Raw genomic sequence first — 72089 nt, 5'->3', positions numbered from 1 at the left:
TATTTTTAGTCCACCTTATCAATGCTCAAAGATGAAATCTCCTCCTAAATGCGTGGTGAGAGACATAAGAGGAGCACACTCAAAGTATCCTTGAAGGTAAAGGATCCAAACTCAATGAGAACAGGGGTGTTTGAATGAGATATTCAGCTCATCTCTAGATATTAGGTTATCCATCAAGTGCATTTCATGACTAGGCTATGTTGCACACATCAATAGAGGCATGGGAATATATGTCGTACAACCCATTCATGGGAGCTCACTAGAGATGAGTTTGTGTTAGAGCATTTGAGTAAGGGTGTGAGGGTGTCAACTCATACCTAGACCTGTAAACGGATTGGATTCGGCTTGGATACACTAGTATTCAAATTCGATTAGCAAAACCCCTATCCGAATCCGAATCCAGTAGAAATTTAGAGAAGGCATCCGAATTCGAATCTGAAACTTTTATCGGATATCCGATAAAATATCCGATAATTGATTGGTGATTGTCATTTTTTATTTTTTTTTTCGATTTACAATCTCCGATTACCAATTACCGGTATCCAAATTCGATTATCAGCCCTTTTTGTAAAAAATGTTTAATACTTTACTCTAACCGGATGATTTTTCATTTCCGATTATCCGATTACCGGTTTTTGAATCCAAATACCGGTTTCCCAAATCCGATTATCATCCATTTTTAGAGAAAAAAAATGTTGAATATTTTACTCTATCCGGATATTATCCGATCCGATAAGCAATTATCCGAATCCGGTTGCTTTACGGACGGATACAAATATTTTTCGGTAAGAAAAATTTTAGATACGGACACCCTTAAACGAACACGAATGCGAATTCGGAGACGATTTCAGCTATCCATTTACAGGTCTACTCATACCATGTCATGCCAATTAGAGTAGACCTAGAAATGAATCGGATTCGGCTTGGATACACCAGTATCCGAATCCAATTAGCAAAACCGCTATCCGAATCCAAATTCGAATCCGGGCAGAAATTTAGAGAAGGCATCAAAATTTGAATCTAAAACTTTATCAAATATCTGATAATAATTCGATCCGATAACTATCCGATTATGGATTAGTGATTGTCATTTTTAAATATTTTTTATTTCTGATTTCTAATTTCCAATTATCGACTACCAGTTTTTGGATCCAATTATTAGCCCATTTTTTAGAGAAAAGTGTTTAATACTTTACTTTAACATGATAATTTCCGACCGATTATTCATCCATTTTATGAAAAAAATGTTGAATATTTTAATCTATCCGGATAAATTTTTGTTCAGATATTATATGATCCGAAAGCAATTACTGAATCTAAATCCGATTGCTTAGCTGATGGATACAGATATTTTTCGGTAAGAAAATTTCCGGATACGGATACTCTTAAACGATTACGAATGCGAATTCGGAGGCAGATTTCGACTATCCATTTACAGGTCTAATTTAGAGTCCATTTTGCTACAAGGGAAATGCAATATTTTAATATATAGTGAAATTTACTTCCCAAAGGAAAATAATTCAGATATTTGATTGCTTAGTTATTATTTCTCCCAAATGAGATAATTTTCCTACATTTTAAATGAAAATGTAATTTTAATTTGCTTATAAAAAACCACAAGGAAATTAAAAAACCTAGGAAATCTCAACATTTTACTCAGTCTTCAATGAGAGTATTAGTGGCCGAAAGCAAATCTATTTGTACCTCTGCTTATATCTCGTAAGTGCGAAACTACAAACATCAAAGGATGAGATCATCCATGTGTTCGCGCGGGATGAGTAAATGTACATGAACATGCATGTTTCCTATCCAAGCATCAATATTTACATGAAATGTAGGTTTGTTGACAAGGCATGTGATGTTTTCAAACAATATGCAATGCTAGGAGTCTTATGTCATGAATACCATAACTAGGGCACTCACAATAAAATAAGATGATTTACAAATTACCGTTGTTTAAATTACATTAATTTTATAACCAACCCAACAACTTGCAATCAACCACAATACAAGATTTTATAGTGGTTCGATTTTGCGAGTCTACGTTCACTCCTCTCTTGGTCTTAAGAGAGTATTCCACTAGTGATTCTCTTTCAATATGGTGGGTAGAGATCAAACCCTTACAATTTATGTTCAGTAGGACAGGAGCACCCTTTATAATCTTTGTTCTAAATAGGGCAAGAGTACTCTTTACAATCTTCGTTTATCTTAGGGCAAGAGCACCATTAACCAATTCAAATCAACCTAGACTAGAATTGAACAACCATAATATAAGAGATGAAGGATGTTATCTAACAAGGGGTCTGACACTTTACCCCTTGTGTGAGTGTGATGCAATGAGAATGCTCAAATGAAAATGAATGCACCACCAATTAGACACCAATAGGCTTCAATGACTTCAAGTTTGGCTCCAATGAACTTGCTTAGATACCTTGGTATGTTCTTTAAGGTTGACTGAGGATGGAAGGCAAGTAAGAAGTGATTCTTCACAATTTGAGAGCTTAGAGTTGTAGGGGAGTAATTACTCAATAGGCGAAGCTCTCAATGGGGTTGGTTGGGCTTATAAAGATGTCATTTAATTGCTTTGCCTAACCTCCCAATGGATAGAAATTTCTGTGAAATTTCAGTTTAGACAGACGCCCATCTGATTCAAACGGTGAACCAACTCTCACAAGGATTGAGAAGTATTAATGGGGCTATAGGAAGCATTCAATATAACCCAACAATGAAAAGCATCACAACAAAGCAAAAGATTATATCATAATTGTATTTATAAGAGAGGTTGTGAAGGGTTTTTCAAGTATCAATAACTTATCGTGCGATTTCCTTTATTTTTTGCACTACCCAAAGAGTTAAGAAGCTTCAAAATCATGAGCTCCCCTTCTCTCCCACGTTCTCAAACTCTTTTTTGCATAAACATTGCATTTATGGGGTTAGAGAATCATAAAATAGGTTTTAAACCCGAAATTTTGAATCTACCTTGAAATTGGGTAGGGGTGGTTGGTCCAACCGGTCAATCGCCTTCAACCACAGCCCTATATCTCATTCATAAGAAAGCCGATTGCCATGGACTTCGAAGGATAAAAAGTCCCTTTCAAGGGCTGATCATTGGTATAGTTTACCTCGAATTTTAAGTCCTCCAGCATTGGTTATGGACATGCCAAAACCTCCTTTTTAGAGTAATCGGGTCTTCAAAGTGGTCGTCCACTTCCATAGGTTTGATTTTCAAACACCCGGGCTCAACTTGTATGGTCCAGAGTTGTCACTTACTTGTACTACGGGTTCGCGGTCCTAAAACCAATGGGTTAAAGGGTCAAAAATCCTAGGGATTTCACAACTGTAACCAGACAGAATTTTCGTCTGGCAATTGTGACCTGACCGATGTCCATTTGGCCTAGACGATCGTTCTTCTACAACATAGAAGGCCTAGTAAACCCAAACATAGGGACTTGGGGGGGGGGGTTAGGAATTTTTAGCCAACCCTAAGCCTCATATACTCTCCTAACATGTCCTAGGTCAATCTAGTGATATGATATATGTGCAATCGAGTGCAATTACATATGGGTGTGCATGAGAGTGTCCTAAGTCCTGAATTTTCTAAGTCTTCTTGCTTGAGCTTGAGCTTGACTTGATATTCTTAAACCTTCTTGCTCATTTGACTTAGACTTCTTGTTCAAGCTTGGCTTGTCTTGACTTGGCTTTGAACATCTGGTGAATTGGATCCAGTAAGTTGGATTAGGTTCACTTGCTTTCATATTGAACTGAACAATCATAACTCATTATGCATTAATACTTCATGTTTATTATCGTAAAAAATAATTGAAGTTGATATGACAATGCTTACATGGCATTTCCCAACAATTTGTTTAGTAAAAAAGGTCTTCACTCCTCCATATGATATTTGAGACCTTCTCTCGCATGAGACTTCACCATGACCATTGTAGTTTCTTTCAATGCAAACCATCTGTCATTAGTTACCTTTTATGAAAGACTCAATTCCTCCTCCTTCCTTTCTTTCTTCCTTCTTCTTTTTTTTTTTTTTTTTTTTTTTTTAAATTTAAAAAAATGAAAAGAAAAAAAAATCAACTGACATTTTAATGTAGTTTTGAGCCTACTTTGAAAAACGCTTTTCTTCAAAAGACAAAGGGACATTCTTATCTCTTTGACATCAAAACAAAACCTTCTATTTTGAAAACTCAAAAACTCATATTTTTTTCTTGTTTTATTTGATTTTTGTTATAGAAATTTTTTTTTTCCTTTGTAAACTATACATGATTTCAACACCCAGAAATAGTGAAAAATAAAGAAAATATATAAAAGTAGGAAAAACTTTCTCTTACATCAAAACAGGGAAATGAAACAAGTCTGTGAACAAGTCTATAATCATAGACATTTGTTTAGTCAAAAAGGTCTTCACTCCTCCACCTTTTTCTCTACCAGGAGACTTCGTGTATTTAATCCTGGTTCTTGGTTGTTCCAGCATGACCACCATAGTTTACTTCAATGCATGCTATCTATAATTAGTTATCTTTTACGAAAAGACACAATTCATTTTTCTCCTCTATGGACATGACTTTTTAGGCAGGGGCGGACCTATGAAGGGGCTGGAGGGGACCATGCCCCCTGGATTTTAAAAAAAATTTATGCATATTCCCTTAATTCCTTTAATTTTTTTGATTTTTTCTCTTCCCACATGTGAAATGTCACTATTTGACCCCCCCAATATTGTGAACAGTTTTTAAAGGTAAAATGATGGGCATAAATGTCATTCCTGATAAAAAAACTAATTCATCAATCCTTATTTATTCTCCTTTCTCTTCTCTCTCATCTTTTCTTTCTATTTATTCTCTTCTGTTTCTATAAACGTGGTTAATGGAAATTTTTGAAAAAAAATCTTATTAGGTATTCAAAAATCAAAATGTTATTTCTAATTAAAAACTAACTCTTCAATTCCTATTTATTCTCCTCTCTCCTCTCTCCTCTATCTTCTTTTTTTCCTATTTATTCTCTTCCCTTTCTATAAGCATCGCTAAGAAAATTTGGAAAAAAATATACTCCACAATTATATCTCTTTCTCTTTCTCAATTTATTTATTGTTTCTTTTTTTCTATTTTCTTTTTTTGTTATTCTTTTTAATTTGATTTTGTCTATAGTTAGCAGGTAACTAACTACCAATTTATATCTCTTACCTAAAAAAAAATTTGGTTTACATCTCTTACCAAAGAAAAATTTGGTTTGCATCTAACCTTTTAGGGTTGAAGTCATGTGTATATTTTTTTAAAATTGTTGCTTTAATTTTCCTATATTTTGTCGAAAAAAAAATATCATTATCAATAATTTAGCATTTTTTTCATATATGTGTGGGCCCCACAAAATATATGTGGGTCTATTCTTTAATTTAATAAAATAATTTAGAGGTGGGACCCCAAATGGAAAGGTTATATGACTTTCATTCTTCGGGCCCCCACTATTGCATCCTGGGTCCGCCATTGTTTTTAGGTTATTTTGATAATTCTTTTCTTAGGCCTTCCAGATCTGGTTTCTTCAACCTCTGTGAACAATGATCTTGTAGATGTTGCTACCTTGCTGTGCGGTAAGCAAGATCAGTTAATCTTGAGATCGCTTCTCTCTTTGCTGTCTAAAAAACCATTGTTGCAACTTGCACGTGTCTTTGCCCCCGTATCTCAAATCCCGTATGATCGATCTTAAAAATAAATTGCTTTGGCTCGCCAAAGGAAGATCCTTTTCGTCAAATTTCTTCTTGTTGTTCATTGTTGCATTTGCCACTTCTAATAACCCGGTGTTTTATGAGGATTTAGTTTTGGCAGTCTTAAGGGGTTTAAGTGGTGATTTTAAAGAGATAAACTACTTACTAATTATGAGTCAGAAAAGTAGAGAAAAGTAATGCATGAGAATATAAAAACAGCAATTAATATTAATATTAACATTATTAAATTTATGAAATGAGAATTTATAATTTTAGGCATAATTAATTGTATTCACTTCATTAATGAATGCGGGTATTTTAAAAAATAAAAAATAAAACTATGATTACTAAGTTCATATTTTTATATTAGTAATATAATATGACAATATGATAGGTCCAACATTTTGCATTAGTATAGTAGTTATTTTAAGTCCAATCATAAAAGCGAATGGGTCCTGTGATGCTTTTTTCCCTCTCGAACATGGAAGTCTGATGCTCCCATAAATATAATTGGATTCTAATCCTACGCATGCAAGTGCAAAATTTGCTGCTCAAAGCAATTCTACCAATACTAGAAGGGTCATAAGCTCTAAAGGAAGAAGAAGGGCAAAGATGTAAAAGAATGAATGAAAGCTAAAATTCCAGTAAACATTCATATGTTTACTGATACCAATCATGAACAGTGGATCCAACGCACCACAATAACTCGAGTTATGGGAGAAGGGTACCACTAATACATATATCATAGTACGCCAAAAAAATCACAAATTTTTCTAGGTAACAGCATTGACCAACAAACTTTTGCCACGAAAATAAAGTTACACAAAAAGTTGTGAGGCCACATGCATGGGAAAATGACAATCCTATCCCTATAAATGAAAAGTCTCTACTTTGTTAGATGCCACACACGTGTTTTCATGCTACAAGGACCACAGAACTAGCTCTGGTCCTTCTATCAATAACTTGTTTTATAAAGAATTATCTTCATAATATTGGAGTTGCATTTAGCACACACATAATAAGCTGCTTGGCTTACATGGATAGTCTCTCTCCTTGGGAAAAATGTGACCTCACAAAGTGAATGGACCAATTTCCCACTATTTTTATTGATGCAATTTTCTACTTTAGCATCATGGGAGTCTATTTTGTTATTTAATATAGAAAAAGAAAACAACTTTACTCTTCTAGACACAGTTCTTACCAAACAAAAAGAACAAGTATAAATGGACCATACAAGGATAAAGAATCTAGACTCAAACTACACATCAGAGTTTACAATTAAACTTATGCATATGATTTTAGCATATCTCAAAAGTATTCTCATGATCCCCTCTCTAGATGGAGATCTTCCAAATTATCCGTTCTCTTAACCCACACATTTACACATGGCCTGCCCATGAACCATAGACAGACCCTTTATCAGGCTTTATGTGAGTGTGGGGGGAAGGAGGTCGGGCAGTTTGTGTGGAAAAGATCTTGATCCACAATGCAATGGGAGATCTCAATCATCATAGCTAAAGAGAAAATATGGTAAACAATGTATGTATCTTTTGAAAAAGTGTATTTTTTCGTATTCATGCCTAAGGTAAGATTAGGTTAGCTAAGCATATTAATACACTAGATCAATCCAAAGTTCCTATAGGTGGGTTGAGGCTGGAATCAAGCTGGGTTGATGTTGGGTTGGATCCAATCTTTATCATAAATCTTATAACTTGTTGAGTACTTATTGGAAGAACCCCTCCAAAAAGAGAATTCAAACAGGATTTTAAGTCCTTGAACCTAAGAGGCTCAACCTAACTAATTCAAAATGGGGATTGAAAGCTACCAACCTTTGACTTGCCCACTTTTAATTTTAATATTTTTATTTGTATTTTTTTATTTTTTTTTTTTTATATAATTACCTTGACTTCCCCTCAATACCCGGGGAATCATACAAACCGGTCGAACAAAATTCCGAATCTGGTAACCATGCATCATAGAATCATCCACCGCACCTGTATCAAAGATTCTGTTGGAGAAAATTTCAATTGGAATTGGAAATAAGATGGGCAAGGGGTCCCAAACAGCACTCTTTACGTATCCATTTCCATCTCTGAGCCTATATTTTCCACTTGTTTTTGACTTTCAAAGTTGTGAATTGTGCTCCCCTTTGAACGTTGAAAGTTATGTTCTCAATAAAAGGAGTTAGATCTATTATATATTTAATACAACTATTAATTAATTAATTAATAATATAAATAGTATAAGATATACAACTTACGATTTACAACATAATAGGTGATACTACGAAAGTGCTTTGCTAACCTAGTTACCAAAATTCCCTTCACTCTTCTTATCGTTATAAATATTTTTTTTACATTTCTTAACAACTAATTTTCCTTAGTCAGAGTTGAAGTATAAAATTAAGTCCTCCAATTTGCTTTTGTGCTTATGGTTTTCTCTGCTTTCGGTTGTTTTTTTTTTTTTTTGAATTTGTAAATTCTATTTATTTATTTGTTTGTTTATTATTATTATTAATAATCCAACGAAATGGGTTTAAAATTAAAGAAGAGCAAACTGCTCTTTTTACCACTTTATTGGACTTCGGGGACTTTACGGCTATTCGGAGGGACGTCAAAAGGCGTCTGGGACTGGGAGAAGATGCTTGCGATTGTCAGAAACATCAACGGCTGGAATCTTTGACGACGAGACGAGTGGTGTCTAGTTCACATGATTGGTTCTATGCATGTTAGTTGGTTCTACTCCATAAGTTCGAGAAGCGTCTTTAGACGGATGAGACTTTCAATCAAATGACCCCTCTTGCCGTATTGCGAGGGCTTTTCCTTCAATCTTAAAGCTACCACTGACTCTTTGCCTGTGAGTGTGAGGGCGGGGGTTTCACCTGTTTGGAAGAGAGTTGGCCAAGACTTGGACGCACACAATAAAAAATTTATAAAATACCATAAACGTAAAATCATCACTCTAGAATATTACTTTGACCATGAAAATACAATTAATATATAATATGAAGCTCATGAGATAAATATAATAAAATTTTTCAATAAATACAAACATAATGATAAATAAACTTTATTATATATATATATATATATATATATATATATATATATATATATATATATATATATATATATATATATATATATATAACTTAACTTATTAACTAAATTAAAAAAAGGTTCGCTTAAACAAGGTTCTGGTATCGAATCTTTGTAGATGCGAAAAATCCCCGCTGGGAGACTCACCCACCACAGCTAGGTGTGCGACGCGGTTCGAACCATCGATTTATAAACCGGGGTTGGCAAAAAAAAAAAAAAAAACTAAATTAAAAAATATATATTCGGAATCATGAGACATGATTCCTAATCTTATCAAACATGACAATATTATGATCATTGTCATTGTGGTTGTTAAATTTAATTTAAATATAAAAAAATTTATGTTTATTGAGAAAGAGACTTAGCCGATCGCTTCAACTGGATTGTCTAAGAGAACACAGAATTAAGTGATTCGAATACATTGTGCAAGTTATATTTACCATTGAATAAATTCTGAGTTTTTTTTATAGGTGAAATATCAATTGTTTATTGATAGGGATAATAATACACTATTTTATAGAATTTTTACAAAGAGTCCTCTACTTTTTAGCCTCGAAATTCATTTTACATTTTCCCGTGTTGGATTCTGTTGTATAACTGGTACTTTAATACTAATTAAAAGAACGGTAGTTTTTTTTTTTTGTTAAAAAAACACTTACAAGAGATGTAATATGATTTAATTTTTTCAGGATGAATTTAAAAAAAAAAAATGAAGAGCATTATTTTATTATTATAAATTGTTATTATCAAAAAAAATTATTTAAGTTTGACGTGTTGGATTATCAAAAGTTGGCACAAATCCCTAGGTTGGAGAATTCGGTTTCTAACGATAACTGTATCGTGGGACGTCAGATTATAATCAGAAGAGATAGACTGAATAAACAATTGGACAGATAGACAGCACTTCCCCAGATACAAACGTGGAACCACGTAACTTCTCTTGATTTTCGTAAGGTGGGACCCACTAGCCATGTTACTCTTACTTCCCCGTAAACCCTAAGCGGACAATAAATCTAAGCCGCAGGTGTCCCTTTCATACATGGGGAACTGAAAAATGATTTCTTAACCAAATATCTCTTATTATTATAGGCTCTACTTACCAAAATTTGTGGAGGCTTTTGTCCTTTCTATTTTTAGATCACGTGATTTCTATTTTCGACACAGAAAGAAAAATCACGTGATTCCTTTTCTCATGACTCATTTTTTTTTCATTTTTCATTTTTCATGTTTCCTTTTTTCCTTTGCGAGTATTTGGAATGGAAAATCTTTTCCTATAACTGTGTTTGGATGCTGAGAAAAACGAAAACATGATGACCTCGTTTCCATGAATTATTTCTGATACCTTTCAAGCGTATCGAATTTTTATTATTTTTTTTTTTGAAAATTATATGATTATTAGTCACTTTTGGATTATCTCTTACAAAACTAGTCACGTTTCAATAAACAAAAATGAATAAATGATGTTTAGATTTACAAAAATAGCCTAGACAGAAGTATCATTTCCTCCTTTTGGACAATGTTACTCCTAAGTTCCTAACACTTAACCCTATGCTCTCATCAGGTTATGATATGTTCCAATAATCCTCTTGTATCACCACTGATCGCAGACTACCATCGGCTTGAATCATCTTCATTGTCCTTTATCCCGGTCTTTCCAACTGAAGATTATTTCTTTTATTTATTTTTTTCCTGCCAAAACCCCAATTGCTCCTTCTCTTTTTCATTGTTTTTCTTGCCATGATCAGAGACTGTTTCCTGTTATTTTCTCATAAGTTCTACAATAAACATACTAACATAGCATAAATTCTCTTTGAATCAATTTGGGGAAGGGGTTAGATCACCCATTCGATTGAGTTTCTTTGTTTTCTGTTCCATTGACTTCAGTTAGAAATGTTATTTCACCTCCCCCTTCAACATTGTCTAGCCGCTATAGTGGTGGCATTAAGGATGATGCCGTTGCCTCTGCCCAACTTTCAAAGAAGTTAATGATAAAATTTGGGACCTCCTCCATGGTTCCCTTCTCTTTTATTCTCCATTTCTTGATTTGTTTGGTGATAAATTACATTAATTCAATATTTGATTTGGTCATAACTAAGGTATAATGCAAATTGATCAATCTGAACTATCAGATCGTGCGGCCAAATGATCAAATAATTCATACCTGTTCATGTATAGATGAGCCTTATACAAGGAGCTATCTATTTGTATAGAGTCATGAACTTATAGAATACATATCTTTCTGGCCAATGGGTACCCTTTGATTCCCAAAACAAGCTAAAATATCTCTATTAGTACTTTGTGTTCAGAATTGTGAGTACATAACAAATTCTAATATCAACATACTTGTTGGAGTTTCTTGTATCCTAGGAGACTATTCACTATAATCCGATTGCACATAGTGGGAGGGTGAATATAGGTTTTAAGATTTTGATATCAACGTACTTGTTGGGCTTTCTTGTATCTTGAGAGACTATTTGCTGTAACTCAATTATAGACAGTGGTGAGGGCAAATATAGTCTTATGGAATGCAATGCTATAGCGTGCTTTGAAAGTGCCAACTTCTGACTCTCTATGTTGTATCATATAACAATTTTCTAACATTTAGCACTAATTTCATCCAAATTCTATACTTTAGACTTATCCTGAACCACTTTCATCCCAATCAGATATGATGATTTGGTGTAACACATTTTCTCGGCGTATGCTAAGATATGTGACAAATATGTCAATCGTTGGATATTCATTGAAGACTTCCTTGGGTCAACAAATTTATAGTAGAGGAGTTGGGTATGCTGAGTATGATAGGAGTCTAAACAAATTAGATAGTGTCATTACCAAATCTGTAGAGGCTAATCTCCTTAGAAGGTATTAATCCTTAAATATTTGATGGCCGACTTGTGTAATACACGTTATTGCGCATGCACTACATGTGATAAAACCTTGAAGGAGTTGGTTGAATTGACAAAAACCAACACCAATAGATAAGGGATCAAGAACTCAAATCTCCTTGGGGTTGGAGTTTCTCCCTTATATATACAAGCTAAATTTCCTAAAAAAAAACTAAAATATACAAAATACACACAAATCATTGGATACTCAATGGATTCATGGACTTAGGAGGTATGATGAGAGGAGCTAGAATTGTCTTTTTTTCCGCCAGAGGGGGGGGAGTAAACGCATCGATTACTGGCATTACCATGTTACATATACACGCTGGTTTATATGATATCCTATTAATTTTTCAAGCTGCTAAATGAGATTCGGATAGCTATTTTCCTAATATAGATTTTTCTAGACGTCTATAAATGTAGACTGAATAAAAGGTTCTTGCTTTTACAAAAAAGTCTTTTGTTATTCATTGACATTTTTTTGCGGCCAAAATTCATTAACATATTTACCAATTAATTGATGAATGTTAAGCTTAACAATTGAGATGATGAGATCTTAGCAACTTTAGTTTTTTTTTTTTTTTTTTTTTGGTTTTGCCAACCCCGGTTTTTTATAAACCGGTGTTCAACCCGCGTCGCACACCTGGCTTATAGTGGGTGAGTCTCCCAGAGGGGATTTTTTGCATCCACAAGGATTCGATACTGCAACTTTAGTCTTTAACTCTTGGAAGTCTATGACATTGTTTTCTATATATTTTCACTATTGATTTTCCATTCATATTTATTTTAAAGAAAATCTAAAAATATGATTTTATTCCATTAAAATTTTATAAAAATAAAAAACGAAATCCTAGAAAATAACTTAATTAGAGAATTGATCGTTCGGATAAGAATTAAAACCTGCAACCCATTAGTTTTCAAACTGATTTTGATTCAGAAGGTTGATTTTGATGATCCATTTACACCATTCAATTTAGTTGCATTCTGTTTTCTCTTTTACTTTTCTCGGGTACCAAACGTTTCATTTGACAAGTATTTTGGCCATCATACGAGGAAAGGAGAGCAAAGTTGTTGAGTACCACTGAGAAATTTCGGAGAAATAAATTTCTCTTTTTCTCGTCGTGAACTCAGCGACTGGCTAATATATATTAGCCAACGATGCTCTGTTTTCCTAACAAATCAAGGCCTCTTTAGAATCTACCTTCCCTGCCACCTTATCCCTCAGTTCACCCAGTCTAATGTTCTTCTGAAGTCTTGAATTCCTGAGCTTCTTTAAGTGGGTGGAGAGACATGGAAGCTGTCCATCAAACAAAGGGGCTTCTTTCTCTACCTTCAAACCCTAGAACAAGAGTCTTAAATCCCCCACAGGGATTGAGACAACGTTTTAACACCAAAGGCAACAGATCCCTTGGTGGGTTATCTCTATCTGTTAATGGGTTCCAAAGATATATTGGTTCTGTGTCAACAAATCATGTCTTTGGCAAGAACGGTAGAAATTTGTTTATTTGCAGGGCAGAGGCAGCTGGTGCGGCTGCGGCAGATGGGCAACCCTTATTTGGTGAAGTTGAGAAGCCCAAGTTTTTGGGTGTCGAGGTTGTGACCCTTAAAAAAATTATCCCTCTTGGGTTGATGTTCTTTTGTATTCTATTCAACTACACAATATTGAGGGATACAAAAGATGTATTGGTTGTGACGGCCAAAGGAAGCAGTGCAGAGATTATACCATTTCTGAAGACTTGGGTGAATTTGCCTATGGCAATAGGGTTCATGCTGTTGTACACCAAGCTTGCTAATGTATTGTCTAAGGAGGCCCTGTTTTACAGCGTTATCATTCCCTTTATCGCCTTCTTCGGAGCATTTGGATTTGTTCTATACCCCCTTAGCGATTTATTCCACCCAACAGCCCTGGCTGATAAGCTTGTGGCTACGCTTGGTCCTAGATTCGTTGGCCCTGTTGCAATCTTAAGGATTTGGAGTTTCTGCCTGTTCTATGTCATGGCTGAGCTATGGGGGAGTGTTGTGATTTCAGTTCTATTCTGGGGTCTTGCCAACCAGGTGAGGCTACTTATTGATGATATGATCTATCTTTTTAGTTCCTTTGAGTTTTTATTATTGAGTTTGATATCTGAATTGTTATCATGAAATATTTTGTTCATTGTAATTTTCTTGCTTCTTTTTAAATTAAAATGAAGAAAATAGATCTTGTATAAGAAAGTTGTAGTTGTTTCTCATGTGTTGCATTCCTGTGAAATCTTTTGTAGCGGATGTCTTAAAATATTGATGGGTTATCCTTATCTTCATACTGTAGATATTTTTTTTCTTCCATTAGGGTTGGGAAGCTATTAATAATATTTATCTGTTAAATTCTCATGATAACTGTAAAGTGAATTCCTTGACTTCTTAATTGGATGTGGATTACTTCTCACTGCTTCCACCTTTTCCCCCCCCTTCTTGATCTGCTCTCTGCAGACCATGGTAGTTATTATGATGAGGAATATCTATGAAATGATCTAGGTTGCTCATGTCTCATATTTGATCATCAAATCGACCATTTTCCTTCTTGTGTGTATGTCTATGCACCTCATGGGTGGTCCATGTATGCTTTTAGTACTCTCAGATTTTTCAGTTGGTGTTTTGCCACATGTGGTGAATTCCATCTGGGCTGAAACTGGGATGTGGCCAGGGAACTTTTGGTCCTTCTATCCACAAAATTTAGCCCCACCCAGGAAAGGTTACATGGTCTGTGCTGACCAGCAAGCCTTAACCTCTTTTTGTACAGAAACTCTTGTTCAAAATTTTCTGTTTTTAGTATTTATGGCGGAATGGAAGGGGAAGCGATCTGTATTGGTTCTATATGTTGTTATAAAGTGATTACACTTTGTGTTTCATTGACTGCATGTGGCACAGTTAGCTAATTTCATTGACTAGGAGGGTTAAGGGTTATGCATCTGATTTTATTTCCCAAGGCTAGTTTTAGGGATGATTTAAAAATTGAATAGGTATATGCTTGCATGAGCTTTACAGATGTGCAGATGAAAATTTCTTAACTCTCTGGAGTTCTGAAGGATTTTTCAGTGATGTTTCTCTGGCCACCTCTGAAATTTCAATTGTTTTAGTCGGAAAATATCTATTGCGAGTCAAGATCTTACTGTTATCCATGAGTAGCTCCTCTTGATGAAGCCTGACATCTGGGAGAAGATGCTGTCTTACTTTATTTTTATCATGTGCATAAATTAAATTGTTAGTGTGTCTTAAAGATGGCATCAAAGTAGTACCTATTATGGTTTTCACTAGTGTGCACTATTGTTTAAAATCTGTTTTGTCGTGTTGAGCATGCAAAACATTTATTTATTTATAATACCAAATCCAACCTAACCTGTCAAGAGTCAAAAAACCCTCATCAATGTTGTTCATTGTTGTCATCATTGCTTTTGTACTAATCCATACCTCTGGCAGATGGAAAAGACAGCTTCAGCATGTGTTTACTGAATGTTGCAGCCTGGTTTCTATAACTTCTTTGACCCTGTGGCTGAACTCTTCTGTTTGCTGGGTTAGTTAGAATAGGAGTTCATCTATTTCTTATTTAGTTTCTCAGTATGTTGCAAATAATGTTGATGCTTTGTATGGGCTCATACTTGGAACCTGGTTCAGAACCTAATTTCTTCTGTGTTAATATAAATCGTATCAGAGTGGCTTTTCACCAGTTCTGCTAGTTATCTCTAGGCTTTCATCTGTTCATTTTTGCACATGTATGATGTGGGGAAAATAGTCCGACATCTATTTCCCTTGAGGTTTTTCATCCCCTGATATACCTATAAATCTCTCCACCGAAGAGTTGCTCTTTGGATAATATGTACTTCACTCTTTTAGAATAAGCGGTTTTAACGTAGTCTTAGAGATGGTAGTGTTTTTTGGGTTAATCCTTAGAGACAGGACGTTGAGTATTCCATCACTGGCAAATGCAGGGGTTTCCTGACATTTCTTTCCTCCAGTGCCACATGTAATGTTTCTATGTGAGTGCATGTGCATTATGGGCTATGTTTTTCGGAGCCCTGCATGTGCAGGGGAGTGTTGATATACATTGTTGTTGCCCATACTTAAAAGCTTTAGCTTAAAGGGTAAGCGGTTGGAACGTTGTACTGTCTACTTACTATAGGTCTACTTTGGCATCAAAGTAGCACAGTTGGATAGTAAACTGAAAGAACTGAACTTTGATGTTTTGTCTGCTTTCTTGAAGTTGTGTACTGATGTCTAGAAGAATGGAAGGAAACTTATGATGATCGGATGCTAATTTAGTGACATTTCTTGCTGCATTGTGGTGTCTTTGTCTTAAACTCCTTGCAACTTTTGGTCTACATCGGTTTCATGGTGTGGGCTTCAATCTTGGATGTCAAAGGCATAACCTCGCTTCAATTTGTGAACTCTTTATTATATCTTTGTGTTATCACTTTTATTTCATGTTTGTTGAAACCACGACCATGCTAGGACTTCAACAGTAATTTTTTGGAGGACTCAGTTGATTTCTTCTGTTAATAATTGAAATCTTGGCAGCCAGAGCTGCAACATTAATGCCCTTTTTGTTCTCAAATGCAGATTACTACTGTTGATGAAGCCAAAAGATTCTATCCATTGTTTGGTCTTGGAGCAAATGTTGCCCTTGTTTTCTCGGGTCGAACTGTTAAGTATTTTTCAAATATGAGAAAGAGTTTGGGTCCTGGAGTTGATGGATGGGCTATTTCCCTCAAAGCAATGATGAGTATTGTGGTTCTGATGGGCCTTATAATTTGTTGTCTCTACTGGTGGGTGAATACTTCTGTTCCCCATCCAGCACGTAGCAGTAAGAAGAAGGTAAGCATTATGAAGGACATGTTCAAGCTGCCTGCTTCTCTCACATTTGCTTCCTTCCTCCTTTTTTCTTGCACGACTCGAATAAGGACTTGTGTCTGTTATTCTTAGACATGCACATAGCCAGTTTTTACCAGGCAACAGCAGTACAGATATATGAATATCAATTTTCTCTTCTACTCTTGGTGATCCAAAGTTGGACACCTGTAATTTCAGGTCTGGTGGTCCATGTATACAACCATCCTGATCATCTATCCTAGTTCCAAACATGAAGTTACCTATTCCTCTATTTTAATCCTCATTGCACTTGATTTGGATTTACTATTTCCTCCCTTCTTTTTGTAGGAAAAAAGAATCTTATAGATATTAATTTTTGCAGGCAAAGCCAAAAATGGGTACAATGGAAAGCTTGAAATTCTTGGTTTCCTCTAGATATGTGAGGGACCTTGCCACCTTAGTGGTTGCTTATGGTATTAGCATCAACATTGTTGAGGTTACATGGAAGTCAAAGCTCAAGGCTCAGGTAATAGAGATGTGATATGGTTCTATCTTCTCCTTTCTACAAAGCCAGCCAATGTTGTTCTCTTACAGTGACTGCTCTTCTGCAAATGTGCAGTTTCCCAGCCCTAATGAGTACTCGTCATTCATGGGTGATTTCTCAACTGCTACTGGAATAGCAACATTCATAATGATGTTACTAAGTCAATGGATATTCGACAAATACGGATGGGGGGTTGCAGCCACAATCACTCCCACAGTACTGCTGCTCACTGGAGTTGGCTTCTTCTCTCTCATCTTATTCGGGGGTCCACTGGCACCTGTTATTGGGAACCTTGGGGTTACTCCTTTACTTGCAGCCGTATATGTTGGTGCCCTGCAGAACATCTTTAGTAAGAGTGCAAAGTACAGTTTATTTGATCCTTGCAAAGAAATGGCATACATTCCTTTGGATGAAGAAACCAAGGTTTGGACTTTCGACACACTGTCTTCATAGTTTCACTTGCTAATATTCTGATTCTTTTTCTCCCTCCTCTAGAACTTATGAGATATCATTCCATGCTCGCAGGTTAAAGGGAAGGCAGCCATTGATGTAGTCTGCAATCCACTTGGGAAGTCTGGAGGGGCTTTGATCCAGCAATTCATGATATTGACATTCGGGTCACTGGCAAATTCGACTCCCTATCTCGGTGGAGTATTAATGGTTATTGTTTTCGCATGGCTAGGAGCTGCAAGATCTTTGGATTCCCAGTTCACTGCTTTGCGTAGAGAAGAAGAATTAGAGAAGGAGTTGGAGAGTAAAGCAGCTGTTAAGATACCAGTGCTCTCTGAGAATGGTAGTGGGACTCCTGCAGCTGGATCAGTTTTGAATCAGACAGCAGGTGATGCGTCCAGCAGTTCGGCTGAGACCACCAAACCACGCAATGTCTAATGAAAAGTCTATGTTTGTAGGGGTACACAAGGGTAGCTAGAGATGAGGAGAAATATTTGTTGTTGGCATATATTGATAGGATTAGCTTTGTTCACCAGTGAGTGCAATAATTAGACTAGTCTGGTAAGCAACAGATTATTTTATATCCTATTTTTTTTGAAATTTTTAGGTAGATAATAAATTGAAAGTTTGTTTATTCTTGGTTTTAGATTGTTGAGATTAAGCAGGTTTTAAGTTTCTGTAAATTATAATTTCCTGTTTATCTTGCAATGAGATTTCATGTTAGTTTATAATGTTTACAGTTTTATGACAGGATCACAATGTGAAGGATGCCTTAGCTATGAAATAGTTGCTGAAGGGACTTGTTCTTTTCCTTGATTGCCAATTTGCTTATGATATTTTGAAAATGAGAAGGGCAGGTCTAGCGTAATTGTCGATTTATCACAGCTGTAGCTTGAGGTCAAGGTATCGGAATAATCTCTCAACAAATGTTTTTAGGGTAAAATTGTGATCCTCCGTGTGGTGAGGCCTTCAGCATCGGGTTCGACTTTTTCATTTTTTATTTTGAATGTGAGAACCATCATAGGTGGTGTACGTTGCATGCCCTGCAAATGAAATGGTGGTTGCTGAATGCCTGATTGGTACGGAGGCACAAAATGTAATATATCAGAAGGCACAAATGAAGTTAAGTCCATCACCTCCGAAAAGTCTCTCTCAGTGCCTAATTACATAACACATCTATGAAATAAAATCTATCAGCCTCATCCATATGAAGTAATCGCTCTATGGGTACAACCAATGTTCGATAGGTCGACTGGTGTTGTCGTGTCGGTGGCCGGCCACACCACCGACATGTCGACATCAGTCGACATGTCGGACGATTTTAAACCTCTTCTTCCTTAGCCTTTCGGTTCCAGAGCTTCAAATGCAACATGCCAACATCACTCTTCTCTCCAAAACCCTCAAAGCCGAACCAGAACCAGTCCTCACATCCGTCAAAACCTTTGCACCTGCAAGTCTGCAACTATTGCTAATCTCGGCCAGGGCTTCGACTTCCTTGGCGCCGCAGTCGATGGAGTAGGAGATTTCATTTCTTTAGTGGTGGATCTTGATGTTCGTCCAGGTGAGATCTCAATTTCATCAATTAATGGTGTCGGGGACAGTTCCTCTAGACTCAGCAAAGATCCTCTTTCGAATTTTGCTGGACTCGGGGCGATGTCTGCCATGAAAATGCTTGGGATACGATCGGTTGGTCTGTCGCTCTCTTTAGATAAAGGATTACCAGTTTACCACTAGGAAGCGGTCTTGGGTCTAGCTCTGCAAGTGCCGCCGCTGCCGTTGGGGCTGTTAATGAGATTTTTGGCCGGAAACTGTCGACCTCGGATCTCGTTGTTGCAGGGTTGGAATTAGAGGCTAAGGTTTCAGGTTACTTGCCTTGCCTTGAGCTCACAAGATTTGTTTGAAAAATCTGTGTCATTTCAGATTCTTGTCTGCAACTCTGTGTCATTTCTCCTCAACCACCGATGGTATGGCCGGATCAGATGGGTTTGAAAAATCGAGTCTGTCGGCGATATATCGCCGACTTATTGCAATGTCGGTGTCGCTGGGGGGTTTCGTGTCGCCCCCTAGCGACACAGTGATTTTTCGCCCCGTGTCGGCGATTTATCGCCGACACAAGGTACCATGGGTACAACACGAACAGGCATAACTCACAAATAAAGTATCGTGCCCAGAGTCCAATGGCTTAGTAGTATTTAGTACACTCCACATTACCTATCCCCATTGTATTGAAGCCTCTCGCTCTATCTGAAAAGAAAATCTCCAGGGGGTGAGCTTCATTGAACTAGTGAGGAAAAAACCCACAGCAATTAATGAATGCCCATTTATGATCCTACATGCCATCCAAGATGTATCAATAATAATATGTTGAAATAGTATCTTAACTGCTGAAATCTAACTCAATGCAAGAATGAAATGTGATGCTAAAGGAAATATTACAATTCACAATCTACCATGTGCTCTATTTTCCAATGAATGCCTGCAATGCTAGCAAGAATAACATTACTCAATTTTCCAAGGGAGTAAAACAACATCCTAGAGTCTAGCATTCAATTCCCTTACCTCAATGTAGAATAGAATCTATTTGGATTGGAGTGCCACCATTGAAAATATCCTTCCAATTCATTGTGTCAACCCTTAACAATGATTTTCAAGCATTAATACACGTGTCTGGGCTTTCCCTACTGTTCGAGACCCCTAATCGGCTTTACAGCTGATGTGTCCGAAATCTGCTCAGCCCTTAGATCTCCTTGTGATGACTTGCAAAACGAAAGCGTCAGATGTGGCCCGACCGCGGGGGTCGGGAGTCCACCTCCGAAGGCTAAGTCAATTGATGAACTTAATCACAAACGGCTCTGCTAGAAGCACAGAGCTAAGGAATAAAGAACTGGGAAAGGTGATCTAGATCGTAAGCCTCTGATAGATTACGTCTACCAGTATGTATCTGAATCTGAGTCCCTCACCTCGTATGGCAGTGAGGTTTATATAGAGTGTACCTTCGAATCTCCTTCGTTGGATGCACTTGAGCCTTCTTCGGGTAGTCGTTGGATCTTAACAGTTAGATCCGTTGAGCGATAGTGTCACATCCTCCCAGCCGGTACCCTAACTGGCATACCCGAGAGTGTGATCCACAGCCCCGAAGATCAGGTATCGAGTAATCAACCTCCCACATAAACAATAATATAATCATGAACAATAATAATCGATGTGCAACAGATAAATCAAAGATCCAAATAAGGAAAGAATAAATCATATATAAATTAGAGTACTAAATAAAATCAGAGTGTCTAAATCAAATAAGTAAAGTGAGGCGAAATCCCTCTCTACAACCAGCGGAAAATGTAGTTCTAAAAGAGAAGAAACAGAATGAAATCTAATCCCAATAGCAGATACAATAGGTAACTAAATTGTTCTCAATCTTATAGACAATATCCCTATAAGTATAAATCTCATAAATGGCACAAGGGCGCTTCCACTCTATGGTCGGACTAAGCATCGTACGGAGCATAACCACTTGCGGAATCTTCAGTGTAATTGTCGTAACCGCAATCACTTTCCTGGAGATATGCCTCTTCTCCTTGCGCTTCTTCATACGAGCAGTCATGATACTCAGAACCTGTAGAATAATCTAACAAAACATTGTACAAAAGGAATGAGTTTCAAAGAAACTCAGTAAGGCAGTTAAATCCATAATAACATAAATGGCAGGATTACAAAACAAACATAAATGCAATATGGTATGAGACAAACAATGAATGTATGAATCTAACTCTATGTATGCTGGTCTCTATTGGCAGACATGCTTTAAGTCATAGCACCGTACTTCTTTAGGAAAGTCTCATTCACTCATCATCAGTTGGTAATGGGTCCTTCATCCCTCAGAATATTCCATGGCTGGGGGTACACATCACCATTGGTCTAAGTACCGGCGCATGTCAGGGTTAAAGCCTAGCCAAATGCAAGTCTTCTACTCAGTTACATCAAGTCAGATCCAGATACGTCCATTCCTCGCCCCTGGCGATCCTTTCCGGTATCCTTCACACTAGAGTCCTCATAGTCCTTGACTACGGACTCATCAACCCTATTGGTTATCCACATATGGTAAACGGGAAGCTCTCACGTCCTCTCACGGGTTGGTTACCGGTCTTAAGCGCCCGTGAGCCCAAGTCTAACCATATGCAACCCTACCGATAAATGGTCCCCACAATGTGATTCCTGTCCTCTCACGGGTTGGTTACCGGTCTTGAGCGCCCATGAATCCCCATTGCTACCACGGGTCGTTCGGTCTCAATACCCCCTCCGATTAGGGTCGACATAACGGGACATCCTAGCCAAACACTACTAGACAGTCCTAAATATGTCATCCAACAGTTTAGGAAGGTGTCCAAAGGGCATCTCCGGAAACATCCCATAATATTCCCGTAGTAGTCCTAGGACAGAAGTGTCAAAAGGAACACCTCTCCTTTCCAAACCATACTTAAGCATACACAAGCATCAATCCATAACATCACATATATGGTAACTTCATATATGGAAAGAAATCAATAATTACATTCAACTTGTATAAAACTGGTAAGTAAATCATACATCAGTCTATTTAATATAAACAAGTAATGCTACTGATATCAAGACAGTACAACAGTAGTATAACATTGTAAGAATCTATTTAAGGAGATAAACTAACAAGATTCAAATATAGAAACTAAGATATACAATTTATGTTGTTAAGGAAGTAACCATCCTTACCTTTTATAACTTGCAAAGGAATCTTAAGAAATCAAGTAAGATCTTGACAAACTTGAGAAGAGGGTCCTAGACAAGTGTATACAACATATTAGGAAAGATCCCTAAAAGAAAAGATATCAAAACATCCAAAACAGACCAAATCTGGAGTTGCTATACTCATTGGTCGATTGGATTGGTCTCTTGTTTCGATCGACCAATGGAGAGACGATGGCCTACAAAATCAGAGTTTTAAGAATAAAGAACCGAATTTGGTGGTTCAAAAGGGTACTAAACAAGGGGTAAACTACATTGGTAGTATCCTAACATATAGAGGACCTCAAAACACTAATCGAATCAAGTTTTCAAGTTACAAATTAGGAAACAAAAAGTTACCATAATTAGATCAATCATGGTTCTTGAAGAATTCAAAATACAAATCATAGACAAGAACAATAGGAGAATGAATCATTGATTTTGATAAAGATATCATGGAAGGCATACTTAGATCTTCAAGAAAATAGATCTAAGAACATGAATCTAAATAAGGAAACAAAACTTACCATAGATGTATCAGTCATGATTCTTGAAGAAAGCATGGTATGATAGAGGAGAAACAACTAGAGATTGATAGATCATGGATTATGTAAAGAAAACACAGCGATTGACTACTAATATGATCAACATAATAGATCTAAGAACATCAGAATTTAAATCAAAGATAAACGAAGACGAGATCATGATTTAGATCATGCTTCCTTCAAAAGCTTGCAATGATCATGATTAAGGACATTGCTTTAGCCTTTAATCCTTAGGAAGATCATGAGAGATATGTTCAGAGATGTTTGCAACAGAGAATGCAGCATCTCCTCTACTGTCTCAACTCAAAAAGGAAAGAAAACAAGGATGAAGAAGAAGAAGAGAGTGTAAACATACCTTTTTGTATAAGAACACAAGTTTTGACGAAGATCCGTTAAGATAAACACCAAGAGTGCAAGGGAGATGACTTGCAGAGGTCTTTGGTTTGTTCCAAAGAGTTTGGAGGCAGAAAATACGAAGTAGACTCGAGATTGGACTTAAATAGAGCAAGCAAGACCTAATTACCAAAGACAGAACCCATTGGTCGAGTGGACTGGACTACCAATGAGTCAACCAATTAGTTCAGCAAGTTCAAAACAGGGAATTGAAGGCTCAGAACAAATCCAAAAATAAAGGGGTTTTGCACACACACCAAGTGACTTACCTAATAGGTAGAAATGCCTTCAAACCATGATAGAGAACACTCCAAGTCCATCAACTAATCCAATCTTCATCAAGATTCAGTTTCCATAAATAGCACATTGTCATCAACACTCATGGATTCAAAGCCAGACACCAAGTCCTCCACTGGGATGGCCCAAAGCTGACTTCTTGCTTTACTTCGGGTTGTCAGACCTACAAACAACAGGGTTTCCGGGTCAAGGTTAGGGCTGGGTTTCACAGATAGACTTCTACTAATTTGGACTAGTAGAGGACTCCTGAGATAACCTTTAGGTTATGCGATGATTATCCCTTCGATAATGATTAGCCGCAACCGTCAATTTGAGTCTGCCATCATTAGGGTAATTAACCTAATTCATAAGTTGAATTAGGGCGTGCTTGTAGCTGAATAAGTTTTGTTCCTCAGCAAGCCATCTTCTGGATCCGGTTTGCTTGGGAGCGAGTCGATTCCCTCTGTCTCGACCGGGGTCGAGGGTCGAACCAGGTATGAACCCGGTTCGATCATATTTTCTCCATATCACGAGCCCCCCCAGACCAAGCATTCGGTCGATCCCGAGGGCTTGGTTTTTAACTGGGTTCTTCGTCAGGCAATAGTCTCTGCATGTTCCATTAAATGTCATATCACATTTAATGCGGTGGTCACTTTTCCTCGAGCGTTGTGAGGGTAAGGCCACGTGTCTCCTTGCAGTCGATCTGTCGTGGCTCACGTAATCCAAGCGACGATTTCCGAACACCTGTTTCGGATTCGTGAGTTCAAACTTTCAAAACGTCTTCTAATCTCGATCGTTGATTTTGAATCAATTTCGATCGTTCAGATTCCTGAACACTCGTGCAGGTGCTTTTAAAAGCGGTTCGTTGTCTTCGTAGGTTTCATTCTTCCTGTCCGGAATTTGAACCTTTGTCGTCTGCTTCGCGCCTTCCTGCTCTCAAGCTTTTGCCTTACTGAATCAATAAGTTTACTGGTCTTTTTCTTTTTGTACCTTACTGAAACAAGTAATGGCGGATAATAGGTTTTCTCTGGTATCCAGTTTTAGTAATAGTAGTGGTAATGAAGCTTTTGCTTCTCCTCCTTCCGAACAATCGGATAGTGATAACAAAACCCTAACTGTCCTCTGGCGCGAGTTTGCTGAAGTTTCTCAAAAAGGTTTAAAGAGAAAAACCGAAACTCCTTCTGTCCTTCCTGAGTCTGGATCTTCCAAGACTTCTAGGATAACTGCCGAGTCTTCTAGGCAGCCTCAAACTTCCAGGTCCGATGGCCGGCCTGGCTCTGTTCCCTCCATTTTCAAGGAGGAAACCCTTCTTTCAGCGATCCAAGATTTTGATTTTCCTTCCTCTTATTAGGTTAGGGCTCCCCATCCTGATGAGAGGGTTGATTCAACCCTTTCGGGTGAATTTTCTCTGTACATAGATGCACTGGAAAGCGGGGTTCGCTTTCCCTTTTATAATCCTTTGTTCTCAGCAGTTCTGAATCATTGGGACATTTGTCTCGGAATGCTCCTTCCCAATAGCTGGCGTCTCATCGTCGGCTTCTTGGGTTTGTGTTTTGAACTTGGCATTACGCCATCTCTTTCTCTCTTTGTGCATTTTCATGTTCTTTCTATCTCCCATCCTCCCGGATGGGTTTTTCTGTCCAAACGCAATAAGGCTGAACTTGATTGGAGGGGCAACATCCTTGTCAAAGGAACTTGCCCTTCTAACCACAAAAGATGGCGCAAACGATACTTTTTCTGTCGAGCGCCTCCATCGGATCTTATGTGAAACCCAGCCCTAACCCTAATCCGGAAACTCTATTTATTGTAGGTCCAGTGACCTGAAGTAAGGCAAGAAGTCATCTTTGGGCCATTTTTGTTGAAGACTTGATGGCTGGATTGGAATCCATGAGTGTTGATGCTAGTGTTCCAATGGTGGAAACTGCACCCGGATGAAGATTGGATTAGTTGATGGTCTTGGAGTGGTCTCTGTATTGATTCAAAGGCATTTCTAACTCCTAGGTATGTCACTCTAGAGGTGTGCAAAACCCCTTGATGTTTGGACTTGATCTGAGCCTTCAATTCCCTGTTTTGAAGTTGCTGTCTTGATTGGTCAACTCATTGGTCGATTGGACCAATCGACCAATCAATCGACCAATTGATTATGTTTTTGAAATTTGAATCCTGTCTCTTCTATTTAAGTCTAATCTCGGGAATACTCCGCCTCCTCTGCCTCCTAAGCCTCTGGAACGAGTTAGAACCCTAATCTAACCCATTCCCTTGCATTCTTTGTTGATCTCTTACAAAGACTTGAAGAATTCTTCATCTTTCTACGGCAAAGGTATGATCTCACTCACTCTCTCTTCTATCTCTGATTTTCTTTCTTTTATTCTGTTTTCATTGAGATCAGAAAGGTGATGAAGCATTCTTGTAATCATCAATTCTCTGATCTCACCATATTCTGTAAGACTCATGATCATCATCATGATCTTAACCTCAGCCAGTGGAATCTTTGAAAACCCTAACCCTAATTCTTTGAAACCCTAACTTGTGTGATTGTCTGGAGAACTTTTGGTAACCTACCTTGTGAAAGGGAAATCCTTTTTGGGTGACCTTGTGTTAACCTAAAACTTAATCATCTATACTTTCCTGTTTTGATTTGTCTTTGTTCATTCAGATCTCACAATTATTTGTCCAGGGAGCCAAAAGGGTGAAACCCTAATTCTCTTGGATTAAACCCAGGAATCCCCTAGTTGATCATGTTAACCCAATTATTATGTTTTCTTTACTAGATCTGAATTCTTTCATATCCTAGTTCATTATCTTTAATCTTTCTATTTTTCCCTCCTAACCTATGTTAACCCTAATTAGGTTAACCTCATGATTTCTAGGTTGTAACTTGAGAACTTGTTTTGAGTTATGATTTGATATCCTCTATACCCTATGTAAAACCCAGCCCTAACCTTGACCCGGAAACCTTGTTATTTGTAGGTCCGATGACCCGAAGTAAAGTAAGAAGTCAGCTTTGGGCCATCCCAGTGGTGGACTTGGTGTCTGGCTTTGAATCCATGAAAGTTGATGATGAAGTTCTATTTATGGAAATTGAATCTTGATGAAGATCGGATTAGTTGATGGACTTGGACTGCTCTCTATCTTGGTTTGAAGGCATTTCTACCTATTAGGTAAGTCACTTGACATGTGTGCAAAACCCCTTTAGGATTGGATTTGATCTGGGTCTTCAATTCCCTGTTTTGGATTTGCTGTCAGCATTGGTCGACTGATTGGTCGACTGGACCAGTCGACCAATCCACTCGACCAATGAGTGCTGTCTTTGGCAATTAGGTTTTTCTTGCTCTATTTAAGTCCAATCTCGAGTCTACTTCGTATTTGCTGCCTCCAAACTCTTTGGAACGAACCAAAGACCTCTGCAAGTCATCTCCCTTGCATCCTTGGTGATTTTCTTGACGGATCTTCGTCGAAACTCTTCCTTTTCATCAAAAAGGTATGTCTACACTCTCTTCTTCTCCTCTATCTCTTATTTTCTTTCATTTTTGAGTTGAGACAGTAGAGGAGATGCTGCATTCTCTGTTGCAAACATCTCTGGACTTGTTCTCATGATCATCCTAAGGATTAGAGGCTAGAACAATGATCTTAACCATGATCATTGCAAGCTTTTGAAGGAATCATGATCAAACCATGATTTAATCTTGTTAAACTTCTGATTTGAATTCTGATCTCCTTGGATCTTCTATATTGATCATGTTAGTAGTTAATTGCTGTGTTTTCTTTTCATGATCCATGATCTATCAATCTCTAGTTGTTTCTCTTCTACCATACTATGTGTTCTTCATGAATCATGGTAGTTACATATATGGTAGGTTTTGTTTCCTTATTTAGATTTATGCTTCTAAGCCTATTTCCTTGAAGATCTAAGTATGTTTTCATGATACCTTTACCTGAAGCAATGATCCATCCTCCTATTGTTCTTGTCTTTGATTTCTATTTCGAATTCATCAAGATCCATGGTTGATCTAATTATGGTAACTTTTTGTTTCCTAATTTGGATCTTGATGGCTTGTTTGGATTAATGTTTTGAGGTCCCCTATATGTTAGAATACTACTGATGTAGTTTACCCCTTGGTTAGTACCCTTTTGAACCACTAAATTCGGATTTCATATCTTAAAACTTTGTTTTTTTAGGCTACTGTCTGCATTGGTCGACTGGACCAGTCGACCAATCCACTCGACCAATGAGTACAGCAACTCCAGAATTGGTCTGTGTTGGATGTTTTGGTATCTTTTCTGTTAGGGATCTTTCCTAATATGTTGTATACACTTGTTTAGGACCTTCTTCTCAAGTTTGCCAAGATCTTACTTGATTTCTTAGGATTCCTTTGCGAGTTATAAAAGGTAAGGATGGTTATTTCCTTAATTACATAGATAGCATGAATCTAGTTTCTATATTTGAATATCATTGATATGTTTCCTTAATTAGATTCTTACAACGATATACTACTGTTGCATAACCTTGATTACAGTAGCATTGCTTAAATTGATTCATGTATGATTTACTTACCAATTATATACAAGTGATTGTAATTATTGATTTCTTTCCATATATGAAGTTACCATATATGTGATGTTATGAATTGATGCATGTGTATGCTTAAGTATGGTTTGGAAAGGAGAGGTGTCCTTTTGACACTTCTGTCCTTGGACTACTACGGGAATATTATGGGATGTTTCCGGAGATGCCCTCTGGACACCTTCCTAAACTGTTGGATGACATATCTAGGACTGTCTAGTAGTGTTTGGCTAGGATGTCCCGTTATGTCAGACCCTAATCGGAGGGGTATTGAGACCGAACGACCCGTGGTAGCAATGGGGATTCATGGGCGCTCAAGACCGGTAACCAACCCGTGAGAGGACAGGAATCACATTGTGGGGGCCATTTATTGGTAGGGTTGCATATGGTTAGACTTGGGCTCACGGGCGCTTAAGACCGGTAACCAACCCGTGAGAGGACGTGAGAGCTTCCCGTTTACCATATGTGGATGATCAATAGGGTTGATGAGTCCGTAGTCAGGGACTATGAGGACTCTAGTGTGAAGGATACCGGAAAGGATCGTCAGGGACGAGGAATGGACGTATCTGGATCGACTTGATGTAACCGAGTAGAAGACTTGCATTTGGCTAGGTTTTACCCGACATGCGCCGGTACTTATGCCAAATGGTTGTGAGAGAGTGTGTTGACTTAACCCCCTGCCATGTTTAGTCCTGAGGGATGAAGGACCCATTACCAATCGGCTGCTCAAGACCGGTGAAATGATCCGTGAGAGAATCCAAGATATCTTAAATGGTTGAGGATGTGAGCGGACCTTCCTAAAGAAGTACGGTGCTATGACTTAAAGCATGTCTGCCAATAGAGACCAGCATACATAGAGTTAGATTCATTCATTCATTGCTTGTCTCATATCATATTGCATTTATGTTTGTTCTGAAATCCTGCCATTTATGATATTATGGATTTAACTGCCTTACTGAGTTTCTTTGAAACTCATTCCTTTATTGTACAATGTTTGTTAGACTATCCTGCAGGTACTGAATACTATGACGGTTCCTATGAAGAAGCGCAAGGCGAAGAGGCATATCTCCGGGAAGGTGATTGCGGTTACCACAATTACAATCGAAGATCCCGCGAGTGGTTATGCTCCGTACGATGCTTAGTCCGACCATTGAGTGGAAGCGTCCTTGTGCCATTTATGAGATTTACACTTATAAGGATGTTGTCTATAAAGTGGAGAACAATTTAGTTACCCATTGTACTTGCTACTGGGATTAGATTTTGTCTAGTTTATTCTCTGTTCGAGCTACTTTTCCGCTGGTTGTAGAGTGGGATTTTTGCCTCACTTTACTTATCTTGTCGACACTCTGATTATATCTAGTATCCTGATTTATTTATGATTCATTCTTCCTTATTGGATCTATGGTTTATCTTCCGCACTTTTATTATGATTGTTCATGATTATGTTATTGTTTATGTGGGAGGTTGATTACTCGATACCTGATCTTCGGGCTGTGGATCACACTCTCGGGTATGCCAGATAGGGTACCGGCTGGGAGGATGTGACACCTAGAATACTACCATGATAATTTCCCTCTTTATTGTACCCTTTTGAACCATCGAATTCGGTTCTGGGTTCTCAAAATTGGGATTCTTGCAGGCCACTGTCTGCATTGGTCAACTCATTGGTCGACTGGTCCAGCAGACTAATCAATCGACCAATGAGTACAGCAACCTCAATCTTGGTCTGTTTCGATTGATTTATGATCTTTTCCTTTATGCATCTTTCCTAACATGCTGTGTGCACTTGTTTAGGACTGTCTTCTCAGGTTTAGTCAAGATCATACTTGATTCTTTAAGATTCCATTCAAGTTAGAAGGTAAGGACAGTTAATTCCTTAACTACATAGATTGCTTGTTCTCTGGTTTCTACTTTATGAAACTATGAGATTACCTACTGTTATTGTATTTTAATTCTGATCTCCTACTGTGGGAACAGTAGCACTTGTTTATATCATCTTTTTCATTATTTATGTTATATGAATTACTTATTACTGCTTAATCTGATGTTGCTTTTACATTCTCTTTTATATGATGAACTACTGGTTGTGTATGTCATGACTGATCTGAGAATGTGTTTGCTTAAGTTTGGTTTGGGATTGGGAAGTGTCCTTTTGACACTTCTGTCCTTGGACATTATCGGAAATAGTATGGGATGTTTCCAGGGTTGCCCATCGACGCTTTCCCGAATCAATGATTGTCATACCTAGGGATGTCTAGCAGTGTTTGGCTAGGATATACCCCTGTTATATCAAACCCGATTCGGAAGGGTATTGAGACCGAACGACCCGTGGTAGCAATGGGGATTAACGGGCGCTCAAGACCGGTGAAATGATCCGTGAGAGGACGGGAATCACATTGTGGGGGCCATTTATTGGAGGGTTGCATATGGCTAGACTTGGGCTCATGGGTGTTCAAGACCGGTGAAATGATCCGTGAGGGGACATGAGAGCTTCCCGTTTACCATATGTGGATAACCAATAGGGTTGATGAGTCCGGTGAGTAATATCCGTGACTTTAGTGGAAAGGATACCGGAAAGGATCGCCTGGGGCGAGGAATGGAAGTATCTGGACCTGAGTTGATGTAACTGAGTAGATGACTTGCATTGGGCTAGGCTTTTCCTTGACATGCGCCAGTACTTATGCCAAATGGTTGTGAGAGAGTGTGTTGACTTAACCCCCTGCCATGGTTTGTCCTGAGGGATGAAGGACCCATTACCAACCGGCTGCTCAAGACCGGTGAAATGATCTGTGAGAGAACCCAAGATATCTTTTATGGTTGAGGGTGTGAGCGGACCTTCCCAAAGAAGTACGGTGCTATGACTTAAAGCATGTCTGCCATAGAGACCAGCATACATAGAGTTAGACGCATACATACATTACTTGTTTTATACTGCATTGCATCATGTTATGTTTTGCCACATGTTATCTATGATGTTATGGATTAACTACCTTACTGAGTTTCTTTGAAACTCATTCCTGTTGTATATTTCTTTTTGTTAGATTATCCTGCAGGTACAAAATATTATGACGAGCAGTACAACGAAGCACAAGCTGATGAAGCATATTACATGCAAAGTGCTGGCAATGATCAAGATTACTTTGATAATCCCCCTACGGATCAAGCTGCGTACTACTTTTGAGAACGGCATAGAGTTAGAACGGATTCATTGGATTGATGAAGTCCATACTTATGAAGACGTTATCTATAAACTTGAAGATGCTTGATCTTAGTTTATTTCTTAGTACATTTGTTTCAGTTGTAATCCCTTTTGATTTTCATACTATGTTCCGCTATTTTGGTAGTGAGTTTCCGCCTCACTTCACTCCTTTTTGATATCATTGGATATCTGGTATCTTTCCGCACTCTGATTATACTGATTGTTCATTTCTTGTTTTGAACATTGTTTATAATATTAAACCTTGATTTATTTCTGTTTATGATTATGTTATTGTATATGTGGGAGGATGATTTCCTTGATACTTGATCTTCGGGGCTGTGGATCACACTCTCGGGTATGCCAGTTAGGGTACCGGCTGGGAGGATGTGACATCTTAACTTCTCGACTGCCTGGAGGCGGTGTACTTCTTCTTCTGAGAATAACCGAGGCCTACCCTTATCCAAAGAAGACGAGGCGGCCATCAGGAAGATCAAATCCATTCCATGGTATCAAGAGATACATGGACTTGAGGTGGAGTATAACTCCATTCTTCAGTACTGGGGCTTGGCTCATTGTGAGCTTCTAACCATCATCTTTTAATTTTACTGAAGTGATACGTCTTCAATTCTGACTTTTGCTCTTCTTTGCAGTGCCTCCAAGAGTGAACCCCGAGAACCTGTGAGTGAAGGCCGCTAGGGCCGTTGTGACAGCCGAGCAACGATCGCAGAGCCTTGACCATTGATCAAGAGGCTTCTGTTCCCTCTCCCGACCCCTCTTATAGGGGTATCAGGAATATCAGGCCCGTGGCTGATGCTTCGGGTAAAGGGAAGAAGCCAATAGTGGAGAGGTCTAATGTCTCCTCCTCCGCCCGAACCAAAAGGAGGCATGATACAGTTGATGCTTCCTCCCACAAAAAATCCAAAAATTCTACAGATTGTGAGGAGGTCTTCACCCCCCAGTGGACCTTGAAGTTGACTGACAGGGTGACACAGGGTCCGGAGAAAGTTGCAGAGTGGAGCTCCCTTAGTCTTGTTCCTTTTGATCGCCAAGAATTTGAAACCCTGGATGACGTTGCCCTTGTTAGTCAATCCACAAGGTACCGGTCTTCTTGCTTACTTATTTTTTCATAATTTCTCATGACTTCTTCTGATAATTTCCGCCTTCCCATGAATGCTGTGTTGAGCTTCTATCAACACATGGAAGCATTGAGCCGGGTTGGCCGCAACAGCTCCTTGTTGCAGACCTGTGAAGAGAATTTGGCCAAAGCTAATTCTGAGATAGACCGGCTGACTGCAGCTGCCGAGGAGCTGCAAAGAAAGCATGAGGAAGAAGTGATCTCCCTCAAGGAGGCCCTTGATGCTTCGAAGGCTCGTGCTGTTGCTGCCGAGCGCGAGCCCAAAAAGCAAAAAGAAGCTGCCATGTTGTTTGGTGACAGACTTGAATTTAAATGTATAGAGAATGAAGAATACTTGAAGTTGGCGATTCCCAGCAAGCCCGAGCACATCAAGCCAGAGCTTCGGAAGGATTGTGTTCAGAAATACCTGAACATGAACCTTTCTCCCAGTTATTGGGTGCTTACAATGTCCAAGCTTATCGTTTGGGGCAGAATGACATTTGGGAGCGAATTCTCGCATCAATCCCTTCCTTCCCAGTGAGGTTTATATAGAGTGTACCTTCGAATCTCCTTCGTTGGATGCACTTGAGCCTTCTTCGGGTAGTCGTTGGATCTTAACAGTTAGATCCGTTGAGCAATAGACTTCTACTAATTTGGACTAGTAGAGGACTCCTGAGATAACCTTTAGGTTATGCGATGATTATCCCTTCGATAATGATTAGCTGCAGCCGTCAATTTGAGTCTGCCATCATTAGGGTAATTAACCTAATTCATAAGTTGAATTAGGGCGTGCTTGTAGCTAAATAAGTTTTGTTCCTCAGCAAGCCATCTTCTAGATCCGGTTCGCTCGAGAGCGAGTCGATTCCCTCTGTCTCGACCGGGGTCGAGGGTCGAACCAGGTATGAACCCGGTTCGATCATATTTTCTCCATATCAACAGCGAAAGCCATTTGATTTTAGTTAGGGTTGATTCCTTTCAGTTGCATGCAGATTAACCCAAGGCCATATAGGTCATTTTAGTTTATTTTCCATGTATTAATTCCCATCAGCCGGGTCCAACCGCCCCCCCCCTTCTCTACAACAATTGAACATAACTCATAAATCCTATTTTGTCCCTAATTCCCTATCCATAAAACCAATTAGCGTGGTTTTTCTTCTTTCTTTCTTTTGCATTGTTTTCTAGACCTAGAGGAGATCATTTCTTATGAAGGACTCAAGAGTCAAGACCCCATTCCATTTATAGCATACCCAATTCTATCCTTGAACTCGGGTGAATTGCAACCAATAGTGTACTGATTGAGTTAACTTACTTATTCATGAACCTCGTTGAGGTGCATCTTCTTGATGTATGATATCCACCATCCCAAACCCTCTGTATAAGGGCTTTTCCAGCTCTCTTCTTCAACCACAAGTCCTTCTATAGAGTCCTCTATTTCCAACTCTTTGTGTGAAATCCAACTCAAAACCTAAATTAGACGCCCTATTTGTTTTGGATGAAGAAGAACTTGTTTGATGTTTGACCTTGAAGTTTGACCTTGAGTATGGTGTTGATATGTTTAGAAGGTCATAGGAAGTCAAGTCGGACCTCTCCCTTAGTGTAGATTTGGAAACCCATAGAAAATTGATGATGGAATTCCCTACTTGAAGAGCTTGGTTGATTTAGAAAAGAGAACGCACCTTGATGAAGAGAAGATTGGTTGATGACCTTAGAGCATGGTTAGATATGATTTAAAGCCATTTTCCTATGCTAGGTAAGTTATAGTTGTTGTGTTTAAAATTTCGTTTGATTCCGATAAGAGAAAGGCCTTCAAATCCCTGTTTTAGGCTATGCTGTCAGCCTGGGTCGACTGGGCCATGCTACCCACCCACTCGACCCAAGCAAACAGAATCTGAGCAGAATCTTCTGTTTAGGTCCTTATTGCTATATATACCTCATAACTTCGTGTTTTTAGTATCCCTAGCCTCCAAAACACCTAGAGAACGAAGGAAACTCATCTCCAAGCCTCCTTTTGGTGTAGAAGAAGATCTACATTCAACTCTCAAGCTTTCTCTCTCTTGTTCTTCAATCAAAGGTTAGTATTCAATCTATTATGCTATTGATTCATTCTTACTATGATCATTCTCTTCTCTGATCTGAGATTGTGAGGAAGACATTGCATCTCTGCAATCATATCATCTACAATCTCTTCTCATTCTATATGCTATGATTTCATATTCATTCTCAACATGATTTCATGATTTCATGTTTTCTTCTTAAACTATGATCATGTTCTTATTTTGATTTCTTCTAGCATATTAGATGCATCTCTATGATCATTCTTACTCTTGATTTACTGTATTCATGTACTAGAATGAGATCTCATCATCTCTAGTTCATCTCTTTCATTCATAGCTTGTTTTCAATGAAAACCATGTTGTTTTCCAAATTAGAAAGTCTTGTTTTCCAAAATAGAAACTAGGATTCTAAATTAGTAAGTAATGGTTTTAATGATGGTTTGATGTAAATTATGCTTTTTAGTCTTAGGCTACTGTGTTAGACATTCCCTCCAAGTTTCGTCGCATTCTGGTTTGTGTAGCATAGGTTTCGGATCAAGATTCTCTTTTTATTTTCGGATTTGCTCTTGGGTAGATTGCCTGGGTTGACTGGAGCACTCAACCCAGCCAATCAACCCGCAAGAACAGCAACTCTGTTTTGATCCGTTTCGACTCCAATCTTTTGGAATCACTTCTTATGACCTATACATGTTTTGTCAAGCTTGTTTAGGTGATTTTGGATCTGTTCTCTGATCTCTTATTTGAAGACTATAAGTTTGGATTACGAGGTGAGTATTCCAACTCACAATATGCCTATTTACATGTCTTATTGTATTATGACATGAATGCATGATTTAGCTACTGTTATGTTAGTTTCCATTATGATATGAATGCTGTAAGTACAGTAGGATCTTATTTCCTTATTTACTTTATGTACTTGATCATGAATGAATACTTATTCATGTATATTTCTTATTCATTTAATCTGTCTTATTATACTCTTTCATATGATGAGATATCTGTCGTGGATGATATGACTGCATTATGATTGTGATTGTTTAGGTATGATTTCGGATTGGGGAATGTCCTTTTGACATTTCTGTCCTTGGACCTCATTGGGAGTAGTATGGGATATTTCCAATGTTGCCCTTTGACGCTTTCCCGGATTATTTGTTGTCATACCTAGGACTTGTCTAGCAGTGTTTGGCTAGGTTATACCCCTGTTATATCAGACCCGATTCAGAAGGGTATTGAGACCGAACGACCCGTGGTAGCAATGGGGATTCATGGGCGCTCAAGACCGGTAACCAACCCATGAGGGGACATGAATCACATTGTGGGGACCATTTATGGGTAGAGTTGCATATGGATAGACTTGGGCTCATGGGCGTTCAAGATCGGTAACCAACCCGTGAGAAGACATGAGACCTTCCCGTTTACTATATGTGGATGACCTATAGGGTTGATGAGTCCGTAGTTTGGGACTATGCTGACTCTAGTGTGAAGGATACTGGAAAGGATCGACAGGGGCGAGGAATGGACGTATCTGGATCTGAGTTGATATGACTAAGTAGAAGACTTGCATTGGGCTAGGCTTTACCTTGACATGCGCCAATACTTAGACCAAACGGTTATGTAAGAGAGTGGTGACTTAACCCCCAGCCATGGATTGTCCAAGATGGATGAAGGACCCTTTGCCAACCGGCGTTGTGAGATGAGACCTACCCAAAGAAGTATGGTGCTATGACTTAAAGCATGTCTGCCAATAGAGACCAGCATACATATATAGAGTTAGAAGCATATTTGCATATATTGTTTCATATCATTTCATATATGTTTGTTTGTGAATGCATGTGAAGATGCTTATTGTGTTTGGATTACTTGCTAAGTTCTTTTGAGCTTACCCTTTGGGGGACTTGTTTTTAGATGACATTGCAGGTACAAAAGAGAACCCGTGCCCCAGTACGGAGAACCTTTCCTTAAATGGTACAGCTCCGGATGTCCTTGGACAAGGTAATGAACAGCGAGGCAGCCAACACTCGGATTTGGGCTGCACTGACGACTCCTATTGATGGCAGCCGGCATTGTCTTATTCGTCAATGAGATCGTGCGCTAGATGCTGATCTAAAGCTTCAAGAGCATGACCCTAAAGTGAAGAAGATGAAGACTAAAGAAGAAGAAAAGCCGACTGAAGATGTGGATTAGATTCTCTTGTTTCTTCTAGACTTTTATTTTACTTGTACTAGCTTAGAGCTTGCTTTAGATTTCGATCTACCTTCCGCATATGTTGTGGGGTATATTTCCGCTATACTCTACAGTTGTCTTTTGATTTGGTATCTTGTTATTCCGCACTCTGATATTCTTTAGTGATCCTTCTGTGATCCTTTCTTGACTTTTATTGGTAAAATACTGGAATACAATGATTTGTTCTTGCTTTTGATTATGCTATTGTGCTAAATGGATATGATCGTTCCTAAACTTGATCTTTTGGGCTGTGGATCACTCCCCGGGTAACCCAGACAGGGTATAGGCTGGGTGTATTTGGGCGGGATGTGACACTTTGGGCTTAGATCTCGACACTAGGTTGTCCACTCAGAATGGACCATAACATATTCAGACTTGTTTTTCCAGGCTCAAGTCATACAACACAAGATTGGGTTAGGGTCCCAATGGGATATTACAGTCTTGCGGGGGCGAGGGGGCCCCCCCCCCCCGCGGGCGCCCCTGCGCGGCCGGGGGGGGGGGGGGTGGCCCCGAAAGGGGGGGGGGGAGGGAGCAACCCCCCAAAAAAAAAAAAAAAAAAAAAAAAAAAAAAAAAAAAGGGGGGGGGAGGGAAAAGAAAGAAAAAAAAAAAAAAAGAAAGAAAAGAAAGAGAAAGAAAGAGAAAAAAAAAGGGGAGGAGGGAGGGAAGGAAAGAGAAAAAAAAAAAAAAACTTTACATCCAATGGAAAAGTAGCTCGAAAGAATAAACTAGATAAAAGCTAATCCCAGTAGCAAGTACATTGGGTAACTAAATTATTCTCCACTTTGTAGACGACATCCTTGTAGGTGTAGATCTCATAAATAGCACAAGGATGCTTCCACTCAATGGTCGGACTAAGCATCGTACGGAGCATAACCACCCGTGGGATCTTCGTAGTAATTGTGGTAACCGCAATCACCTTCCCCGAAGATATGTCTCTTCGCCTTGCGCTTCCTCATAGGGACCGTCATAGTATTCCGTACCGCAGGATAGTCTAACAACATTGTACAATAAAGGAATGAGTTTCAAAGAAACTCAAGAAGGCGCTTAAAATCCATAATAACATAAATGGCAGGATTCCGTAACAATCATAAATGCAATATGATATGAGACAAACAATGAATGAATGATTCTAACTCTATGTATGCTGGTCTCTATTGGCAGACATGCTTTAAGTCATAGCACCGTACTTCTTTAGGAAAGTCCACTCACATCCTCAACCATTTAAGATATCTTGGATTCCCTCCAACCATTTAAGATATCTCGGGCGACCGATTGGTAATGGGTCCTTCATCCCTCAGACAAACCTTGGCAGGGGGTTAAGTCAACACACTCTCTCACAACCATTTGGTATAAGTACCGGCGCATGTCGTGGTAATACCTAGCCAAATGCAAGTCTTCTACTTGGTTACATCAAGTCGATCCAGATACTTCCATTCCTCGTCCCCGACGATCCTTTCCGGTATCCTTCACACTAGAGTCCTCATAGTCCCCGACTCACGGACTCACCAACCCTATTGATCATCCACATATGGTAAACGGGAAGCTCTCACGTCCTCTCACGGGTTGGTTACCGGTCTTAAGCGCCCGTGAGCCCAAGTCTAACCATATGCAACCCTACCAATAAATGGCCCCCACAATGTGATTCCTGTCCTCTCACGGGTTGGTTACCGGTCTTGAGCGCCCATGAATCCCCATTGCTACCACGGGTCGTTCGGTCTCAATACCCCTCCGATTAGGGTCCTGACATAACAGGACATCCTAGCCAAACACTACTAGACAATCCTATATATGTCATCCAACAGTTTAGGAAGGTGTCCAGAGGGCATCTCCGGAAACATCCCATAATATTCCCGTAGTAGTCCAAGGACAGAAATGTCAAAAGGACACCTCTCCTTTCCAAACCATACGTAAGCATACACATGCATCAATTCATATCATCACATATATGGTAACTCCATATATGGAAAGAAATCAATATTTACAATCATTTGTATAACATTGGTAAGTAAATCATACATGAATCAATTCAATATGAATAAGCAATGCTACTGTAATCAAAGTTATGCAACAGTAGTATATCATTGTAAGAATCTAATTTAAGAAACATATTAATGATATTCAAATATAGAAACTAGATTCATGCTATCTATGTAATTAAGGAAATAACCATCCTTACCTTTTATAACTCGCAAAGAATCCTAAGAAATCAAGTAAGATCTTGGCAAACTTGAGAAGAAGGTCCTAAACAAGTATATACAACATATTAGGAAAGATCCCTAACAGAAAATATAGCAAAACATCCGAAATGCACCAATTCTGGAGTTGTCGTACTCATTGGTCGAGTGGATTGGTCGAGTGGTCCAACGACCAATCAGTCGACCAATGCATAAAGAGCTTAGAAAATCAGAGTTTTGAGATATGAAATCCGAATTTGGTGGTTCAAAAGGGTACTAATCAAGGGGTAGACTACATCAGTAGTATTCTAGCATATAGGGGACCTCAAAACACTAATCAAATCAAGGTATCAAGATCCAAATTAGGAAACAAAAAGTTACCATAAATAAATCAAACATGGATCTTGATGAATTTTGAAATAGAAAACAAGGACAAGAACAATAGGAGGATGGATCATTGCTTTCGGTAATGAAAACATGAAAACATGCATAGGTCTTCATAGAATAAAGCTTAGAAGCATAAATCTAAATAAGGAAATAAAACCTACCATATATGTACTATCATGCATCATGAAGAACACATAGTAAGGTAGAAGAGAACAACTAGAATTCTATGGATTATGGATCATAGAAAGAAAAACACAACCATTAACCACTAACATGATCAATGAAAGAAGATCCAAAGAGATCAGAATTCAGATTAGGAAATTAACAGAGATTAAATCATGGTTTGATCATGAATCCTTCAAAAGCTTGCAATGATCATGGTTAAGATCATTGTTCTAGCCTTAAATCCTTAGGATGATCATGAGAACATGTTCAGAGATGTTTGCAACAGAGGATGCAGCATCTCTTCTACTGTCTCAACTCAAAAAGGAAAGAAAAACAAAGATGTAGGAGAAGAAGAGAGAGTAGACATACCTTTTGATGCAAAAAGAAGAGTTCCGACGAAGATCCGCCAAGAAAACTCCAAGGATGCAAGAGAGATGACTTGCAGAGGTCTTTGGTTCTGCTCCGAGAGGGTTTGGAGGCAGCAAATACGAAGTGGACTCGAGGTTAGACTTAAATAGAGCAAGAATCAACCTAATTGCCAAAGACAAGACCCATTGGTCGAGTGGATTGGTCGATCGGCCCGCCGACCAATCAACGACCAATGCAGACAAAGAAGGCCAAAACAGGGAATTGAAGGCCCAGATCAAATCCAAACCTAAAGAGGTTTTGCACACAAGTCAAGTGACTTACCTAGTAGGTAGAAATGCCTTCAAACCAAGATAGAGAGCACTCCAAGTCCATCAACTAATTAGATCTTCATCAGATTCTGTTTCCATAAATAGAACCTCATCATCAACCTTCATGGATTCAAAGCCGTACACCAAGTCCTCTCACCGGGATGGCCCAAAGCTGACTTCTTACTTTACTTCGGGTCATCGGACCTACAAATAACAAGGTTTCCGGGTCAAGGTTAGGGCTGGGTTTCACATTCTCTCCCCCTTAAAGAAATTTCGTCCCCGAAATTGAAAGCGCACTCGTGCTTCCAAAGAGGTAAGGAAACTTCTCCTTCATGTCTTCTTCCTTCTCCCAAGAAGCTTCTTCAGGGGTATGGTTCTTCCACCGAATCTTCACCAAAGGAATGGCGCGATTCCGCAGCCGCTTGTCCTTCCTATCCAGGATTTCGGCCGGTTCTTCATCATAGGTCAAATCAGCACTAAGTCCTTCAGTGTGCTTGCTGCAAAATGTGTTCCGGATTCTCTATGTATTTTCGGAGCATCGAAATATGAAACACATTGTGCACACCAGCAAGAGACGGAGGTAATGCTAATCGATACGCAACAGTGTCCAACCTTTTCCAAAATCTCGAAAGGTCCAATGTAACGAGGGCTAAGCTTACCCTTAACATTGAATCTCATCACACCCTTCATTGGTGAGACCTTCAGAAAGACTTTCTCTCCAACTTGAAATTCCAAATCGGTCCTTCTCTTATCAAGCATAAGATTTCTGCCTCGATCAAGCGCACTTAATCCTTTCTCTTATCATATCTACCATAGCACTTGTAGCTTCAATCATCTCAGACCTAAGACTTTTCTTTCAACTGCCCTCACCAAAGACAAAGGTGTCCTACAAGTACTACCATACAAAGCCCCGAATGGAGCCATGCCTATTGTTGCTTGATAACCGTTGTTATAGGCAAACTCAACTAAAGCTAGGTGTTCATCCCAATTACCACCCATATCCACCACGCAAGATCCGAGCATGTCTTCCAATGTCCGAATTGTCCGCTCGCATTGTCCATCGACCGTGGATGATGAGCTGTACTCAAGTTCAATTGGGTTCCCAAGGCCTTCGCAAACTGTTCCAAAACCTTGAGGTGAACCTAGGATCACGATCCGAAACAATACTCAAAGGCACACCATGCAGATTTAACCACATTATCCACATAAAGCCCGGCTAGCTTATCCAGAGTATGAGTGATCTTCATAGGAATGAAATGGGCTGATTTGGTCAACCTATCAACAATCACCCACACAAAGTTGTCATTGCCTTTACTTGTCCGAGGCAAGCTAGTCACAAAGTCCATGGAGATATCTTCCCACTTCCAACTAGGAATAGGAAGGGGTTGAAGTAATCCAGATGGAGGTTGTCGGACGGCTTTCACACGTTGGCAAGTCTCACACTTGGCAACAAAATCGCCAACATCCGCCTTTAGACCAATCCACCAAAAATGTTCCTTCAAGTCCTTGTACATCTTGGTGCTTCCCGGTGTGTACAAGAAAGACCGACCGGTGTGCTTCCTTCAATATTTCATTCTTAACTTCATCGCTTGTGCAGCACACACGCCTTCCTCTAAACAACAAAGCACCATCCATGGATATACCAAAGTCGGGATCCGACTCAGGAGTCGAAGAAATCTTCTCAACTTTGGTCAAAAACTCATGATCAGAACTCTGCAGAGCAACAATCTTATCTCTAAGACCAGATCTTGCCGTCATGGCGTAAAGAATAAAATCAGAATTCTCGTGGACGATTTCCAAACCAAAACTCTCAATAGAAGACCACAATGGTAGACTCAAAGCATTTAAATCCAAAGTCTTCTTCCTGGTTCTTCCTACTAAGAGCATCGGCAACAACATTTGCTTTCCCAGGATGATACCGAATATCACAATCATAATCGGAGACGAGTTCCAACCATCTCCTTTGTCTCATGTTCAACTCCTTTTGGGTAAAGAAGTATTTCAAACTCTTATGATCCGTGAAAATGGCAATCTTCTCACCGTAAAGATAATGTCTCCAAATCTTCAAAGCAAAGACAACGGCGGCAAGTTCTAGATCGTGAGTGGGGTAATTCCGCTCATAATCCTTCAATTGCCGAGAAGCATAGGCTACGACCTTGCCATGTTGCATCAAGACACAACCCAAACCAATCTTTGACGCATCGGTATAAACCGTCATACCACCGGAACTATCGTATAGTCAAAACCGGGGCACTTGTCAATCTATCCTTCAACTCTTGGAAATTCTTCTCACAAAGCGCCGCACCAAACAAACTTCTCTTCTTTCCCGGTCAACTTAGTCATAGGAGCAGCCAACCGAGAAAAGTTCTCAATAAACCTTCGGTAGTAACCCGCCAATCCAAGAAAACTTCTTATTTCCGTTATCGACTTCGGTCTCTCCCAATCAGCCACAGCTTGGACCTTTTCAGATCGACACGAATACCTTCGGCTGAAACCACATGACCAAGGAAAACCACTCTCTTAAGCCGTAAATCACACTTGCTAAACTTAGCAAACAACTTCTTTTCCCGCAACCTTTGCAAAGTGAAACTTAGATGTCTCGCATGCTCTTCTTCGCTCTTCGAATAGATCAAGATGTCATCAATGAAAACAATCACAAACTTATCAAGCACATCATGAAATACTCGGTTCATGAGGTCCATGAACACCGCAGAGCATTGGTCAATCCGAAAGGCATGACTCTAAACTCGTAGTGACCATACCGCGTTCGGAAAGCCGTCTTGAAGATATCACTAGACTTCACTTTCAATTGGTGATATCCGGACCTTAAGTCAATCTTCGAGAACACAACCGCACCCTTCAACCGATCGAAGAGATCATCGATTCTCGGGCAAGTGGATATCTATTCTTGATAGTCAACTTATTCAACTCACGGTAGTCGATGCACAAGCGCATACTACCGTCTTTCTTCTTGACGAACAAGACCGGAGCTCCCCAAGGTGACACACTAGGCTGTACGAAACCTCTATCAATGAGCTCATTCAACTGATTTTGCAACTCTTTCAACTCAGTAGGAGCCATCCTATACGGAGCTTTAGATACCGGAGCGGCACCAGGGACGAGATCAATAGAGAATTCGACATCTCTCGTCCGGAGGCACTCCCGATAGATCATCGTGGAAGACATCAACAAAGTCGCAGACAACTCGACTTCGTCGACTCTTTTCTCCACTATACCCTTGCCTTCAGCATGAAGCATCATCCACTAGGGCATAGACTTGCATCAAGCAGCACAAAGACCTTCTTACAAACCCTTCTCTTTTCACCTTGAAATTCAAAGACCGGACTTCCACATATATGGAACTCAATCTTCTTTGAGGAACAAAGGAACACAGCTTTATGGGCTGTCAACCAATCAATTCCCAAAATAACATCGAAGTCCTTCATGTCAAGAATCACAAAATTGGCTTCCAAGTTCTTCTCACCAATCAACACAGACATTTAGATAACCCCTTATCTAGTTTCACAACAGACCAAAGAGGTGTACTAATCAATAAACAACTAGACAACTTCTCGTGGATTAGGTTAGTCTTCTTGATGAATGCAGATGACATGAACGAATGAGATGCACCCGTATCAAATAAGACAAATGCAGAAATAGAAGCGACTAACAATGTACCCGTAATCACATCATGGCTTGGATCCCGCTCAAGATCGGAAATACCGAAAACTCTACCAGAGGGAGGAGCAGGAGCACTCTTCACCACCGGGCAGGCTGTCAAGGTGCCGCCGCCGGGACAGCACGAGCAAAATGACCAGCTTGCTTGCAGAGAAGCAAACCGGATTGCCGGATCCAACAGGGGTGGCTGCAACAGAGGACTTCGAACAAAAGGCCTTGCACTCGCACTTGCACTTGCACTAGCATTTGCTGGTGGTCGGTTTCCGCCATACCGTTTAAACCGGCCGGGCTGCTGAAAACCCGTGTTCCCGACTTCCACACTCTTAGCCCGAAAGGTAGGAGTGGGGTAGGGTGTAGGTCTCACATAACGACGGTCATTGCGATCCACTGCACTGCATTCCTTGACCGCCAAGGCTTCGCACACGAGCACTTTCCTTCTCTCGTTTCTTCCAACTTCTTCGAGTTCTCGCACCACTTGAGCATAGCTCACTATAGGCCGGATCGTGAGATAAGCTTTAATGGCAGGTGGCGTAGTCCTTTGAAGAACTTCTTTGCTTTGGCGAGGTCTTCCTTCAAAGAATCTGGAGCAAAGAAATGAAGCTCCTCGAACTTCGTTGGTACTCCAACACAGTACAAAGTTCCTTGAGTCGTAATCATAAACTCAGCCTTCCTTTGCATCCTTCACCGCCTCGGGAAAGTAGTTCATACAAAAAGCCTCTTTGAATAACTCCCAAGTTACAACTCCCGCATGCAAACCTTCCAAAACAGACGAGTGGAGATCCACCATGCATCAGCTTCTTGTTGCAACTTCGCTCAAAGAAACAAAATCTTCTCGAGCTTCCGAGCATTGCAGATGCCGGAAAGCCTTCTCCAACTCACGAAGCCACTTGTTAGGAAACAAGGGGTCCTTGGTAACACCAAGAAAAGTGGGTACTTGCATCTTCGTAAAACTCTCCATCAAAGTAGTATGAGGAGTTCCAGCTAAACCTCCCGCATTCAGATCGCGGCATGAGGATTCACATTAGCACCAGCCCGGGTCTCATTATGCAGAGTCATGAAACCCACCAACATCCGGTTGAACCGAGCCGCTTGTCGCCGCATCATATTGCCCATGATATTGGCAATATCTCTCGAAACTTCCAACATTCGGGGCACCAGGGATCTCATGAGTACCCCGATCAGCATTTGGTATCTCACCACCTCCATGAGGTACTTCACCACCTCCCCGAGGTACTTCACCACCTCCATGACCACCGGATTCACCACGCCCACTTCTCGAGAGTAACCATTCTCGCAAAACCGAGAACATCAAAATACCGAATTTCAAGATTCAACATAAACCACAAGTCCAAATGATTTGAAAACTTAAATCATGCTCAAATATATCCATATAGTCATCAAACAATATTCCATAAGGCAAAAATCACATTTTCCAAAAATTCAACAGCAAATGAGGTCACTGTGACCATTGGTCGAGTGGTTGGTCGAGTGACCCGCCGACCAATCGCCGACTAATGAAGACAGTAATACGAAAATTCGCATTATAAGCCTCATTTCCACATTCCAACCTCATTCTAACTTCTTCCAAAGGTGAGAGAGCTCTAGGGAAAGTCTCCAAAGGTTCTCACAAGTGTTCTTGAGGTGATTTAGTGCTTCAACAACAACAACACAACACACCATCTTCACAAACAAGGTAAATCTCTCATTCTTTCTTCCATTTTCATCTTCTCATGCTTGCATTTCAATAAAACCATGCTTTACTTGTATCCAATGCTAGAAATCATGCTTAGGAATGCTTAGAAACATATTCCCTAGGTTTTAAACACAATGACATGCATAGACAACAAGTTTTAACACATTTGGTGCTCATCTCGCAAAGTTTTATACCGAAATCGATATCTTTAGAAAAATTTCGTTTTCTCTCAAACCGCTTGAAATTTTCGCACGAGATCAAATGCTACATGCTCAAGATGACATTGTAGATAGGTCCATACAATTTGATTTAACCAATTTCAACTTTTCAAAAATCCAATTTTGACCTAAATTGCAAAATCCCCAAATTTCTTCTTGCTGAATTTTTCGCTTTAATCCATGTTTTCGATCGATTTTCATCAAAACAACTTCATAGACATGAAATTCCAAGTATTGTGCACATGCTAGTATGTTCAAATCAAATTTCCCCCAAATTTGAAATTTTCCGAAAAATTACGAAAATACCCTTTTGGCTCAAATCTTGAAATAGCACTAATTGGAAATGTCTCTTGTCTCTTCCACGATACATCATGCGAGAGGGGAGGACGAGGAGGAGGTAGAGGTAGAGGTCGCATCGTAGGTGCTCTCGTGGGCAGAGGTCGGTTCCTTTCGAGCCCAGAGAGGAGGTTAGGAGACCGGACCTATTTGACACACCTCAAAGCCGAGTTTCCGTACGAGGCCTACTTCAGCTATTGTAACATCGAGATGGGGCGTCTACTTCATTTACGCCAGCTCGTAGCCTTCAGATCCGGGCAGAGGTTCGACACTTTACAAGTGGACTCACCTCTTCACCGAGGATTTGCCCAGATACCCGGAGCTAGTGAGGTTGTTCTTCAAAGCAACCTTACTTACACAGAGGAGGCTCGGGGCCGTGGACATCCACTCGTACTTGTCCTCGGGAGCAGTGGTCCACCAGACTCGTATTCGCTTCTCTACCCGGACACCGGCCGAGATCTTGCAGTGTCCCTTACTACCCCACAAGAAGGTGTGTGGATACCCGCCGGAGCAGCACCGGACAGCCATCCGATGCCGTACGAGCTTCGCGAGATATGCTCTACGCTATGGGATAGCCGCCGATGCTTCACACCGTGGACTAGCGGACGGATGACGGGTTCTCGCACGTATTATCGGTCGCATAGTCGGCCGGAACATCATGCCGAAAGCCGGACATCACCATCGGGTCACGTTGATGGAGGCCTTGGTCATTTACCGCATCTACATGGGCTTCGAGATCGATCTTTCTTACATCATTCAGCAGGTCATGCCGGACTTAGTTCTCGCGGCCTAGCATGCGGAACCTTTGCTATGGGAGGCTTCGACTTTGATCTTCGTGCATTTCGGGGTGAGTTTCGAGGATACTCCGATGGACACTAGATCACAGTGGATACCCCATTGGGACTCGGACCATTCGACGATGAGACTACATCGCTAGAGAGATCTCCCGGTCCAGAGGGTGAGGATGATGATGAATCGAGGATGAGGATGAGGGATCGGAGGATGGAGGAGAGGATATCGGTCCCGATAGTGATGATCAGGCCGGAGATGATACAGATATGCGCGAGGCTGAGCCCGTGCATCACGAGTTTCCTTCATCACACTTCGAGGCAGGTGGCCCTTCACATGCGGTTCCGGAGACTTCAGATCTTGGTGCACAGATGAGATCGATGACTTCCATGCTAGAGAGGATGGAGGTCGGACAGAGCAGATGTACGAGAGGATGGAGTCTCGACAGACAGATAGAGCATCGTGTGACTCACCTAGCAGAGGAGTTCGGAGCATATAGAGATCGAGTAGATCACCTAGATAGACCGTACCTTAGGATTTCCCATTTATGCATTTCAGATGTAATCATTGTAAAAACTTTTGAAATTAATGAAGTTCATTTTGTTTCTCTTTAATTATTGTATGTTATGCACTTTTCTTTTCCTTGCATTAGTGTCATTTGTTCAAGTATAATTATGGTATGTTATTCGGAAATGTTCGTTATGCCTCAAAGTTCAAGTTTCTAATTCAGTTGTTCTATTATTCACTTCTAAGAGTAGAAGAGTCACTTCAGATCAATGACTCAGAATGTTCAGTTGTTGCCTTTTGTGGTTAGGATCTCCTCGAACCTTGGGCTCGATACCAACGTCACGCCCTCCCAGCCGGCACCCTATCCGGCATACCCGAGAGTGTGATCCACAGCCCGAAGATCGGGTATCGAGTGATCAACCTCCCACATAAACAATAACATAATCATGAACAACCATAACAAGAGTGCGGAAGATAAATCATAGATCCAATAATGAAAGAATGAATCATAAACGAAACGGAATAATAGATATAATCGTAGTGTCAAATGATAAGTAAAGTGAAGCAAAAATCCCACTTTACATCCAAATGGAAAAGTAGCTCGAAAGAATAAACTAGATAAAAGCTAATCCCCAAAGAGCAAGTACATTGGGTAACTAAATTATTCTCCACTTTGTAGACGACATCCTTGTAGGTGTAGATCTCATAAATAGCACAAGGACGCTTCCACTCAATGGTCGGACTAAGCATCGTACGGAGCATAACCACCCGTGGGATCTTCGGAGTAATTGTGGTAACCGCAATCACCTTCCCCGGAGATATGTCTCTTCGCCTTGCGCTTCCTCATAGGGACCGTCATAGTATTCCGTACCTGCAGGATAGTCTAACAACATTGTACAATAAAGGAATGAGTTTCAAAGAAACTCAAGAAGGCGCTTAAAATCCATAATAACATAAATGGCAGGATTCCGTAACAATCATAAATGCAATATGATATGAGACAAACAATGAATGAATGATTCTAACTCTATGTATGCTGGTCTCTATTGGCAGACATGCTTTAAGTCATAGCACCGTACTTCTTTAGGAAAGTCCACTCACATCCTCAACCATTTAAGATATCTTGGATTCCCTCCAACCATTTAAGATATCTCGGGCGACCGATTGGTAATGGGTCCTTCATCCCTCAGACAAACCTTGGCAGGGGGTTAAGTCAACACACTCTCTCACAACCATTTGGTATAAGTACCGGCGCATGTCGTGGTAATACCTAGCCAAATGCAAGTCTTCTACTTGGTTACATCAAGTCAGATCCAGATACTTCCATTCCTCGTCCCCGACGATCCTTTCCGGTATCCTTCACACTAGAGTCCTCATAGTCCCCGACCACGGACTCACCAACCCTATTGATCATCCACATATGGTAAACGGGAAGCTCTCACGTCCTCTCACGGGTTGGTTACCGGTCTTAAGCGCCCGTGAGCCCAAGTCTAACCATATGCAACCCTACCAATAAATGGCCCCCACAATGTGATTCCCTGTCCTCTCACGGGTTGGTTACCGGTCTTGAGCGCCCATGAATCCCCATTGCTACCACGGGTCGTTCGGTCTCAATACCCCTCCGATTAGGGTCCGACATAACAGACATCCTAGCCAAACACTACTAGACAATCCTATATATGTCATCCAACAGCTTTAGGAAGGTGTCCAGAGGGCATCTCCGGAAACATCCCATAATATTCCCGTAGTAGTCCAAGGACAGAAATGTCAAAAGGACACCTCTCCTTTCCAAACCATACGTAAGCATACACATGCATCAATTCATATCATCACATATATGGTAACTCCATATATGGAAAGAAATCAATATTTACAATCATTTGTATAACATTGGTAAGTAAATCATACATGAATCAATTCAATATGAATAAGCAATGCTACCGTAATCAAAGTTATGCAACAAGTAGTATATCATTGTAAGAATCTAATTTAAGAAACATATTAATGATATTCAAATATAGAAACTAGATTCATGCTATCTATGTAATTAAGGAAATAACCATCCTTACCTTTTATAACTCGCAAAGAATCCTAAGAAATCAAGTAAGATCTTGGCAAACTTGAGAAGAAGGTCCTAAACAAGTATATACAACATATTAGGAAAGATCCCTAACAGAAAATATAGCAAAACATCCGAAAATGCACCAATTCCGGAGTTGTCGTACTCATTGGTCGAGTGGATTGGTCGAGTGGTCCAACGACCAATCAGTCACCGACCAATGCAGATAGAGAGCTTAGAAAATCAGAGTTTTGAGATATGAAATCCGAATTTGGTGGTTCAAAAGGGTACTAATCAAGGGGTAGACTACATCAGTAGTATTCTAGCATATAGGGGACCTCAAAACACTAATCAAATCAAGGTATCAAGATCCAAATTAGGAAACAAAAAGTTACCATAAATAAATCAAACATGGATCTTGATGAATTTTGAAATAGAAAACAAGGACAAGAACAATAGGAGGATGGATCATTGCTTTCGGTAATGAAAACATGAAAACATGCATAGGTCTTCATGGAATAAGGCTTAGAAGCATAAATCTAAATAAGGAAATAAAACCTACCATATATGTACTATCATGCATCATGAAGAACACATAGTAAGGTAGAAGAGAACAACTAGAATTCTATGGATTATGGATCATAGAAAGAAAACACAACCATTAACCACTAACATGATCAATGAAAGAAGATCCAAAGAGATCGGAATTCAGATTAGGAAATTAACAGAGATTAAATCATGGTTTGATCATGAATCCTTCAAAAGCTTGCAATGATCATGGTTAAGATCATTGTTCTAGCCTTAAATCCTTAGGATGATCATGAGAACATGTTCAGAGATGTTTGCAACAGAGGATGCAGCATCTCTTCTACTGTCTCAACTCAAAAAGGAAAGAAAAACAAAGATGGAGGAGAAGAAGAGAGAGTAGACATACCTTTTGATGCAAAAAGAAGAGTTCCGACGAAGATCCGCCAAGAAAACTCCAAGGATGCAAGAGAGATGACTTGCAGAGGTCTTTGGTCTGCTCCAGAGGGTTTGGAGGCAGCAAATACGAAGTGGACTCGAGGTTAGACTTAAATAGAGCAAGAATCAACCTAATTGCCAAAGACAAGACCCATTGGTCGAGTGGATTGGTCGATCGGCCCAGCCGACCAATCAACGACCAATGCAGATAAAGCAAGGCCAAAACAGGGAATTGAAGGCCCAGATCAAATCCAAACCTAAAGAGGTTTTGCACACAAGACAAGGGACCCACCCAGGAGGAAAAAACGCCCAAAAAAAAAAAAAAAGACACCCCCAACCCAAAAAAAAAAAAAAACCACCCCGAAGACACACCAACAAAAAAAAAAAACACCAAAACACCCCCCCCGCACAAGCCAAGACACCAAGTCCTCTATCGGGATGGCCCAAAGCTGACTTCTTACTTTACTTCGGGTCATCGGACCTACAAATAACAAGGTTTCCGGGTCAAGGTTAGGGCTGGGTTTCACAACTAGAAATTGATAGATTATGGATCATGGAAAGGAGACACAGTAATTAACTACTAACATGATCAATATCGAAGATCCAAAGAGATCAGAATTCAAATCCAGAAGTTTAACAAGATTAGATCATGGTTTGATCATGATTCCTTCAAAAGCTTGCAATGATCATGGTTAAGATCATTGTTCTAGCCTCAAATCCTTAGGATGATCATGAGAACATGTTCGAGAGATGTTTGCAGCAGAGAATGCAGCATCTCTTCTACTGTCTCAACCTAAAAAGGAAAGAAAAACAAAGATGGAGGAGAAGAAGAGAGAGTAGACATACCTTTTGATGCAAAAGGAAGAGTTTCGACGAAGATCCGTCAAGAAAACACCAAGGATGCAAGGGAGATGACTTGCAGAGGTCTTTGGTTCGTTCCAAAGAGTTTGGAAGCAGCAAATATGAAGTGGACTCGAGATTGGACTTAAATAGAGCAAGAAAAACCTAATTGCCAAAGACAAGACTCATTGGTCGAGTGGATTGGTCGACGCCCCAGTCGACCAATTCGGTCGACCAATGGCCGACAAGAAGACCAAAATAGGGAATTGAAGGCCCAGATCAAATCCAATCCTAAAGGGGTTTTGCACACAAGTCAAGTGACTTACCTAATAGGTAGAAATGCCTTCAAACCAAGATAGAGAGCACTCCAAGTCCATCAACTAATCAGATCTTCATCAAGATTCAGTTTCCATAAATAGAACTTCATCATCAACTTTCATGGATTCAAAGTCAGACACCAAGTCCTCCACCGGGATGGCCCAAAGTCGACTTCTTACTTTACTTCGGGTCATTGGACCTACAAATAACAAGGTTTCCGGGTCAAGGTTAGGGCTGGGTTTTACACCAGTAGGGTTGATGAGTCCGTAGTCAGGGACTATGAGGACTCTAGTGTGAAGGATACCGGAAAGGATTGTCAGGGACGAGGAATGGACGTATCTGGATCAGACTTGATGTAACTAAGTAGAAGACTTGCATTTGGCTAGGCTTTACCCTGACATGCGCCGGTACTTAGACCAATGGTGATGTGAGAGAGTGGTGACCTATACTGTAAAACCCAGCCCTAACCTTGACCCGGAAACCTTGTTATTTGTAGGTCCGATGACCCGAAGTAAAGTAAGAAGTCAGCTTTGGGCCATCCCAGTAGAGGACTTGGTGTCTGGCTTTGAATCCATGAAAGTTGATGATGAAGTTCTATTTATGGAAACTGAATCTTGATGAAGATCGGATTAGTTGATGGACTTGGAGTGCTCTCTATCTTGGTTTGAAGGCCTTTCTACCTATTAGGTAAGTCACTTGACATGTGTGCAAAACCCCTTTAGGATTGGATTTGATCTCGGGTCTTCAATTCCCGTATTGGATTTGCTATCGGGGTGGGGGGGGGGGGGGGGGGGGGGGGGGGGGCGGAAAAGTCGAATCGACCAATGAGTGCTGTCTTTGGCAATTAGGTTTTTCTTGCTCTATTTAAGTCCAATCTCGAGTCCACTTTGTATTTGCTTCCTCCAAACTCCTTGGAACGAACCAAAGACCTCTGCAAGTCATCTCCCTTGCATCCTTGGTGATTTTCTTGACGGATCTTCGTCGAAACTCTTCCTTTTCATCAAAAGGTATGTCTACACTCTCTTCTTCTCCTCTATCTGTTATTTTCTTTCCTTTTTGAGTTGAGACAGTAGAGGAGATGCTGCATTCTCTGTTGCAAACATCTCTGGACTTGTCTCTCATGATCATCCTAAGGATTAGAGGCTAGAACAATGATCTTAACCATGATCATTGCAAGCTCTTGAAGGAATCATGATCAAACCATGATCTAATCTTTGTTAAACTTCTGATTTGAATTCTGATCTCCTTGGATCTTCTATATTGATCATGTTAGTAGTTAATTGCTGTGTTTTCTTTTCATGATCCATAATCTATCAATCCCTAGTTGTTCTCTTCTACCATACTATGTGTTCTTCATGAATCATGGTAGTTACATATATGGTAGGTTTTGTTTCCTTATTTAGATTTATGCTTTTAAGCCTATTACCTTGAAGATCTAAGTATGCTTTTCATGATACCTTTACCTGAAGCAATGATCCATCCTCCTATTGTTCTTGTCTTTGATTTCTATTTCAAATTCATCAAGATCCATGGTTGATCTAATTTTGGTAACTTTTTGTTTCCTAATTTGGATCTTGATGACTTGATTGGATTAGTGTTTTGAGGTCCCCTATATGTTAGAATACTACTAATGTAGTTTACCCCTTGATTAGTACCATTTTGAACCACCAAATTCGGATTTCATATCTTAAAACTCTGTTTTTTTTAGGCTTATCGTCGCATTGGTCGATCGATTGGTCGATGGACCAGTCGACCAATCCACTCGACCAATGAGTACAAAGCAACTCCAAAATTGGTCTGTGTTGGATGTTTTGGTATCTTTTCTGTTAGGGATCTTTCCTAATATGTTGTATACACTTGTTTAGGACCTTCTTCTCAAGTTTGCCAAGATTTTACTTGATTTCTTAGGATTCCTTTGCGAGTTATAAAAGGTAAGGATGGTTATTTCCTTAATTACATAGATAGCATGAATCTAGTTTCTATATTTGAATATCATTGATATGTTTCCTTAATTAGGTTCTTGCAATGTTATACTACTGTTGCATAACTTTGATTACAGTAGCATTACTTATTTATATTGAATTGATTCATGTATGATTTATTTACCAATTATATACAAGTTGATTGTAATTATTGATTTCTTTCCATATATGAAGTTACCATATATGTGATGATATGAATTGATGCATGTGTATGCTTAAGTATGGTTTGGAAAGGAGAGGTGTCCTTTTGACACTTCGTCCTTGGACTACTACGGGAATATTATGGGATGTTTCCGGAGATGCCCTCTGGACACCTTCCTAAACTGTTGGATGACATATCTAGGATTGTCTAGTAGTGTTTGGCTAGGATGTCCTGTTATGTCAGACCCTAATCGGAGAGGTATTGAGACCGAACGACCCGTGGTAGCAATGGGGATTCATGGGCGCTCAAGACCGGTAACCAACCCGTGAGAGGACAGGAATCACATTGTGGGGGCCATTTATTGGTAGGGTTGCATATGGTTAGACTTGGGCTCACGGGCGCTTAAGACCGGTAACCAACCCGTGAGAGGACGTGAGAGCTTCCCGTTTACCATATGTGGATGATCAATAGGGTTGATGAGTCCGTAGTCGGGGACTATGAGGACTCTAGTGTGAAGGATACCGGAAAGGATCGTCAGGGGACGAGGAATGGACGTATCCGGATCCGACTTGATGTAACTAAGTAGAAGACTTGCATTTGGCTAGGTTTTACCCCGACATGCGCCGGTACTTAGACCAATGGTGATGTGAGAGAGTGGTGACTTAACCCCTAGCCATGGAATGTCCCGAGGGATGCCGGACCCATTACCAACCGATGATGAGTGATTGAGACCTTCCTAAAGAAGTACGGTGCTATGACTTAAAGCATGTCCGCCAATAGAGACCAAGCATACATAGAGTTAGATTCATTCATTCATTGTTTGTCTCATATCATATTGCATTTATGTTTGTTACGAAATCCCGCCATTTATGATATTATGGATTTAATCGCTTTACCGAGTTTCATTGAAACTCATTCCTTTATTGTACAATGTTTGTTAGACTATCCCCGCAGTACCGAGTACTATGACGGTTCCTATGAAGAAGCGCAAGGCGAAGAGGCATATCTCCGAGAAGGTGATTGCGGTTACCACAATTACACCGAAGATTCCGCGAGTGGTTATGCTCCGTACGATGCTTAGTCCGACCATTGAGTGGAAGCGTCCTTGTGCCATTTATGAGATTTACACTTATAAGGATGTTGTCTATAAAGTGGAGAACAATTTAGTTACCCATTGTACTTGCTACTGGGATTAGATTTTGTCTAGTTTATTATCTTTTAGAGCTACTTTTCCGCTGGTTGTAGAGTGGGATTTTTGCCTCACTTTACTTATCTGATTGACACTCTGATTATATCTAGTATTCTGATTTGTTTATGATTCATTCTTTCCTTATTGGATCTATGGTTTATCTTCCGCACTTTTATTATGATTGTTCATGATTATGTTACTGTTTATGTGGGAGGTTGATTACTCGATACCTGATCTTCGGGCTGTGGATCACACTCTCGGGTATGCCAGATAGGGTACCGGCTGGGAGGATGTGACATATACCCCCAGCCATGGAATGTCCCGAGGGATGCCGGACCCATTACCAACTGATGATGAGTGATTGAGACCTTCCTAAAGAAGTACGGTGCTATGACTTAAAGCATGTCTGCCAATAGAGACCAGCATATGCAGAGTTAGATTCATTCGTTCATTATTTGTCTCTTACCATATTGCATTTATGTTTGTTCTGAAATCATGCTATTTATGTTATTATGGATTTAACTCATTCCTTTATTGTACAATGTTTGTTAGACTATTCTACAGGTACTGAATATTATGACGACCCCTATGAAGAAGCGCAAGGAGAAGAGGCATATCTCCATGAAGGTGATTGCGGTTACAACAATTACACTGAAGATCCCGCGAGTGGTTATGCTCCGTACGATGCTTAGTCACACCATTGAGTGGAAGCGCCCTTGTGCCGTTTATGAGATTTATACTTATAGGGATGTTGTCTATAAAGTTGAGAACAATTTAGTTACCCATTGTACCTGCTACTGGGATTAGATTCTGTCTTGCTTATTCTCTTTTAGAACTACTTTTCCGCTGGTTGTAGAGTGGGATTTTGCCTCACTTTACTTATCTGTTTTAGACACTTTGACTATATCTAGTACTCTGATTTATATATATGATTCATTCTTTCCTTATTTGGATCTATGGTTTATCTTCCGCACTTTTATTATTATTGTTCATGATTTTGTTATTGTTTATGTGGGAGGTTGATTACTCGATGCCTGATCTTCGGGCTGTGGATCACACTCTCGGGTATGCCAGATAGGGTACCGGCTGGGAGGATGTGACAGTTTTTCTATCCTTCTTCCGAGCCTTTCATCACTGATTTCTAGGAGAGGACGAGGGAAGAGATTGACCAGTTGAATGGCCCGTTTGATCTCAATCCCGAGGAGGAAGATATCATCCAGGAGATCAACTGGGTAGAAGGGGACTCGTGTGTTGTCCATGATATTCCATGGAATACATGCCTATTCTGCAGCTGTGGGGTGAGCCCCTCGCGCATATTTTGTCTTGCTTCTTCGTATTCCGCCTTCTGACCCGAGTATTTTTCTTTCTTTTGCAGTGCGTGAAGGGGTTCCTCTTAATGCGTTGATAGCTGCTACAAGTGGGGCCATGTCTTTTGCCCGGGCTAGGAAGCCTCCTTCTAAGCCCAGACCTACTCCTGACCTTGCTACTACTCCCGAGGGGGGTAGTGTCTCGATCGAGGATTTTCCCCAGGTTGTCTTGGCCAAGTGGCTAAGGATTTCGGTGTCACATCCACCCAGCTGATACCTTATCTAGAATACCGAGTGTGTGATCCACAGCCCCGAAGATCAAGTTTAGGAACGATCATATCCATTTAGCACAATAACATAATCAAAAGCAAGAACAAATCATTGTATTCAAGTAATCTATTAATAAAAGTCAAGAAATGATCTCAGAAGGATCAATAAAGAATATCATAGTGCGGAATAACAAGATACCAAATCAAAAGACAACTGTAGAGTATAGCGGAATTATACCCCATAAACATATGCGGAAGGTAGATTGAAATCTAAGACAAACTTTAAGCTAATACAAGTAAAAGAAAAGTCTAGAAGAAGCAAGAGAAGTCTAATCAACATCTTCCATCGGCTCTTCTTCTTCAGTCTTCATCTTCTTCACTTTAGGGTCATGCTCTTGAAGCTTCAAATCAGCATCTAGTGCACGATCCCATCGGCGAATAAGACGATGCCGGCTGCCATCAATGGGAGCCATCAACGCAGTCCAAATCTGAGTGTTGGCTACCTCGCTATTCAACACCTTGTCCAAGGACATCCGGAGCTGTACCATATATGGAAAGGTCCTTCGTGCTGGTGCACAAGTTCTCTTTTGATCCTGCAATGTCATCTAAAACAAGTCCCCCGAAGGGTAAACTCAAAAGAACTTAGCAAGTAATCCAAACACAATAAACATCTTCACATGCATTCACAAACAAAGATATATGCAATGATATGAAACGATGTATGCAAGTATGCTTCTAACTCTATATATGTATGCTGGTCTCTATTGGCAGACATGCTTTAAGTCATAGCGCCATACTTCTTTGGAAGGTCATTCACTCTCCCTCAGCCATCTTGGCATCTTGAGTCTACCGGTGGTAGTTGGGTCGTGCATCCTCTTGGACATTCCATGGTTGGGGTTTAGGTTACCTCTCTCTCACATCACCATTGGTTGGCGCATGTCAGGGTAAAGCCTAGCCAAATGCAAGTCTTCTACTTAGTTATATCAACTCAGGTCCAGATACGTCCATTCCTCACCCTTGGTGATCCTTTATGGTATCCTTTCCACTAGAGTCATCATAGTCTCGGACTACGGACTCATCAACCCTATTGGTCATCCACAAATAATAGACGAGAAGCTTTCATGTCCTCTCACGGATTGGTTACCGGTCTTGAACGCCCATGAGCCCAAGTCTATTATTCGCAACCCTACCAATAAATGGCCCCCACAATGTGATTCATGTCCCATCACGGGTTGGTTACCTGTCTTGAGCGTCCATGTATCCCCATTGCTGCCAAGGGTCGTTCGGTCTCAATACGCTTCCGAATTGGGTCTGATATAACAGGGGTATTCCTAGCCAAACACTGCTAGACCAATCCTAGGTATGTCAACCAGTAGTTAGGGAAAGAGTCAAGGGGCACCATAGGAAAGCATCCCATACCACTTCCACTGATGTCCAAAGACAGAAACACCAATAGAGCATTTCCCATTCCACAACTACGACCTAGGCATCCACATCATATCATGATTCCAAACATATCATATTCACACTCATATCCACATTATAGTCCATACCGCATTTTCATAATCAATAATCAATTCTAATATGTAATTCACAATGTGGACAAGCTACTGTAGGTGCAGAAGTATCATGATATAAAAGAAACCAAACAATAGTAGTTAAATCATGCATTCATGTCATAATACATAAAGGCATGCAAGTAGGCATATTGTGAGTTGGAATACTCACGTCGTAATCCGAACTTATAGTCTTCAAATAAGATATCAAAGAACAGATTCAAAATCACCTAAACAAGCTTGACAAAACATGTATAGGTCATAAGAAGTAATTCCAAAAGATTGGAGTCGAACGGATAAAAAATGGAGTTGCTGTCACTGCGGGTAGATTGGCTGGGTTGATTAGTCCAATCGACCCTGGTAGTCTACCCAGTGAACAGTGCACATCCAAAAGCAGACTTTTGATCTAAAACCTATTCTACGAGATTCGAAACGCTACGAAACTTGGAGGGAATCTCTAAAACAGTAATCTAAGACTATCAAGCATAGTTTAGACATCAAACACTGATCAAAACCAATACTTACTAATTTAGAATCATACTTTCTAATTTGGTAAAAATCATAGTTTTCATTGAAAAGAAGCTATGAATGAAAGAGAAGGACTAGAGATGATGAGATCTCATTCTAGTAGACTAATATAGTAAATCAAGAGTATGAATGATCATAGAGATGCATCTATAATGCTAGAGAAATCATAATAAGAATATGATCATAGATGCATGAAGAAAACATAAGAATCATGGTTTGTATTGAATAAGAAGATCATAGAAATAGAGAATGAATAGAGATTGTAGAAGATATAATTGCAAGGATGCAGCATCTTCTTCATAATCTCAGTTCAGAGAAGAGAATGATCATAGTAAGAATGAATCAATAACATATTAGAGTGATTACTAACCTTTGATTGAAGAACAAGAGAGAGAAAGCTTGAGAGTTGAGTGTAGATCTTCTTCCACACTAATGGAGGCTTGGAGATGAGTTCCCTTCGTTCTCTAGGTGTTTTGGAGGCTAGGGATACTAAAAATACAAAGTCCTATGGTATATATAGCAATATAACCCTATTTAGAAGATTCTGCCCGAATTCAGTATCCTTGGGTTGATTGGCTGGGTAGACTGTGAAATCCAGGCCAAAACCTAAATTAGACACCCTATTTGTTTTGGATGAAGAATAACTTGTTTGATGTTTGACCTTGAAGTTGGACCTTGAGTATGGTGTTGATATGTTTAGAAGATCCTAGAAAGTTAGGTCGGACCTCTCCCTTAGTGTAGATTCGAAAACCTGAAGTGAAGGAAGAAGGCTTGTGGGCCATCTCAGTTGAAGACATGGTCTTTGAACCCAAACCCATAGAAAATTGATGATGGAATTCCCTATTTGAAAACCTTGTCTGATTTGGAGATGAAATGCACCTTGATGAATAGAAGATTGGTTGATGACCTTAGAGCATGGTTAGATATGATTTAAAGCCATTTTCCTATGCTAGGTAAGTTATAGTTGTTGTGTTTAAAATTTCGTTTGATTCCGATAAGAGAAAGGCCCTCAAATCCCTATTTCAGGCTATGCTGTCAGCCTGGGTCGACTGGGCCAATCAACCCAACCCACTCGACCCAAGTAAACAGAATTCGAGCAGAATCTTCTGTTTAGGTCATTATTGCTATATATACCTCATAACTTCATGTTTTTAGTATCCCTAGCCTCCAAAACACCTAGAGAACAAAGGGAACTCATCTCCAAGCCTCCATTGGTGTAGAAGAAGATCTACATTCAACTCTCAAGCTTTCTCTCTCTTGTTCTTCAATCAAAGGTTAGTATTCAATCTATTATGCTATTGATTCATTCTTACTAGGATCATTCTCTTCTCTGATCTGAGATTATGAGGAAGATATTGCATCTCTGCAATCATATCTTCTACAATCTCTTCTCATTCTAGATGCTATGATTTCATATTCATTCTCTACATGATTTTCATGATTTCTTCTTAAACTATGATCATGTTCTTATTTTGATTTCTTCTAGCATATTAGATGCATCTCTATGATCATTCTTACTCTTGATTTACTGTGTTCATATACTAGAATGAGGTCTCATCATCTCTAGTTCATCTCTTTCATTCATAGCTTGTTTTCAATGAAAACCATGTTGTTTTCCAAATTAGAAAGTCTTGTTTTCCAAAATAGAAAGTATGATTCCAAATTAGTAAGTAATGGTTTTGATCGTTGTTTGATGTCTAAAATATGCTTTTTAGTCTTAGACTATTGTATTAGACATTCCCTCCAAGTTTTGTAGCATTCTGGATTGTATAGAATAGGTTTTAGATCAAAATTCTGTTTTTGGACTCGAATTACTCTCTGGGCAGATTGCCTGGGTTGACTGAATCAATCAACCCAACCAATCAACCCGCATGACAGCAACTCTGTTTTTGATCCGTTTCGACTCCAATCTCTTGGAATCACTTCTTATGACCTATACATGTTTTGTCAAGCTTGTTTAGGTGATTTTGGATCTGTTCTCTGATCTCTTATTTGAAGACTATAAGTTCGGATTACGAGGTGAGTATTCCAACTCACAATATGCCTATTTACATGTCTTTGTGTATTATGATATGAATGCATGATTTAACTACTATTGTTTGGTTTTCTTTACATCATGATACTTCTGATACTTCTGCAACTACAGTAGCTTGTCCACATTGTTAATTTCATATTATAATTGATTATTGATTATGAGTGTGTGTTATCGACTATGATGTGGATATGGATGTGAATATGACTTGTATGGAATCATGATGTGACATGGATGCTTAGGTCGTAGTTGTGGAATGGGGAATGCCCTATTGGCGTTTCTGTCTTTGGACATCAGTGGAAGTGGTATGGGACGCTTTCCTATGGTGCCCCTTGACTCTTTCCTTAACTACTGGTTGACATACCTAGGATTGGTCTAGCAAGTGTTTGGCTAGGAATACCCTTGTTATATCAGACCCGAATCGGAAGGGTATTGAGACCGAACGACCCGTGGCAGCAATGGGGATTCATGGGCGCTCAAGACCGGTAACCAACCCGTGAGGGAACATGAATCACATTGTGGGGGCCATTTATGGGTAGGGTTGCATATGGATAGACTTGGGCTCATGGGCGCTCAAGACCGGTAACAAACCCGTGAGAGGACATGAGAGCTTCCTGTTTACTATATGTGGATGACCTATAGGGTTGATGAGTCCGTAGTCTGGGACTATGCTGACTCTAGTGTGAAGGATACCGGAAAGGATCGCCAGGGGCGAGGAATGGACTTATCTGGATCTGAGTTGATATGACTAAGTAGAAGACTTGCATTGGGCTAAGCTTTACCCTAACATGCGCCAATACTTAGACCAAACGATTATGTGAGAGAGCGGTGACTTAAACCCCAGCGAAGGTTGTCCGTAAGGTGTACCGTCCCATTGCCAACTGAGGATGAGTGAATTGAGACCTAACCAAAGAAGTATGGTGCTATGACTTAAAGCATGTTTGCCAATAGAGACCAGCATACATATATAGAGTTAGAAGCATATTTGCATATATTGTTTCATATCATTGCATATATGTTTGCTTGTGAATACATGTGAAGATGCTTATTGTGTTTGGTTTACTTGCTAAGTTCTTTTGAGCTTACCCTTCGGGGGACTTGTTTTTAGATGACATTGCAGGTACGAAGAAGAACCCGTGCCCCAGTATGGAGGACCTTTCCGTACATGGTACAGCTCAGAATGTCCTTGGACAAGGTAATGAACAGTGAGGCAGCCAACACTCGGATTTGGGCTGCATTGACGACTCCTATTGATGGCAGCCGGCATTGTCTTATTCGTCGATGGGATCATGCGCTAGATGCTGATCTGAAGCTTCAAGAGCTTGACCCTAAAGTGAAGAGGATGAAGACTGAAGAAGAAGAAGAGCCGACTGAAGATGTGGATTAGATTCTCTTGTTTCTTCTTGACTTTTATTTTACTTGTATTAGCTTAGAGCTTGCTTTAGATTTCGATCTACCTTCCGCTTATGTTGTGGGGTATATTTCCGCTATACTCTACAGTTGTCTTTTGATTTGGTATCTTGTTATTCCGCACTCTGAATTCTTTAGTGATCCTTTCTTGACTTTTACTATTAACTTATTAGAATACAATGATTTGTTCTTGCTTTTGATTATGTTATTGTGCTAAATGGATATGATCGTTCCTAAACTTGATCTTTGGGCTGTGGATCACTCCCCCGGGTAACCCAGATAGGGTATAGGCTGGGTGTATTTGGGCGGGATGTGACATAGACTGACCCAGTCGGGCAGTCTACCCAGGCTGTCAGCAAAGCCTGAATCAGGGATTTGAGGGCCTTTCACTTATCAGAATAAAATGATATTTTAAACACAAACTAGAACTTACCTAGCATGGAGAAATGCCTTCAAATCATGTCTAAACATGCCCTAAGGTCATCAACCAATCTTCTCTTCATCAAGGTGCAATTCATCTCCAAATTAGACAAGGTTTTCAAACAGGGAATTCCATCATCAATTTTCTATGGGTTTGGGTTCAAACACCATGTCTTCAACCGAGATGGCCCACAAGCCTTCTTCCTTCACTTTAGGTCTTCAGATCTACACTAAGGGAGAGGTCTGACCTGACTTTCTAGGATCTTCTAAACCTATCCACACTGAACTCTGGATCCCACTTATAGATCTAATATCTGCAAGTCACTTCTTCATCCCAAAATAGAAAGGGTGTCTAGGCTAGGTTTAGGGCTGGATTTCACATTCGGAGCCCGAGCCTCTCATCCGGTGTTCAAGCATTTTCATCCCTCATTGGGAATTGACCAATCGGGACTCGGTCTTTGCAAACCCAGCCGTTTCTTTGCACTGGGTTGAGAAGTCCACTCTCCCGTTTGATCGAGATTACCTGAAGGATGCTCAGGATGAGGCACTCTTCCTAGATGCCTACAGGTATATTTTCGTGCCCCTTTTGTTCTAAGTTTTTCATACCCGTTTTTTCATAATCTTTTCTTCTTTTCTTTAGGTACATGGCCGGGGCAGCCCATTTGTCACATCCATCCAACCGGTACCCTAACAACAACACCTGAGTGTATGTTCCATAGCCCGAAGATCAGTTCATAACAAACATCCTCCCACATTCACAATAATATAATCAAGAACAAGACTAAATCAATGTGCAAATATTATCAAAGAATGGTTCTTAGAAAGATTACAAATCAAATCAGAGTGCGGAAATATTATACCAAAGGCATAATCAGAGTATAGAGTATAGCGGAAAAATCACTCTATAACTACAGTGGAAAGTAGATCAAAACTCAAATGGAATTACAACTGAATAATATCTAAGAACAAAAAGAAAACTAAGTTTAGACATAGGTCTCTTCCAATTTAAATAAAACACGTCTAAACATAAAGACTTTAGTATCCCAATTCCGGTGCACTAGCTTCGGAGCATGACTAATCCTAATACGCTCCATCGTCACACTGGTAGTCTTCACCATCATAGTCATAACCGCCAGCACCTTGGGAACTGTATGAGTCATACGGCGCGGTCTTATAATATTGGTCTATAGTAAGATCTAACAAACGCTGTCCCCAAAGGGATGAGTTCAAAAGAACTAAGCAAGTAGTTCATTCACAAATACAATTACAAAGATTGCAAGATATACAATATGCAATATGATATGAGACAGTTATGCAAGTATGTTGCTAACTCTATATATATGCTGGTCTCTATTGGCAAACATGCTTTAAGATAGAACACCATACTCCTCTGGGGAGGTCTCAAATCACTCTCCCTCAACCATCTCGGTATCTTGGGTTCTTTGGTGGTAATTGGGTCCTACATCCCTCTCGAACATTCCATGGTTGGGGTTTATGGCAACACTATCGTTCACCACCATTGGTATGAGTATTGGCGCATGTCAGAGTAAATCTAATCCCAATGCAAGTCATCTACTTAGTTATATAAACTTAGGGTTGGATACTTCCCTTTCGTGCACTAGACAGTCCGTTGCGGTATTATAACCTCCCTTCTGTGCCTACGCAGTCCGTTCCAGTACATTTCCCCCTAGAGTCATCGTATCCTATGGCTCCAACCAACTTGGACTACGGACTCTTAACCCTATTGGTCATCCAAAAATAATAAATAGGAAGCTCTCATGTCCTCTTACGGGTTGGTTACCGGTCTTAAGCGCCCATGAGCCCAAGTGTGAAATCCAGCCCAAACCCTAATTGATCTTAAGCATCCGTTAGAGTTTCTCCGTCGAATCTTCTTTTGCAAGGTTAGTAATTGATCTGTTTTCTTCTCGATATATTCTCTCTACTATTTCTTCTAGTGCCTTCTATTCCCTTTGATAGGAGGGTGATCTTAAGTCATTCCCATGACTGGTCCTTCTATCCATGCTGTTCTAGAGTGGATCTCCATACACTCTATAACCTTGTGAATTCTCCACATGATGATTTTAAAGGGAAATCAAGTGTGATCTTCATGATTTGTCAACCCTTCTAATTGTTTCTGATTTCAAAGCATGTTAGATTTACTCCTTTGTTTATTCCTACAAAAGACTTATTGTTATTTGTTCCCCATAATTTTTGGGTGAATCTCTTTTCCCTTTTCTCTTTGTGAATCTGCTATTGGTTGATTTTGAAGGGAAATTTTAGGGTAACCTTCAAGAAAGGGTATCCAATTGAGAACCTTGATTTTCTTTTATTTGTTGGACCCTTCCCAATGCCAATTCTTGATTTTGAATTACTATTCTTTCTTTCCTAGAGTGAATTCCCCAATTTCACTTTATGTTCTTGAAGCCATATGGTGATGTTACTTGTATTTGATCTTACCTGAGATCTTGATTACTCTCTCCTTAATTTTCTGCATATCTTTATGATTGTGAGGAAGGTCTCATACCATTACCATGATCTTCCCTTGTATCCACATGATTGTTGGGTGGATCCCTAGTTTTCTTTTGCCCTTTGTGAATCTACCTTGTGTTTATTTTGAAGGAAATTTTAGGGTAACCCTCATGAAAGGCTATCCAATTGTGAACCCTGATTCTCTTTTAATTTGTTGGATCCTCCCCAACACCTTTCTCGATTGTGATTTACTATTCTTTATTCCCTAGAGTGAATCCTCATTCTCTCTAGTCTTTCCATGAGATCCATGGATTGTCTATGATGAAACCCTAATCCTATGGTTCAACTAGAACTCAATATTTTTGACCATATTTGATGCTTAGACTGTCACGCCCTCCCAGCCGGTACCCTATCTGGCATACCCGAGAGTGTGATCCACAGCCCGAAGATCAGGTATCGAGTGATCAACCTCCCACATAAACAATAACATAATCATGAACAATCATAACAAGAGTGCGGAAGATAAATCATAGATCCAATAATGAAAGAATGAATCATAAACGAATCAGAATAATAGGTATAATCAGAGTATCAAACAGAATAGTAAAGTGAAGCAAAAATCCCACTTTACATCCAGCGGAAAAGTAGCTCTAAAGAATAAACTAGACAAAATCTAATCCCAGTAGCAAGTACATTGGGTATCTAAATTATTCTCCACTTTATAGACGACATCCTTGTATGTATAGATCTCATAAATAGCACAAGGACGCTTCCACTCAATGGTCGGACTAAGCATCGTACGGAGCATAACCACCCGCGGGATCTTCAGAGTAATTGTGGTAACCGCAATCACCTTCCTGGAGATATGTCTCTTCGCCTTGCGCTTCTTCATAGGGACCGTCATAGTACTCAAGCACTGCAGGATAGTCTAACAACATTGTACAATAAAGGAATGAGTTTCAAAGAAACCCAGTAAGGCAGTTTAAAATCCATAATAACATAAATGGCAGGATTCCAGAACAAACATAAATACAATATGATATGAGACAAACAATGAATGAATGAATCTAACTCTATGGATGCTTTGGTCTCTAATGGCGAGACATGCTTTAAGTCATAGCACCGTACTTCTTTAGGAAAGTCCACTCACATCCTCAACCATTTAAGATATCTTGGATTCTCTCACGGATCATTTCACCGGTCTTGAGCAGCCGATTGGTAATGGGTCCTTCATCCCTCGGGACAAACCTTGGCAGGGGGTTAAGTCAACACACTCTCTCACAACCATTTGGTATAAGTACTTGGCGCATGTCGGGGTAAAACCTAGCCAAATGCAAGTCTTCTACTTGGTTACATCAAGTCGGATCCAGATACTTCCATTCCTCGTCCACGACGATCCTTTCCGGTATCCTTCACACTAGAGTCGGCGTATCCTATGGCACCGACCAACTCGGACTACGGACTCATCAACCCTATTGATCATCCACATATGGTAAACGGGAAGCTCTCACGTCCTCTCACGGGTTGGTTACCGGTCTTAAGCGCCCGTGAGCCCAAGTCTAACCATATGCAACCCTACCAATAAATGGCCCCCACAATGTGATTCCTGTCCTCTCACGGGTTGGTTACCGGTCTTGAGCGCCCATGAATCCCCATTGCTACCACGGGTCGTTCGGTCTCAATACCCCTCCGATTAGGGTCTGACATAACAGGACATCCTAGCCAACCACTACTAGACAATCCTAGATATGTCATCCAACAGTTTAGGAAGGTGTCCAGAGGGCATCTCCGGAAACATCCCATAATATTCCCGTAGTAGTCCAAGGACAGAAGTGTCGAAAGGACACCTCTCCTTTCCAAACCATACGTAAGCATACACATGCATCAATTCATATCATCACATATATGGTAACTACATATATGGAAAGAAATCGATATTACCATCACTTGTATAACATTGGTAAGTAAATCATACATGAATCAATTCAATATGAATAAGTAATGCTACTGTAATCAAAGTTATGCAACAGTAGTATATCATTGCAAGAATCTAATTTAGGAAACATATTCATGATATTCAAATATAGAAACTAGATTCATGCTATCTATGTAATTAAGGAAATAACCATCCTTACCTTTTATAACTCGCAAAAGAATCCTAAGAAATCAAGTAAGATCTCGGCAAACTTGAGAAGAAGGTCCTAAACAAGTATATACAACATATTAGGAAAGATCCCTAACAGAAAATATATCAAAACATCCGAAACAGACCAATTCTGGAGTTGCTGTACTCATTGGTCGAGTGGATTGGTCGAGTGGTCCAGTCGACCAATCAGTCGACCAATGCAGACAGTAGCCTATAAAATCAGAGTTTTAAGATATGAAATCCGAATTTGGTGGTTCAAAAGGGTACTAATCAAGGGGTAGACTACATCAGTAGTATTCTAGCATATAGGGGACCTCAAAACACTAATCAAATCAAGGTATCAAGATCCAAATTAGGAAACAAAAAGTTACCATAATTAACTCAAACATGGATCTTGATGAATTTGAAATAGAAAACAAGGACAAGAACTATAGGAGGATGGATCATTGCTTTCGGTAATGAAAACATGAAAACATGCATAGGTCTTCATGGAATAAGGCTTAGAAGCATAAATCTAAATAAGGAAATAAAACCTACCATATATGTAACTATCATGCATCATGAAGAACACATAGTAAGGTAGAAGAGAACAACTAGAATTCTATGGATTATGGATCATGGAAAGAAAACACAACCATTAACCACTAACATGATCAATGAAAGAAGATCCAAAGAGATCGGAATTCAGATTAGAAGATTAACAGAGATTAAATCATGGTTTGATCATGAATCCTTCAAAAGCTTGCAATGATCTTGGTTAAGATCATTGTTCTAGCCTTAAATCCTTAGGATGATCATGAGAACATGTTCCGAGATGTTTGCAACAGAGGATGCAGCATCTCTTCTACTGTCTCAACTCAAAAAGGAAAGAAAAACAAAGATGGAGGAGAAGAAGAGAGAGTAGACATACCTTTTGATGCAAAAAGAAGAGTTCCGACGAAGATCCGTCAAGAAAACACCAAGGATGCAAGAGAGATGACTTGCGAGAGGTCTTTGGTTCGTTCCGAGAGGGTTTGGAGGCAGCAAATACGAAGTGGACTCGAGGTTGGGCTTAAATAGAGCAAGAATCAACCTAATTGCCAAAGACAAGCACTCATTGGTCGAGTGGATTGGTCGACTGGCCCGGTCGACCAATCAGTCGACCAATGCTGACAGCAAGGCCAAAACAGGGAATTGAAGGTCCAGATCAAATCCAAACCTAAAGGGGTTTTGCACACAAGTCAAGTGACTTACCTAATAGGTAGAAATGCCTTCAAACCAAGATAGAGAGCACTCCAAGTCCATCAACTAATTAGATCTTCATCAGGATTCAGTTTCCATAAATAGAACTTCATCATCAACTTTCATGGATTCAAAGCCAGACACCAAGTCCTCTACTGGGATGGCCCAAAGCTGACTTCTTACTTTACTTCGGGTCATCGGACCTACAAACAACAAGGTTTCCGGGTCAAGGTTAGGGCTGGGTTTCACATAGACCTTCTTAGATAGTCTTATTATGTTTTTGGGGAACTCTCCTTCGAATTTCAGAGTAACGGACTTCAAGCAAAGAAGTTATGACCGATTCAGGGTTTTCTGCCCCGTACTGTTCCTTGGGTCGAGTGGGCCAAGCTACCAACCAATCAACCCATTGAGTCAATAACCTCAATTTTGCTTCCGTTTTGTCTTCGACCATTAGGGTTTGTTCCTTATGTTCAATACATGTTTGTTTAGGGTTATTTTGGTGATCTTGGACTTGCCCATTGATTTCTTTCTTGAAGTTTACGAAGTCAAATTCAAGGTGAGTACTCCACTCACAATATGCAGATTTACATGCCTTGTTATGATATCATTCAAATGCATGATTTAACTACTGTTGTTTTACTTTCTTTACATTATGTTACTTCTGTAATTACAGTAACATATTCATATTGTGATTTACATATTGGAATGAATCATGAATGATGCTGAATGTGATTTGGACTTGAATGTGATATGTATGAAAACATGATGTGATGTGAATGCCTAGGTTGTGATTTGGGAATGGGAAATGCCCTTTTGGCGTTTCTGTCATTGGACACTAGTGGAGGTGGTATGGGACGCATTCCTATGGTGCCCCTTGGCGCTTTCCCTGATTAGTTGGTGACATACCTAGGGCATGTCTAGAAGTGTTTGGCTAGGAAACCTTTGTCATATCTAACCCTATCGGAAGGGGAATTGAGACCAAGTGACAAGTGGTAGCAATGGGGATTTGTGGGTGCTCAAGGCCGGTAACCAACCCATGAGAGGACATGAATCACATTGTGGGGGCCATTCATTGCTAGGGTTGCATGTAGTAGACTCGGGCTTGTGGGCGCTCGATATTGTGGGAAGCATAAGAGGACACGAGAGCTTCCCGTTTACTATGTGTGGATGACCAATAGGGTTAAGAGTCTATGTAGCAAGGAAGGAGACGGTGACTCTAGTGGGAAAGGTACCGGAAGGATCATGGGAAGCGAGGAATGGACGTATCTAACCCTAAGTAGATGTGATTCAATAGATGACTTGCATTGGGCTAAGATTATCCTTGTACATGCGCCAGTACTCAGGCCAAACGGTGATGTGAGAGAGTGTTGACCTAAACCCTATCCAAGGATGTTCGGGAAGGTTTCAAGACCCATTTACCAAACGGAGAACCAAAGATGCCGGAAAGGCTGAGGGAGAGTGATTTGGGACCCACCCAAAGGAATATGGTGCTATGACTTAAAGCATGTCTGCCAATAGAGACCATCATACATGTATAGAGTTAGAAGCATACTTGCACATATTGTTTCATGTCATTGCATTTATGTTTGCCTTGGATTGTGTGTGAAGATGTTTATTGTGGTTGGATTACTTGCTAAGTTCTTTTTGAGCTTACCCTTCAGGGGACATTTTTTAGATGGTATTGTAGGTACCAATGACTTTGAGAACCAAAACTATGAAGCCTCGGTGGGTGACTTGTTGGGTTTCCAAGATGTTGGTGACTACGAGCAATGCAGTGAAGCATACTTGTGTGATGATGGAGCGCATCGGAATTAGCCGGATCTTGAAGCTTTATTATTTTGTTTAGTATTAGAATGACTCTTAATTTCCTTTCCATTTCCTTCGGTTGTGATAGCTTAGAACTTGCTTTAGATTTCTGATCTACCTTCCGCTTTGTTTGTGGAGTATATTTCCGCTATACTCTACTGTTATCTTTTGATTGGTATCTTGTTATCCGCACTTTGATACTCTTTTGTGATCCTTCTAAGATCCTTTCTTAACTTTTATTATTAAATTTCTTGAATACAATGATTTGTTCTTGCTTTTGATTATATTATCGTGCTAAGTGGATACGATTGTTCCTAAACTTTATCTTCGGGGCTGTGGACCACACACTCGGGTATTCCAAATAGGGTACCGACTGGGTGGATGTGACACCAAGTCTATTAAATGTGACACTACCAATGAATGGCCCCTCACAATGTGATTCATGTCCTCTCATGGGTTGGTTGCCGATCTTGAGTGCCCACAAATCCCCATTGTTGCCACGGGTCACTCGGTCTCAATTCCCCTCCGATAGTGTGAAATCTAGCCCTAACCCTAACTCGAAAACCCTGTTGTTTGTAGATCCGAAGACTCAAAGTAATGGAAGAAGGCAACTGTGGGCCATCTCAATGGAAGACATGGTGTTTGATGATGGTGTTCCATACTTGGAAACTTTGTTTGAGTTGTAGAAGAAACTGCACATTGATGAAGGAGAGCCAGGTTGTTGGACCTAAAGCCTAGTTGGACATGGTTTGAAGGCATCCCTCCATGTTAGGTAAGTTGTTTGATGAGTTGTGTGAAGCCCATTCAAAAATATTGAGGTTTGGACTTTGAATTCCCTATTTTGGGCTTGCTATCAGCATGGGTCGACTGGGCCAGTTGACCAACCAATTGACCCACAGTGACAGTAGGGTCAAAATTGTAAAACTCAGATTTTTTCAAGGGTTTTTGTTCTATTTAAAGGGGAACTCCGTGTTTTTCACTCATTATCAATTCTAAGCCTCTGGAGAACGTGGGAAGAACCCTAGAACCTCCTCTTTGAAGCCAAGGAAGATCCCCAAGCATCCGTCCGAGTTTCTTCATTGAATCTTTTCCTACAAAGGTTAGTAATCGATTTGTTATTTCTTTGATCTATTCTCTCTTCTGATTGTTTGATTTTGAGGAAGGTATTACACTACTGTAATGGCCTCTTCTCTGATCCTCTTAGCCTTAAAGTGAATCCCCAATTCACTCTATGTTCTTGAAGCCATATGGTGATGTTCCTTATATTTGATCTTACCTGAGATCTTGATTACTCTCTCCTTAATTTTCTACCTATATTTGTGATTGTGGGAAAGGTCTCACACCATTGTTACAACCTTTCCTTATATCCCCATAATTGATGGGTGGTTCTCTTTTCCTTTCTACCTTGAGAATCTACTATTGGTTGATTTTGAAGGGAAATTCTTGGGTAACCCTCATGAAAGGATATCCAATTGGGAACCATGATTTATCTTTTATTTGTGGGATCCTCCCCAACACCTTTCTTGATTGTGAATTTCTATTCTTCTTTCCCTTGAGTGAATCATTATTCTCTTTAGTCTTTCCATGAGATCCACGGATTGGCTGCAATGAAAGCCTAATTTTATGGTTAAACTAGAACTCTATCTTTTGACCATGTTTGATGCTTAGACCTTCATAGATAGTCTTAGTATGTTTCCAGGGAACTCCCCTTCGAATTTTGGAACAATCATACTTCAAACAAAGAAGTTATGACCAAATTAGTGTATTCCCTCACATCTTGATTCTCGCTTGGTTGATCCCATCAACCAAGGGCATCAACCAAAGGGCTGCTTTGATGAGAGTTTGCCTTGTTTTGTCTCCATTTGACTTCTAATCTTTTAGGGCTTATTCCTAATGATTACTTTATGCTTGTTTAGGGTTTGTTTGCTAGTCTTGGACCTCTCCTCTTTATTCTCCGGAATTCTTCGAAGATTGTTTAAGGTAAGGACGGTTGATCCCTAATAACCTAATATACATGTTTACTTTAAATTGACTAGCTTACCTAAGAATACTACTGTCATATTAGTTTTCTTATAATTATATTGCTGCTGTAGTTTCTTCAACTACAGTAGTACTTGTTTATGTGATTCAATTATTATTTCAATCATTTATGAAC

The 72089-nt window shown here is 39.9% G+C and overlaps 1 protein-coding gene across 1 annotated transcript; it reads left to right on the top strand.

Moving 5' to 3' along the window:
• The first annotated feature begins 12732 nt into the window (after positions 1-12732).
• Positions 12733-18163, top strand: LOC149024377 (plastidic ATP/ADP-transporter-like). Its single transcript, XM_089144645.1, has 5 exons — positions 12733-13748; positions 16287-16541; positions 16918-17061; positions 17155-17502; positions 17605-18163. Exons 1-5 carry the CDS (start codon positions 12984-12986, stop codon positions 17965-17967), a joined length of 1875 nt encoding a protein of 624 aa, XP_089000771.1. The 5' UTR covers positions 12733-12983; the 3' UTR covers positions 17968-18163.
• Positions 18164-72089: the final 53926 nt, after the last annotated feature.

Source organism: Hakea prostrata, chromosome 2, assembly GCF_041222555.1.
Source record: "Hakea prostrata isolate BN-2017 chromosome 2, UWA_Hpros_2, whole genome shotgun sequence".
NCBI classification, from domain to species: Eukaryota; Viridiplantae; Streptophyta; class Magnoliopsida; order Proteales; family Proteaceae; genus Hakea; species Hakea prostrata.
Note: the sequence above shows the minus strand (reverse complement) of the source record. Positions and strands in the feature narration are given on the sequence as shown.

What these genes read in the sequence shown, in the direction of transcription:
- LOC149024377 (XM_089144645.1), top strand. Translation starts at nt 12,984, where the DNA reads ATGGAAGCTGTCCATCAAACAAAGGGGCTTCTTTCTCTACCTTCAAAC. An exon ending in CACGTAGCAGTAAGAAGAAG is followed by an intron (nt 16,542 to 16,917) that starts GTAAGCATTATG and finishes TAATTTTTGCAG; the next exon opens with GCAAAGCCAAAAATGGGTAC. An exon ending in CTTTGGATGAAGAAACCAAG is followed by an intron (nt 17,503 to 17,604) that starts GTTTGGACTTTC and finishes CCATGCTCGCAG; the next exon opens with GTTAAAGGGAAGGCAGCCAT.